A 72,089-nucleotide genomic window follows, 5' to 3' on the forward strand; every position below is an offset into this window, starting at 1 on the left:
GCTGAATTTTGACTGCGTACGCATTCTAATATTATTTGCACATTATACTCTTTTTGCCAAGGTTGTCCCAACAACATGGGGTGTTGTGTGCTTTCATCCTCGACCACATAAAACTTGTGTGGGTAAATATATTGATGTTGTTGTACATGCAATATAATCCAGCCCAATGTTTTTAGCGAATGTGATGTACTACTTTCCAGCACTTGTGGAGTAGGATGTAGTTGACCTGTGGGCTTGAGTTGTCTGTACATACAGTCTATAAGAGATTAGATTTTCTTGAGCTCCAGAATCAAGCAATGTCGTCGATTCAACTTGATTGCTACCCACTTTGACTGCAATTATTGGCTCCACTGTGTCTTCATCAAAATTAAATTCTATTCGTTAGTTGAATAGAATTTATTCGAAAAGGTGAGCCACACTGTTGTTGTTTTCATAGAAGCCGTCTTTTTGCAATGCGTTTTTTGCTTCTGCTTGAGCTTCTTCTCATACCCTCTGTTTCTCCTTCATCCTTTGTTTTTCTTGATGGATTTGTTGAAACATATCCTGTGCTAGTGGTAAATGATATTTCTGTAATCGACACCCACTAATCCAATTTTGCATTTCTTCACCTACTAATGTAGCAAGCTAATCACAAAGGGTCCCATCCCTCGCTTTTTAAGTTTCTTGGCATGTTGCTTCAAGGTATAAACAAGTACATAATCACCTGTTTTGAACTCTTTTGTGTGCACATGCTTGTCAAAAATTATTTTTGTCTTCTCGTTTTAGCATAGATCCAAGCTACAGCTTGTAAGCGAAGTTCATCTAGCATTTCAAGACCATCTATTCTTGAAGAGAGCTCATGCCCTGTCCATTCTAAGCGTTTCCCTACTCGTAGAATTGGAATTAAAAACTCTATGGGTGATATAGCATTTAGGCCAAACACCATGTTGTACGGTGTTGTTCCTATTGATGTTTTGTATGCTACCTTGTATGCCCATAGTGTTGAGTGTAACTGCTGATCCCAATCTATCCTTGACTCTGATATAATTTTAGTGAGAACCGTGCATAGTGTTTTATTTGTGGCCTCAGCTTGTCCATTTTCTTGTGGATGATATGGAGCAGATTTTCTATGCATGACCATGAATTCCTCTAGCAGATATTCAATGACTTCATTAAGAAAATGTGTTCCTTGATCACTAACAATTTCTAATGGTAATCTGTATCGTACAAAGACATTCTCATACAAAAAATTTCCAGTGGTTCGTGCGTCTACTTTTTATGATGCCTTAGCTTTCGCCCATTTTGTGAGATAGTCCGTAGCCACAATGATATACTGGGTATGGGTGCGATATGCAGGGGGTGAAATAGGCCCCACAAAATAAATTCCCCATTTTGCAAATGCCCTTGCTCCCATCATTGGCCGTAGTGGAATTTCATCTCTCTTTATCAGCACCTTGGTGCGCTGACATGCGTCACAACGCTTTACAAACTCCTCAGCATCCATATGCAATGTAGGCCATCATATTCCTACGGTTAAGAAAATTTTTGTCGTCTTATCGCTTGAAAAATGGCCTCCACTTATGCCTCCATGTGCGTGTTCTAGAATCAGTAGGTATTCACTTTCACTTGTACAAATTCTAAGTTGATTGTCCTTTCCTTGCTTATAGAGTTGGTTCCCAATTAAATTATAGTCGCGAACCTCCAGCTCTATAGCCCTTTTTCGTGCTCTTGTTATGTTTTAAAGAAACGTCTATTTGGTTAAGAAATCAATGATATATTGACTCCATGCAGGTGCAATGTTTACTTGAAACAATGTCGGTTGATCTACAGGTCATTTGGCACTACATATAATACAATTGTTAACATAAGCATGTGTGTCAGCATACATAGCTGGCCAGCAAATCCCTAATTGTTTCAGTCTCTAGTGTGTTTTCATTAATGAACAATGAAATGCACAATCTTGGACGTGTGCTTCTTCAAGATAACACTTGAATTCCTTCGGATTTATACATAATTATAGAATTTGGTCTGATCCTAGATGATACAGTCCTCCTGCAATCAACTACGATGTTAAATGAGTTAGCTAAGGAGGCTCTTTACCTTGTAGACAATTGTGCGGTCTACAAAGAGGGTGAATTCAAGGATCTTGACGATGATTCATCCTCATAACAAAGTGGAAGCAAGTCCACTAAGACAGCACCGAAAGGAGAAGTAGCTATAAGCTAGGAGCAGCTTGTAGAAGAAGTGCTAAAAAAGATTAACCTGTACGCGAAACCTCAGGCTAAACAACCAAAGTGGTGTATTGAACAAAAATGGACAAACCATGGGACGGAGGAATGTTATTATAACAAGGGATATGTGAGAGAACCATCGTATGCTCCCCGGGCTCATGTAGCATCTCCTCAACTTCCACCAATGCTAGGTATCAAGTAGGCAACCTACCAGGACCTGTAGGTGTAGAAAGACCACAACAAGTGTTGGGGCAACAACCACCCCTACGAGGATTACGACCGGTCGGCATAAGATACACAGCAACCGTAACCGAACCAAAAGAGAAGGCTTTGGTACCTATGCATGTATATTATGAAGACCCCAATGGATATGCTGCAAATCCTGCCTATTATCCACCGGAATAACCCTCAATGCCAGAACCATGGAGCATGATAGGAAGTGCAGGACCACCAACTACTGCACAGACAGCAGGAGAAGGAAGATATAGCTTGGATGAATGAACATTGTTGTTCATAGCCAACGGAGGCATGGAAGGGCAGAGACATGCATACCAACAAAGAGGAGCTCAAGGAGAACCTCAACAACCTAAGGGACCCTGCTACAAGTGTGGTGGAGACCATTGACTAAGAGACTCTCCTCATGATGAAATCATTAGAGTCAACGCATATTGCACCGAGTGTGGAATTACTCATTTAATTCGAGATTGCCCTAAGAACCCAAGCAAAGGAGAAAAAAATACCTTGAACATGTTGGAAGCAGTGCCTTCTAGTGGAGGGTCTGAAAACAAGACAATAATACCTATCCAGGCAGTGACACGAGCCCAAGCTCAAAGAATGACGAACGAACCCATAATTGAAGAGCCAAAAACCGATGCCCCAAGTTCAAAAGTGAAGAATCATAGAAGCACTTGGAAAGCTAGAAAGACGTGTATGAAAGCCAGGAGTGAACGAGAGCAAACGGCTCTATCCAAGGAGTTAGAACACACAAAGGATATATTAGAGGGGTTAGAGGATCTACCTAGTCTAAGCTCACACACTGTGGCAACCATAGCACCCAAGGAAATAGCAGAACCCAAAAGTGCAGGATCAAGAGGATCAGTGTTGGTAGAAAAGGTAAATGAGCAGTTAGATGCACTTTTAAAAGCTTACGAAGCCAGAATAAAAAACAACCAAACCCAAGAGCAAATATGGATGACTTATCCATATACTAAAATAGAAAAATAGAGGTTGAAAATGTGTCGAAAGATGATTGAAACAGCTCAATCCTTGATAGAAAACCCGCTTGGTAAACCTTCAAGTTGGCATGATGTACCAGCTCCAACCCCTATCAAACGAACTTTAGAGAAACAAGTACAAATGAAGGAAAGACTCACGAATGCCTTTGAGTCTTGGGGAGAGCCTATCATAGTGCCAAATACAACAGATAAGTGAGGGGTTCCAACCTAAAACATTGGTAGAAATGGGTAGGGATTGTAACGGTCTAGATGACCTGTGGAAGAAAATCCATTGCCAACGAAGCTAACAGGGTGAGTTACCACATGAATAGCATGAGAAAAGAGAAAATGAGATCTTACCTCCTATTGAAGAATTTGAGGCAAGATCACAAATGAACTTTGATATACATTCGCAAGGGGGAGATCAGGGATCAATTAGTTCAGGGCACAGCCAACCAGACTCACTAAAAACTCTATCCTCTTACTTAGGAGAGTATGAAGCCAAGTCTGAGGTGAGAGAAATACCATCGCAAAGACTTTCTTCTAACAGAGTGATGGATTCACAAGGGTTGATTGAGTTGCTGTCCACCCCTGTGGCATGTACAATCACATTAGCGGAACTCCTGAGGTTATGACCAAACATGTGGACCACTGTAGGCAAATTCTTAGAAACATTTGGAGTAAAAGACCCCAGCTTGAAGCTTCAAGAAGGGATCAAAGAATTGGACAAGTCTCAACTAAACACTAGGCTAGTACCTTTCAACAAGGTTGAAGAATATTGCGAGGGGGAAGATGGAAACACCACGCTACTAGTAGAATTCAAGGGAGTAATTTCCAAAGCTATTCTAAACAGTGGAGTAGGAGTCTATTGCCACTAAGGAAATCTAGGAAAAATGGGGAAAACCGGCTTTGAGAGCTACCAGAATGAAATTGCAAGTGGCAGATGGGTTCATAGAGAAGCCTTTAGAAATCTTAGAAAAAGTAATTGTCACCTCGTACGGAATCGAGTATGAGCACACATTTGCAATAGTCGATTTTGACAAAAAGAACAATTACGAGATCATCTTGGGAAGATCATTCATGAGACATTTTAATGAGGCCCGGGATTGGGGTTACGACAACATATACCTCAGGCATGGCGAGACTACAACCAAAATACACCTAAAAGACCATAGTTACAAAGATGTAAACCAGACAATAGTGGAAGAGTTTGATTCGCCTACATTGGCAGGGTCCGAACTCCCAGCATGGTTAGGGAAAAAAAAGAGCTAGGGATGTGCGGAGCTTAAAAATAGAGGAATGCGTCTTAGAAAGATCTATTGAGGACAAGGATTATATTCTGGAACCTTTTCCTGAAGATGCCTTAGAACCTCTAGAATGGGAACACATACTAGCAACATTGGATGTTTGTACCATTATAGATAGCCCAACGACAAAATTTTGCGATAAGGATGGCTTTGATGTGCTACCCTATTACACGGTAAACCTTATACCAGGAGGAGATGAGATTGTAGAAACACGAGAACAAGAAGAGTTTTATAACTCCTCTGACCATGTGGAGGAAAATAACGATGCAGATAACGAGTGTTCAAACAGATTAAGCGAGCGTGGGGAGAAAACAGAGAATATCATATTTTATGATTTTGCCAATTAGCACCCTAGACTCTAGGAACGCTAGGAGAAAACGAGCAGAAAACAAAATGAGAGAGAACCTGATGCCTAGGATAAAAGATAAAACTCACTATCTAATGCTTGTCAAAGCAGAGGATTGTGTAAAAAAGCAAATATTAGAAAGATTCTCGAGAGTGTGAAGGGAAAGCATGCAAGAGGAAATAAAACAAAAATACCAAGAACTAAAACGGTCATTACAAGAGGTATGGACGACTGAGGGAGAAAGTGATGGTAAGGAGGATTCAGACAAAGGAAACATGAATGTACCCTCACACTATCGGAAATTCACCATCCAGGACAAAAGAATCATAATGACACCACCAGTCAGGCAAAATAATAAACCAGGAATCTTACGATGGGCTGGAAAATGCAAAACGGATAGACCTCGTTGAACCAGGTGAAAAGCCCTAGCCGGTCTATATCGCAACTAATTTAGATCTTGAAGAATAAAGACAGCTAACACAACTTCTCAAGAAGTATAAAGATGTGTTTGCATGGTCCTACAAAGACCACAAAGGAGTTGATCCATCGATATGCCAATATACAATTCCTTTGAAATCATATGCCAAACCCAGTAAACAACGTCCTTATACATATAATGACACATTTGCTAAAAAAATCAAAGAGGAGATTGACAAGCTAATGGATGCTGAATTCATCTATGAAATCAAGCATACAGATTGGGTGTCACCCATTGTGGTTGTTCCCAAAAAGAACAGAAAGCTGCGAGTGTGTGTGAACCTCAAAAAAGTAAATGCAGCCACCATAAGGGATAATAATCCCTTGCCGATCAGAGAACCTGTACTTGAAAGGGTGCCCGGGAAACGGGCTTATTCCTTTCTAGATGGATTTTCAAGGTATAACCAACCTGCAATTGCAATAGAGGATCAACACAAAACAACGTTTTCCACAAAATGGGGAATATATGCATATAGAGTTATGCCTTTTGTCTTAACACTAGAATGGTAAAAGTACACTTTTATGTCCTTGGACACTTTTGTGTCTTTTTAAGTGACCATTTTCCTTGAATTATTTGAAGAGTATGAAAATGAATTTCTAGGTGCTATATACCCACAAAGGTTCCTTATGAGCTGAAAAAAACTTAGCATTTTTTTTTGAGTATCGATCTCACCATTAACCTTACTCTTGCACAACATTTTTGAACCTAAACTGTGTGAAAAAACGGGTCCTGTTTTTGGCTTTTTTTCAATTTTTAACAACTATACCACTCTAAACTTCATGTTTGTGAGGTTTAGATGGCTGTATGTTAGGCCTTCATAGTTCTCAACATGTTTTGATGCTTGTAGGGAGAGCGAAGTGTTAAAATTGAAAGTTATGACCAATTCACAAGAATTGCATAATCCTGTTTTTTGGCCAAAATTAGCACTTTTATGATTTTTTTGGTGGCTTTCTTGATATCCAAATTCAATTTTGATTGTGTAAGTGTAATGTATAACATAAAGCTAATCTTCTTTGAGCTTTGGGGGACCTAATATGCTATATAGCATAGTATATGATGATGGTTGAGTTTTTTGATTGCTGAAGAATACGATACATTTTAGAGTAGCAAGTATAACTTTCTCAATATTTCTAGTTTCTTAGGCCAATTGTGTGTATTTTTTAGGTAGTAACCATATCTAATCATAGACTACAAACTTGGCTAGATATTGAGTAGTTTCTATGGGTTTCTAGAGGTCATAATGCTAAACCCAGTTTTCTCATGTTTGTTGTATTTAACACTTTATCATTGCCCCCAAGGTTCCAATTGTAAGAGATCCGTTATCCTTTTGACATGCTCCATGTCTCCTTTTGAATCCTGAGGCCCAAAGGGAACTAAGAAAACATCTACATAGTATCTCCAAAACAAAATTAGTGAGGTAAAAGCAACCATATGGTTTGGTCGCCAACCCATTGAAGTTAACGGGGCATTTTATCTCATGTCCTACAAAAATCTCCACTCTTATTTATATGCAATCAACCATAAGAAATTGCTGTTTTGGGAAAAATGCACTGGTCCATCAACTTTGGAGGCTTGTAGTGACCAAGGGATGAGAAAAATTACAAGTTTCTCATTTTATCCATATGTAGTAGTTATTGAACTATAAGCTCATGAAAGGATCTTTCAAAATGAGTGGATCTACTATGGTTTTGGAATTTTTTCCCAAAACCCTGAAAGGACACTTTTATGTCCTGTTAGGTTACCATTCTAGTGTTAACCAATGCACCAGCTACCTTTTAGAGGTTAATGACACATGCGTTCAAAGAATACTTAAGAATATTCTTAGAAATATATATGGATGATCTTTGTGTACACTCTCTTCTACGAGAAGAGCATATAGACCATTTACAAAAGGTATTTGAGAAGTGTAGAACATATCAAATCTGTCTTAACCCGGATGGTGCATTTTTATGGCTAGGCAAGGCCACATCTTAGGACACATTGTCTCAAGAAATGGCCTACTAACGTGAAACAAGTGCAATCCTTCATGGGACACTGCGGATATTATCGAAGATTCATATGTATGTATACAGTCATTGCACAACCTTTATATCGCTTGTTAGTCAGTTTCTACTGGAAATGTGCATGATGAAAAATGTTGGAGTCTGTGCCCAAAAGCTCCCTTAAGACATCCTATGCGTAGGATGTCTCCTGGTGATTTTTTCATGGATGGTGCTCCCAGTGCTTGCCCTTAGCCCCCCTAAGTCCCTTTTGAGCCTAATTTCAACAAAAAAGTCAAATGGATAGAGAATAACTCCCTGTGTGGACTTCAGAGCCTCCGAGCCGTTTTTTGACTTTTGGAGTGCTTTTTGGCGATGAAGTTTCCTGATGTTGGTCTCCATAGCTTCCCGATCCCTTGGGGATCCTTGCCGTATGGTTTTTGTCGCCTTTCGCTTCGTCGGAGCTTCATTTGGCAATTTGTCGCTCTAGAAGCACCCGTGGTTGCATTTACATACCTTTGATGATTTGTGGTGGTCTACCACAATAGGACTTGGTTGTTGATGGTCTTGGAAAGCCGCTCGTGAAGTTTGGTGGCAAACGAGCTTGCGGTTTGGCCGCAAGAGCAATTTGACGCTTTGTGTGTCTGATGCCCTCTCTGAAGTTTAGTGCCGCTTCGGGTCACCTTTTGGTCATATAAACTTGTCGAGCATGTCGAGATGCTCCTACCCATGAATTTTGGTAGCATTTGGTCGACGTTTTGCCGATTTCCATTTGGTGGCCTCTTGCGGGTTTCTGGGAATTAGGGTTTTTTCCGATGGTTTCCTACTACCTTTAGACATCCAGGACTGGTCTCCTAGACTAGGGTAAGCTGCCAATGAAGTCTTGTTGCTTTCGGGTTAGGTGTTAGGCCGTCGTCTCTATTTGTAGGTCTCTACCGCCTGCTTTGTGTGTGATCCCTACGCTAGTTTTCGCGACATAATGACAAACATGCGCGAAAAGCTCAAGGTGGTGAGCCTACCTCTCATGTCTGGAGTTCGTCGGGTAGTCGTGCACGTCGTAGAAGCTGCTAGAAGGCCGGTCCGCTCTAGGTGGCAGAAGCTCTCTCCACAAAGTCAATAGTGAGAATGAGCTAAGAGCTAAAAATGGGGTGAAAATTTCTTATAATGAAGGTCCCCAAACCACTTTTTATGAAATTTGACATGTGCTCCTATCTTCTTACGAGATGCGGTTTAGGCTGAAAAATTTCTTGATTTGGACTCTATTTGCTCTGTTTACCAGAAATTTGGCATTTCGGTCAAAACCTGACGAAAACACGCTTTCCGCTCTATTCTCATAATTGCACCCCCACTGTACCATATGTTGTCCTATAGTCACTAATCATCCCCATATTTTTTTTTTCATTACGACCGTTTTTTCCCTGCTTTTTGTATTTTTGAAGTTTTTCTGCTGAAAACTAGCAAAATTAAAAGGAAAATAACAAATCGAACCCAAAAAATCCGCAAAAATCATAATAATTAACAAACATCACTGTAAAACATTATATATACTTGCATGCAATTTTTATGGCTGGATTTTTCCGTTTTACCAATATTTTGTCCAAAAAATGGCTATTTCTACTTATGTACACACACCTAGGGGCTTGATTTGGTGTTTGGCCCCATATACCTTTAGATACATGCTGTATAAGGGCATCTATACTTGGGTTACTCCAGAAAATTTTGCAATCAAACAACAACCCTTAAAATAGTCGAAAATCATGCCCTTTTTTGTTGTTTCTGTTATTGATTCCGCATTTGAGAATGCCTCCCCCCCTCCTAGCCGGAGTCCTCCCGGACGACAAGGTATCACCTCGGAGTATGTACCGTGCATAGGTTGAAAAATTTGTGCTAATGCATGGCCGATTAATGTGGCCCTACTTTATGCATACTCGGTCAATGCATGGCAAAATTATATGTTGTGCAAGAGAAGGTAATAAGCAAGATGCGTATTGGCATTCGCCGTCGAGGTTTCCTGTTTTCTTTGCAAGAAACAGCTATAACTCTACTGCTCTCTGTTTAATTGTCTTTTTTGCAAACGGCAATTGCTTTGCCGAAACTATTGAGAGAGCCGTAGCTGTTTCAAAGTAGAAAATTGGTTGGGCCGGAATGGCTATGGGCCGTATTGCCTTTGCTTTCCATTGGTATTTTTTTGCTGCCTATTTTTTGTAGATGGTTTGGCACTTTCTTGTTTTCCACTGGTTTGTTGTTGATTGGCATCCACATAAGTCGGGTTTTCTTTGTGAAAAGTTGTCTGCCATTTGTTGTTGCTTGTACTGAAGGGAGTTCCTTTTGCTTTTACTTTGGTATCCAAATGCGAGTGACATTTGGGTTATGGCTAAGCATTTTCTTTGGGATCCATATCTTTTTTATGCCCTTGGTTTGTGGTTGAACCATCTGCTTTGTTGGAATTCTGTTGTCACATTGTTGTTTGTCTGCCATGGCATTTCTATCCTTCCGCATCCATACTTGTTTCCCTTGTTTTGGTAACCTAGATCTATGCATTGTGGCCGCTAACTTCATATGTCTGTAATTAGCATGGTTGGCTTTTACGTGATTGTTGGTCTCGGGTATAATGTTTTTCTTTTATGGAATTTGTGCTTTTGGCTTTGTTTCTAGTGATTGCATGGCTTGCAGCTGAACATTCTGGTATTGCTGAGCAAAGGCTGTCACCTGTTGTTCATGTGCATGCTGAATTATGACTGCCTTTGCTTTCCAATCTATCTACACATTGTACTCTTTTTGGCAAGGCTGCCCCAACATCATTGGGTGTTGTGTGCTTTCATCCGTCACCACATAGAATTTGTCTGGGTAAATATATTGATGTATCTGTACATGCAATATAGTCCATCCCAATGTTTTCAATGGGTGTGATGTGCTACTTTCCAGCACTTGAGGTGTGTGATGAAGTTGACCTTTGACTTTGAACTGTTGGTATAATCCGTAAGAGATCAAATTTGCTTGAGCTCTCGAATCAGGCAATGCTGTCGATTCAACTTGATTGCTGCCCAATTTGACCGCAATTATTGTCTCCACTGTTTCTTCATCCAACTTCGTCAATCGAATGGCATTGATTCGCAATGGTGGTCCACTTTGTTGTTGTTGTTGCAGAAGTCTTCTTTTTGCAATGCGTTCTTGTGCTTCTGCTTGAGCTTCCTCTCATACTCTCTGTTTTTCCCTCATTCTTTGTTTTCCTTTATGAATTTGTTGGAGCATCTCCTGTGTGAGTGGTAGATGATATCTCCTCAATCGACATCCACTAATCCAGTTCGGCATTTCTTCACCTGCTAATGTAGCAAGCTTGACAGCTCCACTTTGTGATAGATCACTAATTACAAATGGTCCCATCCCTCGCTTTTTAAGTTTCTTGGCATGTTGCTTCAAGGTATAAACAAGTACGTAATCACCTGTTTTGAACTCTTTAGTGTGCACATGTTTGTCAAAAATTTCTTTTTGTCTTCTCTTTTTAGCATAGATTGAAGCCATAGCTCGTAAGCGGAGTTCATCTAGCTTTTCAAGATCATCTATTCTTGAAGAGAGCTCATGCCCTGTCCATTCTAAGATTTTTGCTACTCGTAGAGTTGGAAGTAAAAACTCTATGGGTAGTATAGCATTTAGGACAAACACCATGTTGTATGGTGTAATTTCGATTGATGTTTTGTAAGCTATCCTGTATGCCCACAATGTTGAGTGTAGTTGCTGATCCCAATCTGTTCTCGATTCTGACACTATTTTAGTGAGAACCGTGCATGGTGTTTTATTTGTGGCCTCAGCTTGCCCATTGTCCTGTGGATGGTATGGTGTAGATTTCTTATGTATGACCATAAATTCCTCTACCAGATATTCAATCACTTCATTGAGAAAATGTGTCCCACGATCATTGATAATTTCTATTGGTAACCCGTAACGTACAAAAACATTCTCATACAAAAATTGTGCAGTGGTGCATGCATCATCTTTTTGTGTTTCCTTGGCTTCGACCAATTTTGTGAGATATTCCGTAGCCACAATGATATATTGGGTATGGGTGCGATATGCAGGGGGTGAGATAGGTCCCACAAAATCAATGCCCCATTTTGCAAATGCTCTTGCTCCCATCATGAGCTGTAATGGCATCTCATCTCTTTTTATTGACACCTTGATGCGTTGACATGCGTCACAACGCTTTACAAACTCTTCAGTATCTATGTAATAGGACTAGTCTTTAAAGTTCTTAAAGTCGAAAAGAATGTAGCAGGGCATATCTTTCGTTAGCACGATTTGAAAGATTTTTGAATAGTCTATTAAATAGAGCTTATACAAATGAGTTGAGATATTAAGAGAGAACATATATTATTTTTTTTAAATAATACAATAAAGACGGATTTGATAAAGATTAATGAATAACAGATAGTCTGTCTATGAACAGTAAAATTGAGATTTTTATTAATATCAATGTTTTATATTTATTTGTTTTAGCTTAAAATGCATGGGTTGGCTTAAAATAAGTTGTAAAAGTAGTGGAGACCCAAAAATAGAGGTTGTATGCGTCGCGACCTAAAAGTTGCGTTTTTAGCCAAACACAGACGTTTTTTGCAATTCTGTTCGCCTTGCTTTGTAGACCAGACCTATTCTCGTCGTTTTGAGTACCTGGATTGCTCTGTTCTGAGTTCGTTTGTAGAAGTTATGATGAAAACAAACAGAGGGCAGCAACAATGTAGTATACACAGGGACAGATAGACATACAACATCATACAGCTCTCCCTGCTATCAACCAAGAAGTGGATTGTTTCTTCATGGTAGAGTATTGCAATTGAGATTATGAAGGTACTAAATTATGTTTTTTTACTTTGATTATCATGTTGAATTGGTTGCACGAGTATGTTCTTTTGACTATTTTGTAGGCGATGCAGAAATCAGTTTGTGAAACCGGATCTGTGCAAAGTGTCATGATAAAAATGTAACCTTTACGGATTGCTTAGCGATCACGTTCTTATATTATTCTCGCAGGTATACTTGGTGCAAAAATCGTGTAGGCTCTTCGAGGAAAAGAAGGATAAAAGCACGACGGGTGGTGCGTTTGGGGATCATTCACCGATATCTTCTTCTACGAGTGCGAGTGCGAGTGCGAGTGAGACGCTGCATGCAAGCGAACTAAAGCTCGGGGGTGGTCGGGAGGTTCGAGCTCCGTACAATGGAGTGTGCCCATATTCAATTGCTCCTCTGTTGTATCAAAAGTCTTCAAAGATTCATCAATACAAAGATCTCTTTCTCTATCTTTTGCTGTCGATCTCTATTATTCGGTTCTCGTGACAATTGGTATCAGAGCAAGCGGTTGATTTTGGACATGGAAGCATACGAGAGGAGGATGAAGGAGCAAGAAGACCTGATTCGACGGCTATGAGAAGATCTCAAAATTGCAAATCGGGAGCGTGTTGAGGCTCTGCGGGGCAAAGCAGCACGAGAGCTTGATATCTATGTAGACCTTGATGGCCAACATGAAGGTGAAAACCATGCTAATCCACCTAGAAACAATAATCATCGTGGTGGCGCTGGGGTACCGCCAAAAGAAACGATGACGATATGGGAGAAGCGACAACCAAATCATTCTTAACGAAGGCTAAGCTTAAAAAGTTTGATGGCATAAGAAAGATATGCGAAGATTTAGAAGCGTGGATTGAAGACCTTAAAGATTTGGATTATACTTTCAATATCGAGAACACGACCACGAGACTTTCAAATGCTCGAGCAAGGTGACCGATAAGACAATACGTACCAAGATGGCTCAATTGGAGAATTTTGGCGATGCGTACGATAAAGGTAAGTCATCTACCCCTTCTTTGTGATGTTTTATGTCTTTGATACGTCCTTTGAAAGCTTCTGTGAGATCAAATTTATGCGTAGAAGTTGAGATTAAAATTTGAATTTCTTAATTGATTTGGATAGTATTCATTGCTTCTTATCGTCTAAATTGATTGAGAAATTAAACTTGAAATTAAATCGAGAAGTTAAAAGACTTGTGGACTTAACTAGTGGTAATAATAGTTTCACGAAAGAGTTAGTATAAAATTTGTTTTTTTTTCTTTGAAGAGTCGAAATCATAAAGATGATTTCTATAACATAAACATTGATATGCATGATGTTATCATTGGTATCAATTAGATCATTGAAAATCATGTTTTGATTGATTGTTAAGAAAGAAAAATATATCTTTAATCATTTGATGATGATAAGTCACACTCTTTGTGGAAAGAAAGAGATTCTAAATCTAGTTTTGGCAATGGAATTGATAAGGTGACTTAGATAAGAGTGTGAGACGTTGATTGTGTTTGCTTGTGTGAGACGTTGCTTGTGTTTGCTAATGAGATTAAAGAGAATCTGGGGATAAACATAAAGAGACAAATCAGAATTTATAGAGGATCTCTTACATGAAGTTAAGGATGTGTTTCGGATGATCTTCCTGGTATACCTCCGCCTAGAGCGGTAGACCATGCCATAGATCTATATCCAGGAGTGACACCTTATTCCAGATCTCCATAAAGGTTCAATATTCATGAGCTTAAAGAGCTCAATATACAACTTGATGATCTTTTGAAAAAGGGTTTCATTAAACCTAGTGTATCTCCTTGGGGTAGTCTTGTGTTATTCCAAAAGAAAAAGGATGGTACATATAGGTTATGGATCGACTATAGGGGATTAAACAAAAAGACCATTAAGAACAAATATCCTCTTCCTCACATAGATGAACTGCTTAGTCATTTGAGTGGTGCCACAATATTTTCAAAGGTTGACCTTCATTCTGGCTACCATCAAATCCGTATCAAGGTCGAGGACATTCCAAAGATTTCTTTTCGTACACGTTATGGACATTATGAATTTAGAGTTCTTGCTTTTGGTTTGACTAATGCACCAACAACTTTCATGTGCTTAATGAATAATATTTTTCACTCGTATCTTGAGGACTTCATTCTGGTATTCTTGGATAATATTTTGTGTATTCTAAGAATGAAGAAGATCATGCATTGCACTTAAAGAAAACATTTGAGGTTTTGCGTGAACATAAATTGTATGCCAAAGCAAGTAAGTATTCTTTTGCAAAGGATCAGATTGTGTATTTGGGAAGAGTGATTTCTAAAGAGGGGATTCACATTGATCTTGATAAAGTTAAGACTATGTTAGTAAGAGATGTAAGAAGCTTTATGGGTCTAGCACAATATGAGAGAGCACACATTAAAGATTTCTCTAAGATAGCAAGTCCTTTGACCGAATTGACCAAGAAAGACAAGGGTTTTGTGTGGACTTCTAGCTGTGAGACTACTTTTGAGACCTTGAAGGCTAAAATAGCGGAATTTTTTTTAAAAATGTTCCTGAGATGGGCAAACCATTTGTTGTGTCCTGTGACGCTAGTGGTGAACAATTAGGTTGTGTTTTGACACAAGAAGGAAGAGTGGTTGCATATGAGTTTAGGAAATTAAGACGACATGAATTGAACTATGCAACATATGATCTAGAATTGCTTGCTGTTGTTCATGCATTGAAGCATTGGCTTCATCTCTTGCTTGGTGTAAAATTTGAATTGCGTACTGATCATCAATGGGGGAACCAATTTGAGGCGGGCAATAAAAGAAGAGTGGCCACTAACTACCCTTCTAGGATCCTGTGCTATTCAATTGGGTTTGGGCTGAAAAAAAAACAAACACACACACACAAACCTGCAACCTAAACCTACACAAATCTGGGGACACCACCTAGTTCTGGATACAAACTAGGATGCGTAGAGAGAGAGAGAGAGAGAGAGAGAGAGAGAGAGAGAGAGAGAGAGAGAGAGAGAGAGAGAGAGAGAGAGAGAGAGAGAGAGAGAGATAGATAGATAGATAGATTTTATTATCGTCCTCGGAGTTCAAATATGACCTATGGGACCAAAGTTACATGTGATGTAGTATGTGTACGGCTGATGAGTGACTCTCGATGCTCCAAAATTGTAGTGATGAGAGTCGCAATGGAGAGCCCACACTTTGGCTGGGAGAGGAAAGTGTGTAGGTCTAAGTTATGGCTGAAAATGTGAGTGAAGCAAGTTCAGATGTGATCAAAAGCTGAGCACTCTAGTAGTGTGTGGTACTCAGACTCTCGAACTTGCAGTGAGCATAATGTGCACAATCGATTTGACTCTTCTCCATTGCCCCAACGCCCTATCTCGCATCGAAGGAAATGGGAGCTAAGACGAATTGCTGCGATAGTGCGTATCGCGGACAAGGGAATAGGCTCAAGCATGTAAGTGTGAGTACGGTTTCCTCTCTCAGCGAAGAACATGGTTTTGTAGTTGGGGGCAATATAGGTGGTGTAATGTATGAAGCGTGACCCACCGGATTTCTCCCAAGCCGTAATACATTGGCGTTGTAGAAAAGCTTCATTCACTTGAGAGTCAATTGAAGCATCATGTACCAAGTGTAATGCATCCCATCTCCCAAACCACTTCTTTATGTGTTGCATCCATCCCGTGCTCAAGATCTTGCTTTTATGCGTCTTTTGAACATTTTTGCTTGCTTCCCATGCAATTGTAGGAAGTCGATGTGAGGGGTTTTGACGCATCTTTATCATGTACTCCACAACCCTTTCCATGCCCATAACCTCAATTGGAAGAGATCCCGACTCAAGAAGTAGGAGCATATATGGTGTTTGTGTCTTAACTTGGAGAAAGTTTGTAAGAAAACGCTTTTGGACATTCTCAAACTCTTTCCAAGTAGACTTTGAGATGCTCCCACCCCACACTTCAACTCCATAAAGAAGAACCGGTGTCACCAATGCATCAAAAAGATACTTCTTGAGAACTCAACACTTGATGTTTCCCGCATTACACATGTTCTCAAATGCATAATATGCTCTCTTTCCCGCTTCCAAACGACGCATAGCACATTCATGCCACTTGTGATTGGATGGAACCTCAAGGCCAAGGTACTTAAAGCTCTCAACAACTTCAAGTGTCTCGTTGTTGTACACAATGCATGGCTTCTCCTTATGGTTGGTTTTCACAAGCATAACCTTTGTTTTGGATTCATTTACAATCAGCCCACTATGCAAGCAAAAGTTCTCAAGGACAACCATAAGCTTTTGTGCATCTTCTAAAGTGTGTGCTAGAAGCACTACATCATCCGCATACAACAAAAGCATGATTACCGCAATGCAAATAGTGACCTCTTCAATGCCTTCTTCTTGCATAAAGTCAAGTACCATTTGTTCCAATTGATCGATGCATAGACCAAAGAGAGTTGGTGACAATGGACATCCTTGTTTAACCCCAATAAGGCTTACAAAAATTTCTGAAATTTCTCTTCCCATGCGCAATTGACAAATCACCTTCTCATAGATTCGAGAAACCGCAAGCATAAACTCACTTGGCACTTGGAGTTCTTCCATCCTTCTCCACAAATTCTTACGTGGAATCATATCAAAGGCTTTCTTAAAGTCCACAAAAAAACAATACAATCGCTTGCCTTTCAACCGACTTTCCTCCATGAGAACACGAAGAGTGACAAGATGATCAATGGTGCTATGGCATCGACAAAAACCCGCTTGTCCCTTTGCACGCTTGTCATTCTCTTCAGCCCAATCACTCAATTTCATCTCCATTATGCACCCAAATAACTTTGCCATAAGAGACCCAATCATTATAGTCCGGTAGTTGCTTACATTCTTTACATCCCCTCCTTTATGCAAAGGCTTAACCCAGTTAGTACTCCAATCATAAGGCATACCATGTTGAAGTGCAAGGTTGAACATATCACACATCCACTCATGGGTAAAATCTCCCGTCCATTTGATCATCTCCGGCTTGATACCTTGAAGATCTCCCGCTTTGCGAGTGGCCAACTTTTCAAGCCCACCGCATATATCCTCAATAGTAAAAAAAGACGGCATACATGGGAGTGAACCATAAAATGGCATTTTTTCAGTATTTTCTTGCTCATATAATTGCCTACAATGTGTGTACATATCCACTAGACTCAAGTTACCAAAATTCTCAACCCGCTTGCCTCTCAAGTTTCTCCAGAATCTTCCACATGCATGTGCCTTTTCTCGGACTTGAAATTCTTGTTGCTTTACTTCCCATCTTCTTCTCTTCTTCTGAATCAATGCCTTGTATGTATGCAAATGACTTTGATAGTTGTCTTTGTCCATAGTTGCATCAAGCTTTATCAAGGACTTTCGAGCATCTTGACATTCTTTATCAAACCACCTTTTGCGTGATCTATCTTTGTTGATACCATGGAGATGCTTTATGGCAAAGCATTCTTCTGCACAAGAACAAATAGCTTTCTTGAAAGCTCCCCATTTAGTTTCCAATGGTGCATCACATTGAAGCTTTGTCATCCATAATTTTTGCTCAACCATTTCAATGTACATTGGTGCCCGTTTGAAATCCATACATAGTGATAACTTCTCTTTCCTTTGGCTGAGATTATCATGCTTAGTTGCTTCTCCACATGAAAGGTCAATACATAAGGTGCGATGGTCGGATTCCGGGGTCCATTGACCAAACATAAAACTCTTTATGCGATACATGATGGCTTCAGAGAGTAGCATATAGTCAATCACACTATCCCCATTATGTCTTCTACATGTAAATCCATTGGTTCCACTCCACAAAGATACACCATTGGCAATGAGCATACCCGTGCTATTACACATGTGTAAAAGTAACTTTCCATAGTGATCGGGCTCTTTCTCATCCATTGAAGTACGATCATACAAGTGAACTTCCTCCAACTCCCTTGAAATGTATGGCATATCAAATTGTTAAGTATCATGTTGCAATGTTTTTGTGCAAGCATTCATCCCCAAATACAATAACATCACCTTCACCTTTGAAATAAGCAATGTCCTCTTCCAAATCAGAAAATGGTTGATCTCTATCCATGCAAGCATAAAAGGGAGAATCATGATGAGGAATGTAGCAACCGGCTACAAAAATGGGTGCTCTTCTTGGTGTCATAATTTTCAGCCATACATAACGTTTGTACTTGTCATCTTTCACAATTGATACAAAATCTTCCAATCCTTTCTTAACCATACATGCTAACCCTCCTTGTCCTCTTCGTTGCTTGAGATTCTTTGACCACATCAATGAATGTACATTGTAATCCTCCAAGCCGTTAATCCTTTCTGCATCATGCTCCCAAGTTTCAACAAGAAGTACAACATCGGCTTTGCTTGTTAGTTCATCAATGCCAACCCCCGCATTCCATGGGTATCCATTACAATTCTAAAAGCATATTTTCAATTGTAACTCGGTCTCATAGGTCATGCATCCCTATTTGCTTGAGAGACTTGCCTCCTCCTTGGGCACATTTTCTTCATGAGAGATTTCCTTGTTTTTATTAATCTTTTCCTCATATGCCTTGCGACGCATATTTTGTTGCTTAATAGTGCGATCTTCACATACAAAACATTTTGTATTCCTCAAATAGATCCAACTATTATCAAGGATAATCTTTCGCTTGGTCTCATCCGGCATGGTGCATACAATTGGCCGTTCTCCCGAGCGAGGAGCTCCTTGCTTCCCCACTCTATGCGCTCCATAGACCATAACTCCGGACATGCCAAAGTGGGTTTTGAAGAAATCTTCAATAACAATGGCAAGAGAAGGAGGCGTCTCTAACTTCTCTTTGGGAATTCCACGAATAACAATGTTCTTGGAACGTCGCTCCCGTTCCTTCAACTCCTCCACATCTACATTCTCAACATTCTTTGTTTGAACCATAGCTTGCATGAGTGAGGAATTAGAAACCACATTGCTACCACATACATCAGCCCAAGACTTGTTTGTGCATACATTTTTCATGTCGCATACATCCCGGCTCATAGTGTCAAATTTCTCCTCTTTCAATACATGGTCATGCTCTACTTTGCTCATCCGCTCCTTCAAAGCATTCAAGTCCAGAAGAGAGCGTTTACATTCCTTGACTTCCTCTTCAAGTTGCATCAAACGTGTTGTTTGCATCTCAAGTGTCCTCTTGAGATTTTCATTCTCAACCACAAGTACCCTTAGTGTGCCATTCTCCATTGCAAGTGCTCGTAAGTCTTCGCCTTGTTTGTTTACGGTCTCTTGCAATGATACCAAGTACGCCATGATCATGGTTTCCGATGTCGTTGGTTGGGTGGTTGTGTTGCTATCTCCACACTTAGGAGATTTTGGATCATTTTCCACAATGGTTGTGGACCTTGTTGAAGAAGAAGAACCCTTGCGAGTGCCGGAAGACATTGTATGTAAAATAGGAGATGAGATTGTTGAACTTGTTCACTTCAGAAATGCTGCTACAGAAACACCTTCCATAACTCTGAAAATTTCTGTCTTTACATCAATGCGTAGAGGACTTCGTGCTCTTCGATTGAGGCTATAGATCACCCAAATCGGAGTTCAGATGAAGAAGTTATGATCAAAAGAGTGGACTGCTGTCTACTAGGTCAAAAAACGGTTGCACTGAGAGAGAGAGAGAGAGAGAGAGAGAGAGAGAGCTCAGGCTTCTTTGAAATGTATTGACAATGATGAAGCAAACACAGATATACATGTAAGAAAGAGAGAGAGAAGGGAGAAGAGTGTTCTTCTTGCACTAATATCTTCTTACAAATCAGTCATGACCAATCAAAGTGAGATCAGCATTTGTTCAACATATCTTGAGTAAAGTACACCACAACACATCACAAGGCAATCCACCTCAATCACTGTCTTAAGGACAACGGAGTCCTCTCCACCCTGTTGTCCTCTTAGAGCATGTGAGATTTATGGCCAAATCAATAACAACACCAGAAGACAAGCTATCAAGAACTTAAATAAAACACCAAGACACTTACACATCATTGTTTTCCATGACTTCATGCTATAAAAGAGACAAGGTAGCCATTCTTAATCCAATTCCACCTCCTTGACTCAGTAAAATGTTCGGCTTACACTTGTAGGAGAAATATGGGCTTTCTAATCTCAATTAGATGATCACTCTCTCTTAAAATGGCATGGAACTCCCTTGCTAATCACCCATAATACAACAGATGCATGCGCAGAAGCCAATGAGATTTCACTCAGAGCTCCTTCTCAATAGATTGATCTTGGCTTCTAAAGCTATAGCATGGTGCTCTTGATTATGGATTTTTTCCTTTTGTGCTAGCTACACCTTCATTTTATAATATTTTTGAGGGCTAGGGTTACTCCTCTAACCATGGATGGGTTAGATTTTTATCATTTTTTCTATTCTTTTCTTGGAATTATCAAGAAGTTGGTGGGGATAGATGAATAAAAGAGAGAGGAGAGAAATAGAGGTGATAGGACTTTTCATAGTGGGTTAGTGTTAGTAGATTTTAGTAGAGACTAATTTTATTAATTTACAAATGGATCTGGATATTTACAATGGGAGTATCCATGTAGGATACAAATAAGAAAGAAAATTTCTTAAGAGGTAGGAAAAGATGGATTTCATACAATGTTGATGCTCCAAGTGTCTTGAGTAGGGCCAATCTTGACGCTTGTTCACGGTCCACTAGCTTTGACGGCACGTTTTAAATCCATTATTGGCCTTCCTTGGGAGCCAAGGTAATTGAAGATGAGTAACCAATCACCATGGTGCTGCTCTTTAATAGAAGAAGCTAAATTTTTGTTGTTTTTTAATAGATATGGGTAATTTGGAGGAGAAAAAATGAGACTAGGTGGTCAATTTTGGAATGGAAGTGTGTGTAGGAGGCATGAGTTCACCATGATTTCTCTTATTCTTCAAGGTTGAGGAGAAGGTGAGTAGGGTGCAGAGAGGAGAGGTGAAAGAGATGGGGATGATGAGTGGAGAACTTTTTGTGAAAGAGGAAAATTATAAGTGGAAGAGGGAGTGTGGCTGCATGGCATGGGCAGAAGGGCTCCACCAATTAAATCATACCTCACAACCCATAGCTCAAAAAAATATGAAAACATTTGAGGCAAAAGTTTAGCTCATGAGCTACAATTCTTGTATTTATCACCCTTTCAAATTTAGAGATCAAGTGGTCTTTAAAAAGTTTGCAAAACCAACTGTGTTTTTCCACTCCACAAAGACCTTGTGGGGTCCCTCTTTGGATGATTCTTTTCAATGCCTCCAAGAGTGAGCCCTTCATAATGCACGTGTGAGATTGAGGAAACTGTCGTACTTGATCCTCCGCCCAACCTCCCTTTATAGGTCTTGCCCCTAGGATCTCTTCCTCATTGGAAGTTGGCCCCTAGCCATGCCCGGTCGGTGACCTCCCTTGGATTTTCCCTTGGAATTACATTACTCCCCCCTTGGAGAAGCGTTTTCGTCCTCAAAAACAAAAGTGGTGATATCTTCATAAGTGACACTAATGTTTTCCATGGTGGAATCCTTCATGGATCCAACTGTTTGCATGATCAAAACATGTGTCAGTAGGAGGTTCAATGAAACCAAGAGTAACATGTTGATTTTCCACATTGTTGTCCCTTTGCAACTGCCTTGTGTAACCGGCGCTTATACAACATAGCATGTAGACTCCATGTAGAAATAAATTGAGTATGCTAAACAAGTTATCACAACTAAGATGTACGTGAACAAATACCTCTTTGCACTTTCCATGAAAGTAACTAGGTGACATAACTTATCAGCAAAATATAATTCCTTGAATTGTTATCATTTGTCGTCAGTAAACAACCCCACCATAACCAATGTTTAAGGTTGAAAATTTGACTTAATCATGAGGCACAAACTAGCGCAATCAATGCTTACTAATTGCATTGGCTGGTGCTAATGTACGTACTTCGCATATCCTTTAGCACAAGATATACTTTGTAGTCTGCCTAACCTACCTATCCCCTTGGATAATTGACACGATTGAGGTGTGTTTCTCCACGGTTTACATACAGCCATCGAGAATGAGCGGTAAATGGGACTCACAATGTTGTACAACATTGATGAGGAATCAACAATGTCTTGAATAACCATCGTGGTTAACTGGAAAAATCCACAAACACCCAAACCAAGCCATGACCTCTATTGGTGATTGGTAGATCCAAAAGTAATCTCATAGAGATACTGTACATGGAGTGGAAAATGTTTCATAGCACTAATGCAATGAATATGCATGCCGTTCCAAATCAGCCTTTGCTAAAACACTAGAGCCCATAACACCTAGTGTGCATGCATTTAACAAAAACGGATCTGAACCAGTATATCCAAGTTCATTATTGCCAATACTTAGGGCGAATGTGATGCTCCTAGAACACATTAAAGAGGATTGTTAATAGTTCTAAAAAGGAACTAAAGACTTTTTGCTGCAATCGTTTGCTAGCCTCGCTGAATGTTTGAACCATAATAGGAGGTCAAACATTAATCACTTCTAGGTACAAACAATGAAACATTTTCATTAACACCTTATAGCCTTGCTATATGCATAAACAACCACCGGTTAATGTTGTTTAGGAGCACTTGTATCCGACAATTTTTGGCCACGAAAATTGTTCCTTATACGAGGTGCTGAAAACGGTCTAGAAAACACAGTCGACCAGCACCTAGGGACATTTTTGTGACACATCCTAAAATAGTGGGCGCCAATTTCAATCCCAGAGACTCATATTCCCCACATATGGAATATGTCTCATGTAAGGGTGTTTGAAAAAATATCCTTCGAGTACAAGATGTACTTGTGTGTGAAGGTACCTGCAAATATCCTACAATGGGAGTGAGAGGGACCCTCAGTAAACTTGCTCCACATTGGCAATACCGAACTCCTTGAGTTCCTAAACCATGTTGTATCCCATGTGAAAACATGTGCCAAATAAACCCTACAAGTGCATCTATAACTGCATAATGGAGAAACTTATTTTTAGACACTACAACCCAAATTTGTGAGCTCTTACATGATCTTGTCATCTGTCTTAAGAGCAAAAATGGATGAAAACATAGAATGGTATGCATCAGACTTAAAAAGCTAAAAACATATTAAAAAAAGAAACAAAACCAAATCAAATGCGTACCTGGAGGTTAAACATAGAGTTCACTTACCTGTAGGCAAATGCACATACCCAAATTTTTCGCATGCAAAGGCCTACGAAAACTAATTGAGAATCTTCGAAATTCAAGGAGTATTACACATGTAACGGGGGTGTTGCCTTTGCAATCCAAACCCCTTGGGTAATATGAATATAAAAAAACGCCTTTGGTTTCACTTTGCAAGGAAACTGCTCAGCTAGCAGTGGACCCTTCACCTGTGTTCGTGACCCCCCCTTGGGCCCCCCTTGGTTTTTCCCTTAAGACTACGGAAGCTTAAAGTTCTCCACTACCCCGTGGCAGTTGGTGAACTTCTTTTCTTAAAAACGTAAGTGTTGGACGGATACGCCGCGATGGACGTCAGCACAACGAGAACTCACCTAACATGTAATGTCAGCTAAGGACGAAGCTCGACCCGCAAGCGTGTGGAAGCAAGCATAAGATGTCAACCTACACTCGACCGACTCCTAACTAATTCTTATAGAGGTCTCTACCAATTGCCTAAGTCACAGCCTTCAAGAGTGCATAAGAGGAAACTTCCTACAACGCTTTCTAGAGCGGAACACCCATCAAAAAATCTCAAAACACCATAGAACTTGAAGGAGACCGTACTTATACCAATAGGTCGCTCTCCCTAAACTCTATGAACCAAAATCCCAACCCAAAACACCTAGTGCAGAAACACGTAGGATGTCTGGCTGAAATCTGCAGGTCTTCGTTTCCAAAATCTAAAGTGCCTAATGTGTAGTTCTACTCAATGTGAACACGTGGATATGTTGCAATGAAAAATCAAACAACGTATACTCACCCAAACACCCGATAAACCTCGTAGAAGGAGCTCGTAAAACTGGACCGTACGCGTGCAATGTAGGTATCGGCGCGTATCTCTCGTCGGGGATAGCATGTTGCACTTCTCCGTACTCGATTCCAACCACCGGAGCACACATAGCATCAAGATGAAGCTCACTCTCTCTCTCTCGTACACAGTACGCTCACTCACAGACTTCAAAACTTGTTTTTTAAAATGACAAAAGGTTCTTTCATTAAGGTCAAAAAGTGGTATATATACCTTACAATTTCGCAAACCCTAAAGTTCCAAAATCAACCATCTGCTCAATCTAACTATCAAAACTGGGATACAATCTGGAAACTTCTGTACGTCCCAATATTTACAAGGTGAAAAATCAGGTTTTCCTCAATGAATGAATAATTACAAAAAATAATAATCCTCCCAGTAGTTAGTGTTGTGGGGTGTGTCCAGCTTCTAACACTCCCCCCCTCCTTGCTCATGTCGTCCCTGACATGGCCATTGATCTACTTCTTCATCGTATTGTTTCTCGCATCTTTAGCAGAGATTCATATCTTGCGTGCAGGTTCATCATTGTCGGCCCAAAAATGTCAGTGTTTACAGTGAAGAAGCCTCTCTAGAATGCTTCTTCAAAAGCCTGATGGTGATAGGATGGTAGAAACATTATTCTTTGACACAACGCATGTATCACCTCCTTGGAAGGCTGACTAGACAGATCATAAGCGCTTTTGTATGTATCTTGAAAGAAAAAGATGTTGTCGGTCATCTATCCTGGCTTGAAAGTCTCGAACACTGCTAAGAGGGTTCTCCAGATTTTCCTCATCATAATGCATGTAAGGTCAGGTGAGCCAGTGAACAACTTTATGGCGCCCGTGAGGGTTTTCACCATGTATTGGACACTTATTCTCTCACCTGCCTTCAAGCCCGACAGCTTAGGGTAGTTGAGCCAAGTGGGTTGGCTCCTTTGCAATACTTCCTACGCTTTCCACGTCCTAATCCTTGGTAGAGGACAAAAGATGAGGTTGTCTCTGATATTTTTTGGTGCCTCTACCAAGTGGATTAGGTATTGTGGGTACTTTGTAAGCCAGGCCTTCCTCCACTTTGGCTGAGAATCCACAATGAGCTTGACCCCTTCTGGTGTTGAGGTATTTGCATTGTAAAGGGGTACGGCTGGCTCTTCTCTAATCCACTTGTTTATGGTAGTTGCGTCATATTTCAGCAATGGATATGGGAGAGAGGGTTGAAGCCACTCGCGCCTAAGGTTGCTGGCGTCGATCTTCTAAATAGTCATAGACTTGAAGACCCTCTTCTCCCACTCCAAGGCTTCCTTTGTGGTTTCTCCGAGCTCCACCTCTATTGCTTTACGCAATTTCTCTTCTTCTTCTTGTGCTAGATCCTGTGGCTCTTGAGAGGATCCTTCTAGGATTTCCTCTTGCATAGGAGTGTCCACCGGATCAGCCACATTTTCTAGGTCAATGCCCTCATTGGCGGCTGGCCATGTGCTCTCTGGCTCTCCTGCTTGCTGCCCTTTCCAATCCACAATTTGCCTCAAGAGTTTTTGTTTTTCCGTTTTCGGTTCTTCGTCCATATTCACAACGAGGTCATTAAGTTCGGAGTTTATTCTTTCCGCCTCCTCAAGCTTTATCTTCATGCTTTCTATTTTCTCTTGTAGGGATTTTTGGCCCTCTTCCATTCTTGTTTGCATGACTATAGATCCTTCTACCATTATCAATCTCTGCTTTTTCTCTAGAGTTAGCTTTTTCTGAAGTTCTTGCATTTGCTCTTCATAGAGTTGACTCTTAGTCGTGATTTGTTTCGAGCTAGTAGCTCTGACTCTAGCAGGTGATGCTCGCAGCCTCTGGATGGTCTGGTCTTTTACTTTGAGTTGGTCCTTGAGCTCAAGGACCTCATCCTGGCTTGCTTCTTGATCTATCTCTGCTCTTTCCTTGGCGTTCCTCATGGCTTCTGCTTCTTTAGATTCTTCTGTCAGTAGCTGTAGTGTCAGATTATCTCTTTCCTTCTTGGCATCTAGCAGTGACCTGCTGAGCTGCTGACACTCTTCTTCCAATTCTCGCATTCTTTTTGTGGCTTCTTGATTGGCTTCCTCCATTGCCTGGCAGCTTTGTAGTGCCCTTGCTAAGATGGCCTGTAGCTCAGCTTCTCTCCTTTTGCCTTTGGCTTTGTGCTTGCAGAGAATCTACTTCCATTTTGATCTTTTCTTCAGTGGACTTGAGAGCTGTCATCTCTTTCTCTGAAGCCATTGATTGCGCTCTCAATCTTGTTAGCTTTGTCATCACCACATCCCAGTAATTGGAGGGCGGGTGCAGGTCCACTGTATCTGTAGCAATTTCCTTCAGTTCTACTAGCTTGATGCCTTGCATCTGTGCTTTAGGCCCTGTCCTCGCCAAGTCGAATGCAACTATGGCGGCTTCTTCCTTTGTATATCCTGCAGCTAGCAGGTTCAAAAATGCATAGTAAGAATCATCTAATTCTTTTTTATCACTTTGAGGCTTAGCCTCTTCTTTCGGCTTCGGCTCTTGTCTCTGCTCTTGCTCATCTGCTTGCTGTTCTTCTTGTTTGTCCTCGGTCTCCTTATCTTCTGGTGGAGGGATGCTAGGAGGTGGTGAGGGCGGTGGTGATGGCTGTGAGTTGGGTTTAGGGCTGGCCGGTAGAGATGTTGGCTTGCCCTTTAAATCCCTGTCTGCTTTAGTTTCTCTTTCTCTTTAGTGGCTCTCTTGCTCATCTAGCAGTTTCTGTCGTATTTGTTGTACTTCTTCCTCTGTGAAAGGGACATGTGGAATATTCTCTCATGCCGCATCAAGAATCTCAAAATTCTTGATATAGTCCTCAAATCGATCCCTTTGCACTCTTCTGGACGATCCTGACATAGACTCTAGAGAAGGATTCCATAGTTCACTTAAATCACCCTTGAGGGCTCTCTCTGCTCGGAAACTCTCCATCAGTCTCTCTAGTCTTGCCGCTTTCTGTGACCTTGTTTCTTTGGCCAGCACTTGAGCAAATTCCTTCTTCCCTTTCTTCTGCTCGGGCTGCTCCTCTTGGACTGGCTCTAGCCGTCTTTTCAGTCTTGTAGCCACTTTTGGGTCTCTTTGCGGCTCGTCTTCCTTGTCTTCTTTTAACCTCATCCAATCATTCTGAGACGGGGGGTCAGGCCACCTTCCTTTTGCGTGTAGTGCTCCATAAATCACCTTAGTGATTATTTCTCCTGACACTATATAGGTTGGCTTCTTGTTGCCCATCTTTACTACGTTGTCATGTATATATGTCACATAGTTGATTATCTTTGGGGTGCCTTTCGTCATTGCCTACGTGAATGTCATGGAAATTGCACCTGGCGGCATTCTGTACTTTTGTGGCCTCTTAATGCACATGTGGAACTACTAGTTGTATAACTGGCTCATGATTGCCACTCTTGGGTTGGCAATATCTTCAGAGGTTTAATTTCCCTTCTTCTCTTTGTACACCTTGACCTCATCCCTTCTTTTTGTGACACTATCCCCCTCGTTGGAGAGGTCTAGTGCATCTGCTACAACCCGCTCAGTGACTATTATCTCTGTTTCTTGTCTGCCTTGTAAATTTGTTACTTTGGCCACTCCATCCTCTTTGATGCTTGTCACAAACTCCCAGACTCTTTTGATGTCAACCTCGGCCGGTATTGCTTCAAAGTAGTTGTGGAGATCAATCTTCTCCAAGTAGCCGGCCATCTTGCTTTGTACGAACTCATTGAGTTCTCACGGCAGCATTGGGAGCTCTATAACATTGTCTTTAGTGTCTTTGAACACTCCCTGATAGATCTTTAGGTCGTTGGACTCTAACAGATCCTCTTGTATTGCTGGGGCTTTAGTCTTCCTTCTGGAATGACGAAGGGCTCCACTTCTTCCAGGTAATCCTTGATGGTCATTCTCTTCTTCTTTGCCGGTGACTTCAAGGCTGCCATAGATCCTGTTGCACTCAGTAGTCCAAAGTTAGCGTTTTTTCCATATTAGCTGCGAATCTGAGTTTTACTTATCCAAATGACTTGAAAATTGAAAATAAAGCTTAAAAGGAACTTGTGAAGCTGTGCATGTGCTCATAGTGCAAATCTGGCCAAACATGTTCATCTAGACATCCTACGCGTAGGATGTCTTTTTCATCAGAATTGGTTTGGTGGATAGCTTGTAAATGTCATTCAGAAAATGTGCATGATGAAAAATGTTGGAGTCTGTGCCCAAAAGTTCCCTTAAGACATCCTATGCATAGGATGTCTCCTGGTGATTTTTTCATGGATGGTGCTCCCAGTGCTTGCCCTTAGGGGGCCCCCCTAAGTCCCTTTTGAGCCTAATTTCAACAAAAAAGTCAAATGGATAGAGAATAACTCCCTGTGTGGACTTCAGAGCCTCCGAGCCGTTTTTTGACTTTTGGAGTGCTTTTTGGCGATGAAGTTTCCCGATGTTGGTCTCCATAGCTTCCCGATCCCTTGGGGATCCTTGCTGTATGGTTTTTGTCGCCTTTGGCTTCGTCGGAGCTTCATTTGGCAATTTGTCGCTCTAGAAGCACCCGTGGTTGCATTTACATACCTTTGATGATTTGTGGTGGTCTACCACAATAGGACTTGGTTGTTGATGGTCTTGGAAAGCCGCTCGTGAAGTTTGGTGGCAAACGGGCTTGCGGTTTGGCCGCAAGAGCAATTTGACGCTTTGTGTGTCTGATGCCCTCTCTGAAGTTTAGTGCCGCTTCAGGTCACCTTTTGGTCATATAAACTTGTCGAGCATGTCGAGATGCTCCTGCCCATGAATTTTGGTAGCATTTGGTCGACGTTTTGCCGATTTCCATTTGGTGGCCTCTTGCGGGTTTCTGGGAATTAGGGTTTTTTCCGATGGTTTCCTACTACCTTTAGACATCCAGGACTGGTCTCCTAGACTAGGGTAAGCTACCAATGAAGTCTTGTTGCTTTCGGGTTAGGTGTTAGGCCGCCGTCTCTATTTGTAGGTATCTACCGCCCGCTTTGTGTGTGATCCCTACGCTAGTTTTCGCGACATAATGACAAACATGCGCGAAAAGCTCAAGGTGGTGAGCCTACCTCTCATGTCTGGAGCTCGTCGGGTAGTCGTGCACGTCATAGAAGCTGCTGGAAGGTCGGTCCGCTCTAGGTGGCAGAAGCTCTCTCCATAAAGTCAATAGTGAGAATGAGCTAAGAGCTAAAAATGGGGTGAAAATTTCTTATAATGAAGGTCCCCGAACCACTTTTTATGAAATTTGACATGTGCTCCTATCTTCTTACGAGATGCGGTTTAGGCTCAAAAATTTCTTGATTTGGACTCTATTTGCTCTGGTTACCAGAAATTTGGCATTTCGGTCAAAACCTGACCAAAACACGCTTTCCGCTCTAGTCTCATAATTGCACCCCCACTGTACCATATGTTGTCCTATACTCACTGATCATCCCCATATTTTTTGTTTTTCATTACGATCGTTTTTCCCCTGCTTTTGTATTTTTGAAGTTTTTCTGCTGAAAAGTAGCAAAATTAAAAGGAAAATAACAAATCGAACCCAAAAAATCCGCAAAAATCATAATAACTCACAAACATCACTGTAAAACATTATATATACTCGCATGCAATTTTTATGGCTGGATTTCTCCGGTTTACCAATATTTTGTCCGAAAAATGGCTATTTCTACTTATGTACACACACCTAGGGGATTGATTTGGTGTTTGGCCCCATATACCTTTAGATACATGCTGTATAAGGGCATCTATACTTGGGTTACTCCAGAAAATTTTGCAATCAAACAACACCATCCAAAAATTTTGGATGGCTGATTTGCGCGCCCTTGTGGCCCCTCATGTTGAGGGTCCCTGGGGTCCTAAAATGACAAGTACAAGATTTATTTTTATGCATAGCCATGAGATAGAATTGGGCAAATTGATGTATTCATAGCAAACCCCCCCCCCCCCCCCCCCCCCCCCACAATGGCAAATAGCTAAACATTGTATCATGCCATGCATAAAAATAAATCTTGTACTTGTCATTTTAGGGCCCAGGGACCCTCAACATGAGGGGCCACAAGGGCGCACAAATCAGCCATCCAAAATTTGGCCATAAGGGTGCGCAAATCAGCCATCCAAAAATTTTGATGCATAGCCATGAGATAGAGTTGGGCAAATTGATGTATTCATAGCAAACTCCCCCCCCCCCCCCCCCCCCCCCCACAATGGCAAATAGCTAAACATTGTATCATGCCATGCATTAAAAAAAGCTTGTACTTGTCATTTTAGGGGCCCAAGGACCCTCAACAAGAGGGGCCACAAGGGTGCGCAAACTGGCCATCCAAAATTCTTGTACTTATCATTTTAGGGGCCTAGGGACCCTCAACAAGAGGGGCCAGAAGGGCGCGCAAACTGGCCATCCAAAATTTTTGGATGGCCAGTTTGCGCGCCCTTGTGGCCCCTCTTGTTGAGGGTCCCTGGGCCCCTAAAATGACAAGTACAAGCTTTTTTTAATGCATGTCCATGAGATAGAACTGGGCAGTTTAATGTGTTCATAGCAACCCCTCCCCCCCCCAAATGGCAGATACCTAAACCTTGTATCATGCTTATCAACCATTTTTTACTTCCTTGTGTCCATCCCCTATTCTTGGAAATATCTTGGTCCCTATTTGTGCCTGGATGGGCATTCTACGCGCCATTGTGGTCCCTCTTGTTGAGGGTCTCTGGGGCTTCAAAATGACAAATAGGAGCTTTGTTTTAATGTATGGCCATGAGATAGAGTTGTAGTGTTTGATGTCCGGCCGGAGTATTCACTATGTCAAATTTTCCTATATCATGTCCGTTCACCACAATGGATTGAGAGTAGCCCTTATAGGCCTTACCTACACATGTTTCTGTAACTTTACAAGAATATAAATTCCCTTCTGTTGAACACATGTGCTATGTTACATATACTTTAGTGAACTCGCAAGGTCAAAGGCCTCACAAATTTTGTGCACTCAGAACATTTAGCACTAGAAATCAACCAAACAAGGAGCCAATTTTTACTTCCTTGTGTTCACCTCGTGTTCTTGGAAATGTTTTGGTTAAGCCATTTCTTTGGTATTTAAAACCACATGTGACCCCTATTGTTATAGTATCCAACCAAAGGTTTCTTGATTAGCAGTTATATAAGTTCGAGTGATACATATCTTCTATGTTAACAATGCATGTATCTATAATTTATGTTTACACTTTCTCTATCCAAATGAGCTACATAGTAAAAATCAAATCCGCAATTCAACAATTAAGTTCACAAGGTGATAGATATTGGTATGATCTTTAACAATACCAAATAAATAACTACCAATAGCGAATGAATAGGGATATTTAAGAAGGTTTGATACCAAAAACTTGTCAACACTACTCAAAAAGGTGGAAACTCAAAGACTTTATAATATATATGATGAAACAAGAATCAATAATAATTCACCCCTATATATCTACACCTCCATCTCAAGTTGTCATTTCTCTAAGTCAAGCTTGGCATAGGAATAGTATGGAAACAATAACATTTTGGAAAGCAAGAATTTAGCTTTCTCAACTTTTGAAATGTTTCTATTGATATATATTCAACATCCCCAAATGAGGACATCTTGAAAAAGGCTATGATCCACTTAATAAGAATAACCATTGGTGATTAAACTGAAATCATAATATTGCATGGATTTCTTCATGGTGGAATGATTAAGACTTGAAACTTCAAAAATCTTACACACAAATCAGAATATCCAAAAAAATCAACAATATTTCTCAAATATGTATGAAACTCCAGTAATCTAAATAAAATACTCTCACTCAGTGCGACACCATTTAACAAAAAAAAATATTTATATTGCATTTATGGAGGAATCCAGCCTCATAAAAATAATTACAAATGGAGACAATGTTGTTGCTGTTAGGCTTCTCTTACAAGTATTTGTCTTTTTCATCTAGAGATTCATATACACGAGTATTTGTGTGTCTATGACACTAGGGAAGATAGTAGTACTATAGGGATGGCTTTTCTAAGAGCTCCTAGAGAGTACCTATTGGTTCAAGATTCTACAAAAATCCTACTATTCTTATCAAAATCTTTTAACACGGTAGTGAAAGGTTCCTCACGGAACAAAAATAGGGTGATTTCCATCTCTGCACATGGTTTCTTGCTCATGTCCTCTCAAAACAAGTTGACTCTGTAAGTAAACAACAGATTATGTGAGCACAAAGTTATAAAGTACAAAATGATATCATTCTAATAATCTAATGACAACTATACAAAGAATAAATTATAAGAAAAATCTTTGATGACTCTCCATAGATAACACAACTTACTTACATTGTAAGACTCAATCACATGCTACAAAACTATAGATGGCGCACCAAAGCCATCAACAAAATAGCACCACCCAATGTTATGAGGTGTGAAGCCTAAACATTGAAAGCCATAAAGAGGTTAATTCCCTCCAGCATGATAAACTTAAAGATAGAGATGATCTTAAGCTCTGAATGTAAGCTACAAGGGTAGTTTTCTCACCATTCTATCTTTATGTTGGAGATGAATCCTTGCAATGCCCATGCACTATTCACACCTCCTGTTCTTGTGGTATGCAAGTCATGTGAGTTGATGCTTTTTCCACCTTCGGGAGTAGAGGTTTCCATGTAGTGTGAGTGAATGAAAGTAGAGGGAGGAGAATCTTGTTTCATGCTGTAATGGAGGTGAGAGAAGGGAGAGGAGCTAGCTTGGTGTGGAACTATGTGGTGGGCAAGGGGAAGAGATGGGGAAGAAGCTTTCTTGGTGCTACAATGGAGGTGGGAGAAAGCTAGTAGAGAGATAATGTTGGACTATAGGGGGTGCATGTGGTTGTTGCAGCCATGGAGAGCTTGGAAAAGGGTTTGTAGAGAGAGAATATCACTTTTAGCTATAGAATAGGTTTGGAAAGACTTTGGAGGGTGGAAAATGATGTTTTGAAATTTTTTGAAAAAATTTAATTTTTTAGAACTTTTTAGTGCACGTTTTTGACTTTTGGAGGTCAAAAATACTTTTTTGACCATGAAATAGGTTAGGGGACCTTTTAAGGAGGGAAAACTTGAAATTTTAAATTTTTTGAAATTTTAAAATTTTTAGTGTATTTTTAAATCTGGGCCAAAAAGTGGGGGAAAAAAGGTCAAAGTGGTCCCCCTCTCCCTTTCCCCTAGCCACCTCCCTTACCTTCTCACTAGGTAAGAGGCCATTAAGAGGTGTAAGGCTACCTTGTCCCCCTACTTTTTTGAGGGTATAGAGTGTGTCCACCACCCTCTTCCTATTGGCTGGCCTCTAATTAACCTTAATCCCAAAGGGCCCCTAGAGGGTTCATATTTTTCCTAATGATCTTCGATAATATCGGTAGTGTCCCATAAAGGATTGCACTTGTTTCGCATTAGTAGGCCTGGGTAGGTCTACAATGACTTTGAATTTGTCTAGGTCTATTGTTATGCCATTTGTTGAGACAATGTGTCCTAAGATGCAGCCTTGCTTAACCATGAATACACACTTTTCAGGGTTAACACATATTCGATATGTCCTGCATTTTTCTTTTGCAAATGGTCAATATGTTCCTCTCGTAGAAGAGAGTGTACACAAAGACCATCCATGTAAATTTCTAAGAATATTCTTAGGTATTCCTTGAATGCATGCGTCATTAACCTTTGGAAAGTGGTTGGGGCATTAGTTAAGCCAAACGGCATAATTCGATACACATAAATTCCCTATTTTGTGGCAAATGCTGTTTTGTGTTGATGCTCCCTTGCTATTGCTAGTTGGTTGTATCCTGAAAACCCATCCAAAAAGGAATAAGCCCGTTTCCCGGCCACTCGCTCAAGTACATGCTCTGTGATTGGTAAGGGATAATTATCCCTTATGGTGGCTGCATTTACCCTTTTGAGGTTTACACACACTCGCAATTTTCCATTCTTTTTGGGAACTACCACAATGGGTGACACCCAATCTGTATGTTCGATTTCATGAATTCAGCTTCCATCAGTTTATCGATTTCCTCTTTGATTCGTTTAGCAAATGTATCATTATATGTACAAGGACATTGTTTGCTAGGTTTTGCATCCGATTTCAAAGGAATTGTATATTGGCATATCGATGGATCAACTCCTTTGAGGTCTTTATAGGACCAAGCAAATACATCTTTATACTTCTTGAGAAGTTGGGTTAGTTGTTCTTCCTCTTTAGGATCTAAATCGTTAGCTATATAGACCGGTTGAGACTTTTCACCTGGTTCTGCGAGGTTTATTTTTTTTGCATTTTCAGGCCCATCGTAAGATTCTTGGTTGGTTCTTTCCGTGACTGGTGGTGTCATGATGATTTTTCTGTCCTAGATAGTAAATTTCTGATAGTGTTATGGTACATTCATGTTCCCCTTTTCCGACTCCCCTTTACCATCACTATCTTCTTCAGTAGTCCATATCTCACGCAAAGACCGTTTCAGTTCTTGGTATTTCTGTTTACGCTCCAATTTGGTCCACTCTTGGTCTTTTGTTGTTTGGTTTTTTTATTTTTGAGATTTTTGTGATTTTTGTGATTTTGTTTCTGTTTTAGTTTTTTGTACCTGTTTTATTTCCTCTTGCGTTCTTTCTTTTCGATCTTTTGAGAATCCTCTTGATATTTGATCTTTTACACAATCCTCTGCTTTTACAACCATCAAATAGTGAGTTTTACCTTTTATCCTGGGCATCAGGTTCTCTCTCGCTTTGTTTCCTGATCGTTTACTCCTATAGCGTTCCTGGCGTCTAGGGTGCTGATTAGCAAAATCATAAAACTTGATATTCTCGGTTTCATTGCCAGGCTCACTTGAGGTGTCTGAACACTCATTATCTGCATCATCATTTACTTCCAAATGTTTAGAGGAGTTGTAAAACTCTTCTTGTTCTGGTGGTTCTACTGTTGCTTTTTCTCCTAGTGTATTTTAGTTGTTGTCTTGGCATGTCTGAGGTATATGTGGTCATAACCCCAATCTTGGACCATCTTCAATTGTCGCATGAATGGTCGTCCCAAGATGATCTCATACTGGTTCTTTTTGTCAAAATCGACTATTGCAAATATATGCTCATACTCGATTCCGCACGAAGCGACAATCACTTTTTCTAAGAGTCCTAGAGGCTTCTCCATGAACCCATCTGCCAATTGCAGTCTCATTCTGGTAGCCCTCAAAGTTGGTTTTTCCCATTTTTTCCAGATTTCCTTGGTGGCGATAGCAACTCCCGCTCCACTGTCAAGAATAGCTTTGGAAACTACTCCTTGGAATTCTACTGGTAGCGTGGTGTTTCCATCTTCTCCCTCGCAATATTCTCCAACCTTATTCAATGGTACTGGCCTAGTGTTTAGTTGAGGCATGTCCAACTCTCTGATCCCTTCCTGAAGCCTCAGGGTGGGGTCTTTTACTCCAATTGTTTGTAGGCATTTACCTACTGTGGCCTGTTGGAGCTATATATTGCTCACTCTACTGAACTTGTTCTCACCTATATATTTGTATCTTGTCCTCAATATGAATCAGTCTTTGGGAGCGTATATGGTGTGTCTCTTGTCTCGTCTCTCTCTCTCTCTCTTTCTCTCTACATCTCAACATGGTATCAGAGCGGTAACGATCACGCACTCATTCAATTCATGGTGACACAACAGTATGTGTATGCGATTCGCATGTAAGATTCAAAATTGCTACAAATTTTATTTTTGAGCATTGATTTTTGTTAACTGTAGTTGTTTTGTGTTAAGAAGAATATGATTAGTGTTTTATGTGGCGTTTATTTCTAATCAATCTAATCATTGATTACGTTTTCTTGTTGATGACACCCTGAACTTCATCTCAATTTTTCTTGCTGTTCTGCTCAAAATTTGGAGAAACGGGAAAAGCGCGATGGAGCATAACACAATGGCACTTTTCATCCAAAACTTGTTCGTCTCTTCGAGCTCTTCGATTTGAGTTCTAGGTTTGCGTCAATCGGAGTTCGCAGCAGAAAGTTATGTTGTTTTTACTACAATTGAGCTTGACGCAGCTTTCTTCGTCCTACTTCTTCGTGAAGCGTCCGCAATCGTTTTTCTTATTTTGGCGTTAACTTTTTCGAGAAGATTTATATTTTTTCTATTCGTATTGTGGCCGTCAATCCTGCGTCTCACGCCACTCTATTTTGAGGACTCGTTTATTATTAACGTCTCCTTTACCCTACCTTTTTTGGGTGACGTCTCTCACATCTTTGGACGTTCCTTGAGCATCCTTCTTACGTTTATCGTTGACAGAACGCAGTACTCATATCTCTCTCATTCTCAATTGCAGCCTTCACCATATATGGTGTGCAGATTCTGCGATCTGATCTTATACGTCTTCTCGCAACAAGATATGGCTATGAATATTCTCGTCAACGGCTTTCCTTCTGGCCAGTGTTCTATTCCTCCTTTCCAAGGTCAAGGATTTCCAGGCTGGAAAGCAAAGATGTTGTTAATTCTTGAAGGCGATGAACTCTCCGATGTTGTTCTTGGAAACCATGTTTGTCCGCCTCGGCCTGTTGATACGGATAATGATAACGTGCTTATCGCTGAAGGACCTGTATTTGAAGATTGGAATGTTGCCTATATGGATTGGCAACGATGTGATAAAGTAGCTCATCGGTATATTCTTTCTGCTCTTACTGATTCCCTTTTGCTTGACATGTATGAACTGCCTACTTTCCACGACGTATGGAAGTACCTTATTGCAAACTTTCAGAAGAAATCTGTTACAGAAATACTTTATTTGAGAGGGTTGCTTAACAAGTTACAATATGAAGTTGGTATTGCCATGACGGGATATACTGAATCTTTCAAATCTATTATTAATCAACTTGCTGCTGCCGGTGATCCTGTTCCACAAAAGCAACTGATTACACTTCTCTTTGATATGGTGAAGGACTCTTCGTATGAAAACATTGTTACTATTCTCTCTAATAAAGATGGTCTTGATTTTGACCAAGCTTGCATGCCTTTAATTGAATACTAACTAATTCTTACAGAGGTCTCTACCAATTGCCGAAGTCAGAGCCTTCAAGAGTGCATAAGAGGAAACTTCCTACAACGCTTTCTAGAGCCGAACACCCATCAAACAATCTCGAAACACCATAGAACTTGAAGGAGACCCTACTAATACCAATAGGTCTCTCTCCCTAAGGTCTATGAACCAAAATCCCAACCCAAAACACCTAGTGCAGAAACACGTAGGATGTCTGGCCGAAATCTGCAGGTCTTCGTTTCCAAAATCTAAAGTGCCTAATGTGTAGTTCTACTCAATGTGAACGCATGGATATGATGCAATGCAAAAAAGAACAACGTATGCTCACCCAAACACCCGATGAAGCTCGTAGAAGGAGCTCGCAAAACCAAACCATACGCGCACAATGTAGGTATCGGCGCGGAGCTCGCGTCAGGGGCAGCACGCTGCACTTCTCCGCACTCGATTCCAACCACCGGAGCACACGTAGCGTCAAGATGAAGCTTACACTCTCTCTCTCTCGTACACAATACACTCACTCACCGACTTCAAAACTTGTTTTTTAAAATGACAAAAGGCTCTTTCATTAAGGTCAAAAAGTGGTATATATATCTTACAATTTCTCAAACCCTAAAGTTTCAAAATCAACCATCTACTCAATCTAACTATCAAAACTGGGATACAATCTTGAAACTTCAGTAAGTCCCAATATTTACAAGGTGAAAAATGAGGTTTTCCTCAATGAATGAATAATTACAAAAAATAATAATCCTCCGACTAGTTAGTGCCGTGGGGTGTGTCCAACTTCTAACAGTAAGTGTGATGGCTCCAAGAATTGACTATCAACACTTTAATAAGTGATGTAGTCATCACGAACTGGGTCTTATCCCAAAATGGTACTCGTACAGACACTCTTAATGTTGTAGATAAAATAGAAGATCCACTCAAGTTGGAATCATATTCACAACGCGATCTTTTCTAGACTCAAAAATCCATAATCTAGGAGTTTTTCTAACAATCGTGTTGTCTAAATTGCTTGCTTCATCTATACACCATGGTAGAGAGACGCATTTTCTGAGTTTGAGACTTTCAAAAACTCTACTTGATCTTGACACTCAAAGTGTGTGGTGCTAGAATAAAACCCAAAAAATTAGTAAAGGCAAGACGCTTGTTTGTTCATTAAAATCAATGGGTACTCAACTAAATAGATTTTTTAGTTCTTGAAAGCAATCATTGATGGATTACAAATATATGGCTCTTAGCCATTCCAAAATATGTGGCTCTTAGCCCTTCAAAAATGGCTCTTAGCACTTCCTGTTACCATATTCACATAGAATAATTTTAGAAAAATCATGCCTAGTTTCACCTTTCCCGCCAAGAATTAGGAAGGAGAGAGAGAGAGAGAGAGAGAGAATGTTGGGCTGAGTAAAATACCTTATTCAAATGTGTTGTATGCCTCTTACATATGATCTAGTGTAGAAAATGTCTGTATCTTAGCTTATCATATAAGCGTACAACAGTGTACTTGTACCACACTCTCAGAGAGAGAGGTACCATAAATCACACCTTGACTCACTTACCATGTAAGTGATTGTGATTGTAACGAGAAGGTGCATATGTATGGGACTTTGCCTATGAATAAACACAAACAGAAAATGTTTTAAAACATCAATAACTGAGCTCGTCCTTGATAGAGTAGCTAGTTCTATAGCGAAATTGTATGCAATGATGGGTGTTGTACCTCCATCGTACTAGTATGCCATGCATACCAAGGAAAAAAATAGAATAATAATCCCTTGGCTTCAATGACAATTTCAACCATGTATGCCTTTGGTACACGTGCCTTGCACGAGTACATTAGCATGGATACATCACAATGCACCATTGCATAAACTGTGAGCTTAGATCCACATAGTTCCAAAGATGTGTGCCATTATCATTGATATGAAGTACTCTCTGATAATATATTAGCACATAAGAGAATCCGCGCTTCACATGAAGTCCAACAACGCACTTTTCTTTGCACAATAGAGAGATCTTTTCCAGAATGAAAAGTAAAACATAGACAAGAACAAACATAACTTGAAATGTACTAACCTTGTCACACACTTGTGGCAAGGTTTCTAGTAGTTCGCTCAAATCCGGCTCATAGTCATACGCAGTCCTTGAGTGAGGTAGCATATGTATTATGTACACCCTCATGCGATGTAAAAATGTGTAAACATATGGGAAAGTTTTTCCCAAATTTCTGTGCTAATATCATATTCCAAACTGTGGAAACCGCGATGCAAATGACACAAGGGAAGCCTTGATTTTCATAAGTACTTATGGACTTCTGGTTCTCATAGAGAACAGATACTCTTGCCAATGTACAATGTCATAGCAAAAGAAACTCGACTATGTCGAGCATTCATAGATAATTGACGTTGTCAAAGTGTGCAAAGTATTGAAAAAGCAAGAAAAAACTTGCAAGAGATGTACCTTGTATTTGTAGATGGAGCCTTGCTCCAGTGATGTTGTAGAAAACTCATCGGATCATCCTTTGCCAACACTCGTTGGATCCAGCTGTTGTCTGATTGCATTAATGATAGATGACCTGTCTAGGAGCCCTGTCCTAGCAAACTTATTTTACAAATTCTTGAAATTGTAACCAATGGTTGGCCTTGCCAAATACCCGCACCTTACATGCCACATACCTTGCATGTACTAGCATGCTACAGGCCTTGCTTGCACCCAAGGAGAAAACATTGCATAGGACCAAAAGATTCCAAGCCAAAACTAGGAATTTGGCATCCATAACGGAAGACCCTTGATAGTATAATTTATCTGGCCAGCGACTGTGCTCATAGCCGTTTAAGATCTCACATGCCATGCATGAAAAATTTTCAAGACTTACTGAACATGATCAAATTGCCCCATGCTGAGGACAAATATCTCCAAAGAGCAAGTTGTCATTCTTGCCATTGCTTGTCTTTTCTTATAATGCAGAGATATCTTCGAGATTCAATGAAGGCATAATTGAAAACATTAAAGCTGGCTTGCTTACCGACTCTTAGAAGTACACGTAGCGTGGTTGGGTGTCTGTTTAGCAATGCGTTTGGCAATTACTTCGACCATCAATTATTTTTACAAGCTTGCATGACATACCCATGATTATTTTCCTTTAGCATTCCTTGCATGAATTTGACATGGGATTTATGGTTATATGATAGTTGTTCATCTCCTTGAGAAGCTATCATTTGAGTTCAATTCCCCTTTGCATACCAATTTTTTTGAGCCTTAGGGGCTAGTCAACTACATTTCTGTTGGTGATCGAATCGTGCAACCTTTGTAAGATGCCTTCTTAGCCTTTGCATGCCATGCATGCACTATATCCCCACCCATGGACTTCCTTAGCCCTAGTGCTAGTCTCACTTAGTGGGTGACTCCTGTGGATTTTGTGGGCACGGCCCCTTAGGGTGGGTTAGGGCAAAAAACATTGCATGGCGATGGCGGGCCTGTAGTGGAGAGTGGGAGAAGACAATGTAAAACCACAAGAGCATAAGCCCCTGTGTTAAAAAACCTCCCCCATTGCAGCGCAAACCCATTGAGCCTAACTACGAGCAATTCTGTGGAGCTCCACCCCGAGCCTCTGTTCCTTGCAAGCGGGCATTCTCGCATCCATCTCTCTTTGGACCTATAGGGGAAGTTGATATCGGTCATGGCCCATCCCTGCTTCCGAACATGCCAAGTCATGCAAGCACGTCTATTGAGAGAGAAGAATACCTCTTCTTGATAGCACCATAGTCTTCTTGGGTGTGAGAAAGAGAAGAGAGAGAGAGAGAGAGAGAGAGAGAGAGAGAGAGAGAGAGAGAGAGAGAGAGAACAAGAGGCCATGCCCCTGTACTTCCCATCCTCCATATCTACCCCCCTCCCCGAGCTCTGATACCAGTGTGAGATTGAGGGAACTGCCGTACTTGATCCTTCACCCAACCTCCCTTTATAGACCTTGCCCATAGGATCCCGCCTCCATTGGCAGTGGGCCCCCTGCCTAGTCCATGACCTCCCTTGGGTTTTCTCTTGGCATTACAGCATGCATGCATGCCACATATCCCTATTTTGTGGGTCTATAATTGAACATATTTTTGAGCTTATGATATAAGTAAATAATACAACTAAGAAAATCAAATATTGAGGGTCTAAAAAAATGTGTACAAGTCAAAATATGAATAATATAGGCATAAAAATATAAAGGGGTCAGCTTAAAAATAAGGCTCTCTCATTATGAGGTTACCATAAAAAGATGAATATTTTTGGGGTTTTAATTTATGAGAGTGAAAGAGAATAATTGTAGGAAGGGAAAAATCACAGTAGTGAAAATATATACACACAAATAAATAGTTGTTTATGGATTTGTGTTGGGGTGGAGTTACACCAATGGTGGTAAGTTATAGCCATTTTGGTATTATTATTTGAAATATCTCTATACAAGTATTCACAAGTATACAAGTATCTCTATTATTATGTAGAGTAAATGGTAAAAATTAACGTACGTAGGCTCGATAAAAATCCACACTTCAACATAGGTATATATACATATTTTCAAAATATTTACATAAAAAACACACTACAATTATACCAAAATTAAAGTTGAAATAATATATACAAACTTGAGTTATTTTTTCTTCATGCATAAAATCATAAATTTCACACACAAGTGCCATACAAAAGTATGGTGGAAGGTCAGCGCTACGTCTCCCTAGGAACACTCTAAGAAACGAAATTTGTGCCCCATAGTCTAACTATGTTGTCCAAGTAAACGCATTGTTGTGGAGGTTTGGGTAATAATTACGAACCTTGCAGTATTATTATTGATGTGGAGTCGTGCTTGTCTCGTCTTCAGAACGTCCACTCCTATGATTATACAAGCTTATTGTGGCACACACTATAAGAGTTAAATTAGATTTTGAATAGAAACATAAATAAAATTTTGAAAATATAATATCACAGCCATCACAAAACTTGATATTGTTTACATGTGTATAATAAGAAAAATAAATATCTACCTCATTCTTAGTGCTTTTGTTATGTGGGACCAAATGCTACAATGTACATAATGTCATATGTGTGAGAGGTTTCCATGGTTCCAGTTGTGTGCATACCTTAATGGGAAGATGAGGCCCTAAACGCAACACTCTTGCACATTTTCTCAGATAATAAATGCTTAACTTGATTTAGCAATGTACAAATGTCAAGTGTTTTGAAGTGGCATGGTCATCTTGCTTGGAAAGTCTAACCGGTTGATCTCCTCTTAAAATAGTAAGTTTCATGTATATCCATAAAGAATGTATCCATAGTGCTTGACATGTGGGTTTCAACATGTAATTTGAGGCCAAGGGAAGTTTCTCACAAATTCAGGATCTTTTATAGCTTGCTTGGACTAAAAATGGCAATATATTGATAAAGAAAATAAAAAAATAGCCAAAGAAGTATATAGCACAATGCCACATATACAATGGTGGCCATGGTTTCTTGAGGAAATCCAAACCCCGAGAAAACTTTTTTTTGCTTTTTAAAAATCGAGTGACATTTGGATAAATTGGTCTCAACGTAAATTAAGCTTAACGATGGCGCACAATTTGAGAGAGCAATTCATCCTATGAGAACCATCAAACAATCTCTATGCATTGAGAAAAATTTTAATCCTTTTTTGTAGCAACATCATTCCCACAGACATAATACAAAGCACGTTTGTGAACACCCTAATAGTCACTTGGCCACATCCTCATATGCTCTACTATCCTTTCACCTAGAAAACTCTACATAGTTAGGTACACGTTGAAGCATGAGACAAGGGTAAACTAGGCATAGTCATTAGTAATTCCTCATATTCTAGCTAAGAACCTAGAGGGTGGTAGCCATGTTGAAATCATAATCCTAACTTGCAAAAATCTTAAAGTCTTCTATTTGCTGTCAAATTTAAATTCTTCTCAGTACTAAAAATAAATGGTCATCAAAGAGCCCAAAGAAAACCTCTAATGGACTGTACACGTGCACAAAGTTATTTTTCCCTTTCTTATACTATATCATCTTAAAGAAACTCATTTGTAGCCATATCCCAACCCCTTCATCAACCACTTGTTCATGCATCTCACCCCTACCCACTAGTGTTCTTGCCCGTAGAGAAAATTCTTACCTTTTTAAAGCGTAATTATTCTTGCACCCCAAAATCAGCAATATGTACTACAATCTAATCAGCGTTTGATTCATCCGGTATGAGCCCTCTAAAATCATGTCTCTCATACCCTTAGTCTAGTTGAGGCACTTTATTGAGTATTTTCCAAACTTCAAATCGAGCATAAATTTTTTTTTCTTTAAGAAATACTCTCTCAATTGAGAGAGTTAGATATTTTAGATTAAAAAAAACCATCATACAATACTCCATGGTCTTAATGATCCATGGAAGCATGGAGTGACAAAAAAGAATTACCAAGTGTTTGTCACAGAGTATATAAACTTTTAATAATGAACAGAATTAGATGTGGAAATGTATCCACATTTGGGCTTGATTTCCACCAAGTCACATTCTTTTCACTTAAATCCAATCTTGGTACCGTAAGGCTTGTAATTAAAAGAATTCGAACATATGTAGCTATTCACCAACCTTATGTGTTTGCCCCTCATCTATCATTATCAAAGGACCGTGTTACTACGTCTAAAAGGATATATATGCACCAACTTTTCTGATCCAATAAACCCTTCCAAACTTTTGTTGTGATAAACATCAACTGCCTAGTGTGCTTCCTTCAAATTTTTGATAGGTACGTTTTAGGGCAATTGATTAACTTGTAGCTTTGAAAATTTAAATGCTCTCGTTAATGAGACCTACCTCTAGCCATCCGCGCCGCCAGCGTGGATGGCTAGAGTCAAGTGTCATATACACGACTTGCGAGAAAAAAATTGCTAGGACAAGCAATGGGCATACATGCATAACTCTCTCCTAGGATGATGATTGATGGTGGCACAAAAAATTGTGCCCCATACTGATTGCCTTCATGCTATCTGACAAGTGCCTATAGCCATCCACATCGGCACGGATGGCTACAGACAGTTGTTGAAAGGGATGAATTGAGAGAGGTAACGACTCTCATCCTCAACTAGCTATGCTCAAGCATAGCCATGATAGGGAAATCATGGTGGCTACCCATCCCTTCCGATCATCCTTCCCTTGTGTACGTCCCCAATACTCCAGCGCTAGAGAGAGAGAGAGAGAGAGAGAGAGAGAGAGAGAGAGAGACGTTTCTATCGAGCTTATATGTAAAGCTACTCAATATATGGCTTCTCTATATATGGCACACAGGTCCCCTCTATATATACATCATCTCATGTGTGTATTCTACACACTTTGGGGTTCTATTTCTGTGTTCTCTCTTTCTCTCTCAACATGGTATCAGAGCAGGACGGGTTTTTTTCTTAATTTTTCTGTTGATTGAAAATGATTTTGCAGAAATTAACATTTAGAGGCACCAAAATCGATGTGGTCTACAACTTTGCAGAAGAAAGTTAGTTCAAATTCTGCACCGATTTTGAGTTATTGTTCGCGGACTACGTACATGCTTGAAAAGAAACTTCTATTTTTGTTTTTTATTTTCTCTTAATTGAAAACAATTTTACAAAAATAGCCCTTCTAGAGCACCATAATCGATGTGGTCTACAACTTTGCAGAAGAAAGTTTTTTGAAATTATGCACCGATTTTGAGTTATCGTTAGCTGACTCCGTGCATGCCTGAAAAGCAATTTTGCTTTTTGTTTTCAATTTTTATCTTGATTGAAATCGAGTTTACAGAAACTACCCGCGGGAGGCATCGGAATTGATGTGGTTTAATACTTTGCAAAGGAAAGGTTTTTCAAATTCTACACTGATTTTGAGTTATCGTTCGCGGACTACGTACATGCTTGAAAAGCAACATCTCTTTTTATAGTTGATTTTTCTCTTAATTGAAAACGATTTTGCAGAAACAGCCCGCATGAGGCACCAAAATCGATGTGGTCTACAAGTTTGCAGAAAAACTTTTTTCAAATTCTGCACCAACTTTGAGTTATCATTCGTGGACTACGTACATGCCTGAAAAGCAACTTCTCTTTTTGTTTTTGATTTTTCTATTGATTAAAAATGATTTTACAAAAACTACTCACGAGAGACACCGAAATCAATGTGGTCTACAACTTTGCCGAAGAAAGTTTTTTCAAATTCTGCACCGATTATGAGTTATCGTTCCCGGACTGCGTACATGACTGAAAAGCAACTTTGCTTTTTGTTTTTTATTTTTCTCCTAATTGAAAATTATTTTGTAGTATCTAGCCATGCGAGGCATTGGAATCGATGTGGTCTACAACTTTGCAAAAGACAATTTTTTCAAATTCTGCATCAATTTTGAGTTATCGTTCGCAGACTGCGTACATGCCCGAAAAGCAACTTATGTTTTTTGTTTTGTATTTTTCTCCTAATTGAAAATGATTTTGTAGAAACAACTCGATAGAGGCACCGAAATTTATGTGGTCTATGACTTTGCAGAAGAAATTTTTTCAAATTCAACACTGATTTTGAGTTATCGTTTGCGGGCTGCATACATGCCTCAAAAGCAACTTCTACTTTTTTTTTCTCCTGATTGAAAACAATTTTGTAGAAACTATTGGCTTGAGCCATCGTAATCAATGTGGTCTACAACTTTGCAGAAGAAACTTTCTCTAAATTCTGCATGGATTTTGGGTTATCGTTCTCAGACTACGAATATGTTTGAAAACCAAATTTTACTTTTTGCTTTTGATTTTCCTCATAATTAAAATCTTCTCAATAATATTTTCTCTTCATCAATCATATATTTGTTGCTAACATAACTTTGCTGCAGAAGCCAGTTACATATCGTTCCGATTCAGTTGAGCCGTTGATGATCGTCCAAATTCTATCGAGCTACTGTTGGTACATGATTTTTTGTTATATTATATACTCATTCCTTGATTCTCCTATAATTATTTTTCTAGAGATAGTTTTATTGATCATCGCTCGTTGATACCATAGCGATTTTGATGGTACAATGATGATGTTTTGCTAGTACTTTGGTCGTCGTGATTTTCGTTGATACCATGATGATATTTCGTTAATACCATGGTTATTCAAAGTGATGCCATAATGATATTTTGTTGATTCCATGGTTATTCTTGGTGATACCATGATGTTGTTTCGTTGATACCATGGTTATTGTCGATGATACCATGATGTTGTTTCGTTGATACCATGGTTATTCTCGGTGATACCATGATGTTGTTTTGTTGATACAATGATTATTCTCGGTGATATCATGATGTTGTTTCGTTGATACAATGGTATTCTTAGTAATACCAAGATGTTGTTTCGTTGATAGCATGTTTATTCTCGCCGATACCATGATGTTGTTTCATTGATACAATGATTATTCTCATGATATCATGGTTGTTCTCGGTGACCACGATGTTGTTTCGTTGATACAATTATTATTCTATGATGCTTTTCGTTGACACCATTATGATTTATTCATTTTTATTGATACAATGATGATATTTTGTTAATACTTTGATGATACTCATTGATATCGCTACGTTGATAAATGTCGTTTAATGTAGTATATACACATGTCATTTGCATCACGTAATCACACATCTTGTACTTTTACGTTCATAATTTATGTTCCATATGTTGTCGTGAGTATAGATGTCGTCAAAAGAGTGGCATCACGAACCATCTCTCATGGCATTGTGAACGTAATTATTTCACTAACAATGCTAATAATTTTCATGACTATGTTTTTTTAGTCTATGATCTATGTAGGATTGATCAAAGAATTGATTTCATGAAGACAAACTTGGTGACAATAAAAGATTTAGGAAGACATGTTGGGACTCTTATTTGAGCAGGGGTGTTGAGCTTATATGTGAATCTACTCAATATATGGCTTCTCTATATATGGCACCCAAGTCCCCTCTATATATACATCATCTCATGTATGTATTCTACATACTTTGGGGTTCTATTTCTGTGTTCTCTCTTTCTCTCTCAACAGTTTCCCTCTTCGGCTATCAGCCTGAGTCAAATACACAATCCCAACGACAAGAAGACTCTCTCTCTCTCTCTCTCTCACTCTCTCTCTCTCTCTCTCTCTCACACACACACACACACACACACACACACACACAGATAGAGAGAGATGACCAAAGGTAAGGAAACTTTGGGAAAAAAGCATCCATGCACAAGGTAGCAAGATCAGTTCGACTCAGGATCATTGGGACTTGTGGAGGCAAAGGCCGGTAAGAGGTGATCGAGACCTCCAAAGGAGTAATGGGCCTGTGTTGAGGTGAGGTAGCCAAGTGCAAAATGTCGGGGAGAAACCAAAAGACAATGAAAGACTGGCAAGCAAATCTCTAGCCTTTACTCTCACACAGCCTTGCCGTTCCCTATGCAGCTGCTGTAGGCTGTCGATTTTCTCCATTTACGTTATGGCTAGCTAAAGAGGAGCTCACTGCAGTATTAATTGGCTTTGTAAAAATAGAAGCCGTATTTCACATCATAGGGACATAGTCACATGTCTGATATAGAAAAGCGCTAAGACATTCAGAGCAATTGTTGGACGTGGAGACTCACAAACCGATGAAGTGCATGCAAACACTACCTAGATCAACATAATGTCAATCGAGGACACAGATGACACGATAGGCACATAGAGGAAATCTCTTGAGCTTGTCAGGCTGAGACCATCCTACACATACAACACTCTGGAAGGCCAACTATACCACAATCAAGAACCTCACTACCCTCAACTACACCACCTAGCCACATACACACATACGGAAGGTAACTCACCTAATCATGCCAGATTCGTAGGAAACTTAAGGAACACCATCCCCTCACTAGGATACACCTGACCCTAAGCTTCTACACTCAAAACCCTCACTCTAAACCCATTTACGGAAAACGCGTAGGATGACAGAACAAAATTTTGAAAGTGTCCGAAACTGAAATTTATGTGTACCTATGCATAGCTTATGTCGCCACGATTCTATAGACTACTAGCACGCAGAAAACAGACATCGTTTGATACACTTACGGCCATAAATAGCTCGTAGATGCATCGGCGTGTGCGCTTCGACTCGCGTGGAATGCTTGGCATTGTCACGTAGCTCTCTTCGAGCCTACAACAATGGTGCAGTGGGATCTCCAATGTGTTGAGCAAGCCGGGCGTAGAGAGAGGATGAAGCTCACACTCACTCTCTTTCTCTCTCACACACAGTAGACGGCAGCGCTAAAGTTTGATTATGATTAAAAGTCCTCTTACAAAATGACCTAGGTACCTTATATACTAAGGCTACCTTAGGTTTAACCAAAAATGGGGTTGAAAGGGTCAAATGGCTTTGTATTTACAATCTGGAAGTGCCATTGCACCCCGGCTTCTGAAACTAGAATAACTACTCATTACAAATGACGTTTATAGCCATAATCGGCAAAATTTAATAACTCCCAAAAGATAAGACTTTGGTATGAAACTTGAGTTATGTTGTGTTGTTGACCCAGCGGTCAACATTCCCCCCTTCCGCATTCATGTTGTCCCCGACATGACCTGATTGTCGATGGCGATGTGGTCTTTGCTGTTATTTTGTTGTTGTAAAGAAAGTATAGACTATAGCCTTTGCAATAGCTTTTCTTGTTCGCCCAATCCGATGTACATAGTCTTCACATGATTCAGGAAAATCCTAATTGATGATGCACTTTATGTCGTTCACATCCATGCTCCGAGCTGCAGCATCTGTTTCTGTCATTATAGGTCTATTGCCAGATCTAAAGTAAAAAAGATCCCAATGTCGTTTAGCTTGACTCTTATCATCATGGATAGAGAAAGCTCCATCCATCATTTGCTCCAGCAAGTCTGTGAATTCGGAGTATTTGTGATTCTCAGAAACCACTTCTACAATCTGTAGAATTGAGTGATTGGCTTTCTGATCTTGTGAGCCAATGACAAGTTTGTAAGGAGTTATGTTGTGTTGTTGACTCAGCGGTCAACACTTTGCTGTTGTTTTGGCTTCATCTGTTGCACTGCTTGTATCTTTGTCGAACCAAAACAAGAACTATGATCCATTAAAGCGGACATCTATCATCATAACCATTCATCTTTTGAGATCCTCTGATTACTTTTATGTATGCTCTTCTTCATTGGGGACTTCGTTGTTCTTGTGCAATCATGTTGTTAGTGTTGTTTGCAGCGTTGTCATTGTAGGCCATTCTTCGACTCGCCAGTGAGGAGAAGTATGCTATGATCTGAAATCGGTGCTCCAATTCATTTGTCAATTGATTTCAGTAGCATTTCCTTATTGTTGATGTAGAAGGAATATGTACAAGAGGATGGTGATAGGTGTCTTTAGATTAGGGTATAGAACCTAGATGACCAATGGGAAAAAACTCGGTGGGAAAAAAATGGCTTTGGTATACGCTCTTATTGGAGTTGAGCAATTGAACGTGAAGTACATGTTCATGAAGGTGAGTGCTTGGGTGAAACACGGAAAGAGTGCCTGATCCAAGTGCCAATTATGGGACACTATATGCATATGAGAAATTTATCACCAAAAGCATGCAATGTGAAAGAAGGAGATGATGGGTGTTTCGAGGAATAAATGTAGCACATGTGACATTAAAAGATGTCTCAATAGCTTCCACCTTTCCAAGAAGGGTTTTCGATGTAGAAGTTTCTCCACTCGTATCTCACTATGCTCAGTACGTGAGTGTCTTTTGGACCTTCTCCTTCTCTTCACCAAACTTAAGTACTTAGACATCGACTCTTTTGCTCACCTATACCAGCATGAGCGACACAACGTAAATATGCTCAACTCTTCCAGCTTGAGCAGTACCTAGAATAGCTAAGATGCTTAGACTAGAGAGAATATTAATTGAAGCTTTGGGACTAACATGTAATAGGACTAATATTTGAAGTTCTTAAAGTCGAAAAGAATGTAGCAGGGCATATCTTTCGTTAGCACGATTTGAAAGATTGTTGAATAGTCTATTAAATAGAGCTTATATAAATGAGTTGAAATATTAAGAGAGAACATATATTCTTTTTTTTTAATAATACACTAAAGACGGATTTGATAAAGATTAATGAATAACAGATCGTCTGTCTATGAACAGTAAAATTGAGATTTTTATTAATATCAATATTTTATATTTATGTGTTTTAGCTTAAAATGCATGGGTAGACTTAAAAAAAGTGGAAAAAGTAGTGGAGATCTAAAAATAGAGCTTTTATGAGTCGCGACCTAAAAGTTGCGTTTTTAGCCAAACAGAGATGTTTTTCGCAATTCTGTCCGCGTGCCTTGTAGACTAGACCTATTCCCGTCGTTTTGAGTACCTGGATTGCTCTGTTCTGAGTTTGTTTGTAAAAGTTATGATGAAAACAAACAGAAGGCAGCAGCAGTGTAGTGTACACAGGGACAGACAGACATACAACATCATACAGTTCTCTCTGCTATCAACCATGAAGTGGATTGTTTCTTCATGGTAGAGTATGACAATTGAGATTATGAAGGTATATAATTATGTTTTTTTACTTTGATTATCATGTTGAATTGGTTGTACGAGTATGTTCTTTTAGCTATTTTGTAGGCGATGCAGAAATCAATGTGTGAAATAGGATCTGTGCAAAGTGTCATGATAGAAATCTAACCTTTACGGATCGCTTAGCGATCACGTTCTTATATTATTCTCGCAGGTATACTTGGTACGAAAATCGTGCAGGCTTTTCGAGGAAAAGAAGGATAAAAGCACGACGGGTGGTGCGTTTGGGGATCATTCACCATTCTCTCTTCTGCGAGTGCGAGTGCGAGTGCGAGTGAGAGTGAGAGTGAGAGTGCGAGTGCGAGTGCGAGTGCGAGTGAGACGCTGCATGCAAGCGAACTGAAGCTCGGGGGTGGTCGGGAGGTTCGAGCTCCGTACAACGGAGTGCGCCCATATATTTTTCTCCTCTGTTGTATCAAAACTCTACAAAGATTCATCAATACAAAGATCTCTTTTTCTATCTTTTTCTATCAATCTCTATTATTCGATTCCCGTGACAATTGGTATCAGAGCAAGCGGTTGATTCTGGACATGGAAGGATACGAGAGGAGGATGAAGGAGCAAGAAGACCTGATTCGACGACTATGAGAAGATCTGAAAATTGCAAATCGGGATTGTGTTGAGGCTCTACGGGGCAAAGCAGCACGAGAGCTTGATATCTATGTAGACCTTGATGGCCAACATGAAGGTGAAAACCATGCTAATCCACCTGGAAACAATAATCATCGTGGTGGCACTGGGGTACCGCCAAAAGAAACGATGACGATATGGGAGAAGCGACAACCAAATCATTCTTAACGAAGGTTAAGCTTAAAGAGTTTGATGGCATAAGAAAGATATGCGAAGATTTAGAAGCGTGGATTGAAGAACTCAAAGATTGGGATTATACTTTCAATATCGAGAACACGACCACGAGACTTTCGAATGCTCGAGCAAGGTGATTGATAAGACAATACGTACCAAGATGGCTCAATTGGAGACTTTTGGCGATGCGTACGATAAAGGTAAGTCATCTACCCCTTCTTTCTGATGTTTTATGTCTTTGATACGTCCTTTGAAAGCTTCTGTGAGATCGAATTTATGCATAGAAGTTGAGATTAAAATTTGAATTTCTTAATTGATTTGGATAGTATTCATTGCTTCTTATCGTCTAAATTGATTGAGAAATTAAACTTGAAATTAAATCGAGAAGTTAAAAGACTTGTGGACTTAACTAGTGGTAATAATAGTTCCACGAAAGAGTTAGTAGAAAATTTGTTTTTTTCTTTGAAGCGTTGAAATCATAAAGATGATTTCTATAACATAAACATTGATATGCATGATGTTATCATTGGTATCAATTAGATCATTGAAAATCATGTTTTGATTGATTGTTAAGAAAGAAAAATATATCTTTAATCATTTGATGATGATAACTCACGCTCTTTGTGGAAAGAAAGAGATTCTAAATCTAGTTTTGTCAATGGAATTGATAAGGTGACTTAGATAAGAGTGTGAGACGTTGCTTGTGTTTGCTTGTGTGAGACGTTGCTTGTGTTTGCTAATGAGATTAAAGAGAATCTGGGGATAAATATAAAGAGACAAATCGAGAATTTATTGAGGATCTCTTACATGAAGTTAAGGATGTGTTCCAGACGATCTTCCTGGTATACCTCCGCCTAGAGCGGTAGACCATGCCATAGATCTATATCCAGGAGTGACACCTTATTCCAGATCTCCATATAGGATCAATATTGATGAGCTTAAAGAGCTCAAGATACAACTTGATGATCTTTTGAAAAAGGGTTTCATTAAATCTAGTATATCTCCTTGGGGTAGTCCTGTGTTATTCCAAAAGAAAAAGGATGGTACATATAGGTTATGCATCGACTATAGGGGATTAAACAAAAAGACCATTAAGAACAAATATCCTCTTCCTCACATAGATGAATTGATTAGTCATTTGAGTGGTGCTACAATATTTTTGAAGGTTGATCTTCGTTCTGGCTACCATTAAATCCGCATTAAGGTCGAGGACATTCCAAAGATTTCTTTTCGTACACGTTATGGACATTATGAATTTAGAGTTCTTGCTTTTGGTTTGACTAATGCACCAACAACTTTCATGTGCTTAATGAATAATATTTTTCACCCGTATCTTGATGACTTCATTCTGGTATTCTTGGATAATATTTTTGTGTATTCTAGGAATGAAGAAGATAATGCATTGCACTTAAAGAAAACATTTGAGGTTTTGCGTGAACATAAATTGTATGCCAAAGCAAGTAAGTATTCTTTTGCAAAGGATCAGATTATGTCTTTGGGAAGAGTGATTTCTAAAGAGGGGATTCACATTGATCTTGATAAAGTTAAGACTATGTTAGTAAGAGATGTAAGAAGCTTTATGGGTCTAGCACAATATGAGAGAGCACACATTAAAGATTTCTCTAAGATAGCAAGTCCTTTGACCGAATTGACCAAGAAAGACAAGGGTTTTGTGTGGACTTCTAGCTGTGAGACTGCTTTTGAGACCTTGAAAGCTAAAATAGCGGAAAATTTTGTTTTAAAAGTTCCTGAGATGGGCAAACCATTTTTTGTGTCCTGTGACGCTAGTGGTGAACAATTAGGTTGTGTTTTGACACAAGAAGGAAGAGTGGTTGCATATGAGTTTGGGAAATTAAGACGACATGAATTGAACTATGCAACACATGATCTAGAATTACTTGCTGTTGTTCATGCATTGAAGCATTGGCGTCATCTCTTGCTTGGTGTAAAATTTGAATTGCGTATTGATCATCAAAACTTGAAGTATATTTTCACTCAGCCATTGTTAAATAACAGACAAAGAAGATGGATTGAATTGCTGGCTGAGTATGACTTTGATTTGAAGTATTTGTGTGAAAAAGAAAATAAAGTTGCAGATGCATTGAGTCGTACGTCCATGGGTAATTTGTTGACTGTTGTGCGATCCAATTTGATTGATGATATGCATGCTGAGGTTGAAAATGATTCTTTTTATATGCCTATTTTGAAATTCTTGCGTGAGAATATTGGTGAGAGGTATGAGAACAGATATCACTTGTATAAGAAAAATCTGTATTATTATGACCCCTTGTGTATTCCTACAAATTCTGCTTTCAAGAGTCAAATTTTGCATGAGTGTCATAATTCAACTTTTTCTGGTCATCCTGGATTGAATAAGACACATGAAAAGATTAAAAGTTCATTCTTTTTCCGCGTATGAAATTGGATGTTAAGAATTATGTGCGTGAATGCTTTCAATGTCAACAAGTTAAGATTGAACATAAGAGGATACTTAGTGACCTTCAACCCTTAGACATTCCTTTACAGAAGTGGGAGTGTATATCCATGGACTTTATCATTAGACTTCCTACTACTCGTGGAGGGTATGATTCGATCTTTCTGGTGGTAGATAGACTCACAACACAAGCTCACTTCTTTCATGTAAAAATAACTTATACTGCATTGACCATTGCATACTTGTTTATGAAAGAGATATTTCCTTTGCATGGCATGCCCAAGAGCATAGTGTCTGACAGAGATTCTAAGTTCACTTCTCATTTCTGGAGAGCGACTTTTGACTCTATAGGTACCCAGTTACGCATGTCTAATGCTTTCCATCCTCAAAACGATGCGGAAACGGAGAGGGTGAATCGTATTTTAGAAGATATGTTACGAATGTATGTCAATGAAAACCAATCTAATTGGAATGAATATTTGCCTTTGCTTGAATTTGCATACAACAGTTCATATCATTCATCTATTAGGATGACTCCGTTTGAGGCAATGTATGGCTATAACTGTCCCACACCTATAAATTTTCTTAGCTCGAGGAATAAGGTAGAACTGTCACGTGAGATGCTTGAGAAAATGGATAACGAGTTGGCCAAAATCAGGGGGAATATTAAAGAATCTCAAAAGAGACATAAACTGTATTATGACAAGAAACATCGTGTTGTGGAGTATGAAACTGGTGATATGGTTTTTTAACGATTATTCCTGAGAAGTCTCATTTGATTCTTGGAAATGATAGAAGATTGTCTCCACGATTTGTTGGTCCATTTAAAATTTTGAAGCGCATTGGTTCATTAGCTTACAAATTGGAATTGCCTTCTCATGTTAAAGTGCATCATGTATTCTATGTGAGTTTATTGAAAAAGTATGTTCCTAATGTGCATCATGTTTTAGAGGATAACTCTAAGTTGAAAGATGACGGACCATTGACTGTAGAATCAGACTTAGTACTAGATAGGCGTTTTAAACATATGAGAAATAGAGACATTGTGGAAGTTTTGGTTAAGTGGCAGAACTATCCAGTAGAGGATGCATCATAGGTTGATCTTAGTGTTTTGCAAAGAGAATTTTTCTCTCTTTAGACCAACTCTGAGGACAGAGTTAATTTTGATAAGGGGAGAATGTAATAGGACTAATATTTGAAGTTCTTAAAGTCGAAAAGAATGTAGCAGGGCATATCTTTCGTTAGCACGATTTGAAAGATTGTTGAATAGTCTATTAAATAGAGCTTATACGAATGAGTTGAAATATTAAGAGAGAACATATATTCTTTTTTTTTAATAATACACTAAAGACGGATTTGATAAAGATTAATGAATAACAGATAGTCTGTCTATGAACAGTAAAATTGAGATTTTTATTAATATCAATAATTTATATTTATGTGTTTTAGCTTAAAATGCATGGGTAGACTTAAAATAAGTGGAAAAAGTAGTGGAGATCCAAAAATAGAGCTTTTATGAGTCGCGACCTAAAAGTTGCGTTTTTAGCCAAACAGAGATGTTTTTCGCAATTCTGTCCGCGTGCCTTGTAGACTAGACCTATTCCCGTCGTTTTGAGTACCTGGATTGCTCTGTTCTGAGTTTGTTTGTAAAAGTTATGATGAAAACAAACAGAAGGCAGCAGCAGTGTAGTGTACACAGGGACAGACAGACATACAACATCATACAGTTCTCTCTGCTATCAACCATGAAGTGGATTGTTTCTTCATGGTAGAGTATGACAATTGAGATTATGAAGGTATATAATTATGTTTTTTTACTTTGATTATCATGTTGATTTGGTTGCACGAGTATGTTCTTTTAGCTATTTTGTAGGCGATGCAGAAATCAATGTGTGAAACAGGATCTGTGCAAAGTGTCATGATAGAAATCTAACCTTTACGGATCGCTTAGCGATCACGTTCTTATATTATTCTCGCAGGTATACTTGGTACGAAAATCGTGCAGGCTTTTCGAGGAAAAGAAGGATAAAAGCATGACGGGTGGTGCGTTTGGGGATCATTCACCATTCTCTCTTCTGCGAGTGCGAGTGCGAGTGAGAGTGAGAGTGAGAGTGCGAGTGCGAGTGCGAGTGCGAGTGCGAGTGAGACGCTGCATGCAAGCGAACTGAAGCTCGGGGGTGGTCGGGAGGTTCGAGCTCCGTACAACGGAGTGCGTCCATATATTTTTCTCCTCTGTTGTATCAAAACTCTACAAAGATTCATCAATACAAAGATCTCTTTCTCTATCTTTTTCTATCGATCTCTATTATTCGGTTCCCGTGACATAACACCTCACTCATTTTGTGGCTTAGCTACTCGATTCTGAATTGTATGACTTGTCGGTTGCCTGTTACATTGCTTTGTGACAAGTTCTTCGGCTGTTGTAGTGGCTGCTAAGACATACTTCATGAAGTTTCATCGTTTCCCTGTACCTTCTTCTCTTTGTAGTGCTCAGGCCTTTCGTCACTCTTTTCTTCATGTGGATTATGGATTTTTTTAATTTTTTTCTTAACAGTAAACAAAGAAAATCTTAAAACAACTCAACAAAAGAATAATCATTCAAATAGAAATCTAAATGCTATGTACACTATACACATGTCCCTAGGGGCTCACATATGGATTTTGTCCCCATACTCCTCTGTAACACTACTATGAGGGCATATAGTTTAAATTTCGTCAAAACATTATCACAATAAAACGCAAAAATTCAATGCATCTCACAAAACATTGCCCTCTAATAGTCATAATGTTAGGTTCGCCTTCAGAATGCCTCCCCCCTTCCGATTTGTAGTCATCCTTTACGACAGGGTATCGCAAAGTGTATGTGTTGTGCTTGGGCAATTAAAAGTTGTGCCTATCCAGGCCTTGTAATGTAGCCCTATTATGCATACATAGTCAATGCATGGAAAAGATTTATGTTGTGCAAGATGTGGGTATAAGCAATTGGCTTATTGGCATTTGTTGGCGAGGCTTCCTATTCTAAGCAATGTAAGGGTCTTTGAAGCTCCTGTATCGTTGCTTGATTGAAGTGACTTACTCGCTTCTAACTGTACTGTAATCGTAGGAAGAATTGTAAGAATTCAAGCGGCGATGCATTGACAGTAGTTTTGTTGTTCTTCTTTGGGACCCATTTCTTTGCGATTCTTGGTTGTTTTGTTGCTGACGCTTATTTGGGAACCCCTACTTGCCCGTGCTTCGTTTTTGTTTGAAGAGACTTCTTTGGGATCCACCTTTTTGTTGTGTGAGTCGACAGTGGTCTTTGCTTTAGCCCTTGTACGCTTGGTTGATGACGGGATTCAGGCTTTGAAAGTTGATACTGTGGTTGTTTTGAAATCCAAATGAGTTCCTGACTTTTTTGTGCTTGAATCAACTTCTTTGGAGCCCAAACCTGAGTTGTGAAAGCTTGCAACTTTGTGATATTCTTACCCGTTCGTGCACGCTTTCCTTGCTTTTGTTTTGGTGTTGGATCTTGTGATTTGTCATTAGAGATCTTTGTCTTCTTGATCCATATCTGTTTTTGGCCGATCTGGCTTTTTGGTATCCAGATTTGTCGAGCTTTTTGGCTTCGACTTGTTGTCCTGTTCTTTTGCCCTGTCATGGTTGTTGCTGAAGGGGTTGGTGATAGAGATGGCCTGAGTTGATGCTAGGGGATGTCGTAAGATTCATCACTATCGCTACAATCCTCAGCAAGGTTGACTTCTTGTACTTTCCCTTGATTTTTTGGTTGGTAGTGAAAAGTTACTGTATGTTTGCTCGTGGGTGGTAGTTTCTTGGAGGACTTTTCTAGCCCATTGATTAGAGCATTGTTAGCTCATTGCTCTGGTCGTATTCCTCCTAGCTGAGTCTTTGCATCCTTATTAAGAGCCGTGTATGAGGATGCTTGTGGTGTCTATGTCTTCACCGAGGACTTTGGAATCCACTTTTGATGTACTTTATTCGTGTAGCGATGACATTGATTCCCGGGTTGTTGATCTTCTTGAAGCTCGAAGTGTTCTACAGAGTCATAGAACTCGTCATCTTCTTCATCTTTTGATTCTCCACATTTCTTTGTTTTCTCCTTATGTCGAGAGCTTGTTGATGTCTGGTTCTCTTCGTTTTCTTGGATTACACTCATTGCAAAATAAGGAACGACATCATAGCCATTTTTATCACAAAACTTTGTTGTGGGAGCATCCTCCACGGTGCACACGTCCAGAGTAGCCAAGATGTTTTCCCATCCAAAAGGCTCTAACTCTTCTTCAGAAAATGGTTCTGGGATATAGTCCATATCCTCTATAACACGCTCTAAGATACATTCCTCATGTTTCAAGCTATCACATTGTGAATCTCCACACATCCACAGTTCTTTAGGCTTACCCAACCAAGCTGGAGGTTCTGATCCTGCTATTGTGGCGGAATCAAACTCCTCGAACGATGTTCTCGTCACATCCCTATAGCTATGGTCCTTCAAGTTTACCTTTGTTATGGTTTCCATATGTCTCCGGTATATATGGTCATAAACCCAATCTTGGACCATTTTCAATTGTCGCATGAATGGTCTTCCCAGAATGATGTCATAGTTATTCTTCTTGCCAAAGTCAACAACAACAAAAGTGTGTTCATATTCAATGCCACAAGAAGTAAGAAGTACTTTTTCTAGCAGTCCTATGGGCTTTTCCTTGTGTCCGTCTGCAAGCTGCAGGGTCATTCGTGTGGATATCAAGGCAAGTTTTTCCCATTTTTTCCAAACCTCTTCGGTTGCAATGGCCACACCAGCTCCACTGTCAAGGATTGCCATGGTTTTTACACCATTGAATTCCAAAGGAAGGGTGGTGTTTCCATCTTCTCCCTCGTAATACTCACCTACCTTGTTTAATGGCACTGGACTAGTATTTAGTTGAGGCATTTCAAGCTCTTTGATGCCTTCTTCGATTTGAGTCATTGGGGTTTTTACACCAAATTTATCTAGAAATTTACCCACATTAGCCCACATGTTTGGTCTTATTATGAGAAACTCGGCTAACATTATTGTACATGTGACTGGGGTGGATAGAATATCTACTAGCCCCTTTGAATCAATGGCCTTGTTAGGAGACAGTCTTTGTGATGGGATTGCAACCACATCTGACTTGGTCTCATACTCTCCCATGTAGCACGGTAGTGTTCTTAGCGAATGGGGTTGACTGGCCATAGATTGTACAGATCCTTTGTCGCCCCAACACGATCTCACGTCTAGATTCATTTGAGATCCAATTTCAAATTCCTCTATTGGTGGTAGAAACACTCCTCGTTCATCACCAGTCTTGTCTACTCGTCTTCTTAGGTCATCGGCTTCATTGGCCTCTCTGACTTGTTTCCACAATTCGTCAAGACCATCTATCTCTTTACAATCCTCAGGTATAGCTTGGTGAAATCCCTCGAAAGAGTTATCCGTGTGGTATTCAGTACTATCCTTGGTTCTAATGGTGGGTCTTTGAGGTTTGGTATGTGCTCATGACTAGAATCTGGCTCTTTTAGTTCATCGTTTGGTGGGATTACTCCTCAGGTTTTGCAACTGGTGGTTCTAGTAAAGCTTGCACATTTCAAACCTTTGCTTTTCTAGTTCCCTATAGGGATATGTCATCCACCTGTGTTCTTGGGTTTGGTTTTTTTCGAGCCTCGCATCATAGGCTTTCAAGAGGGCATCTAATGTCTCATTAACCTTCTCTGCCAACACAGATCCTCCTGAACTAGCACTTCTCGGTTTCTCATCCGTAGATGGTTCTTCTAGAGGTTTAACCATCTGTGTAAAAGAAGGTGCCTCCTTTTCCTAATGTTGTTTTATATTCTCCTCGGCTTTGGTAAGCTTCTCAACTAGGGATTTTTTCTCTCGTTTGCTGCGTGCTTTCATCCTAGTCTTTCTAGCTTTCCAACTATTTCGTTTGCTCTTGGTTTTTTGACTAGGTGCGTCTGTCTTTGGTCCATCATCTGTCTTTGGCCTCGTGTCACTTTCCGTGTTCTTTGTCTCTGGATTTTCATGAGCTTTCTTTTGAGATTGTGCTCTCGTAACCACTTGAATTGGTACGACATTTTCATATTCTGAGCTACTAGGTAGGTGAACAATCCCTGATACATTTGTCATGATTTTCCTGATTTGGTTTGATTTTTTTGGGCAATCGGGGATCAAGTGAGTGATGCCACACTCAAGACAATAGGCATTTACTTCAGTGATCTTCGTATGAGGACATTGTTTGACCAAGTGGTTGTCACGACTTTTGTGACAATCTGTCTCTGGTTGAGGAGATTCTTTTAGCATTTCCTCTTGGCTATAAGCAAGCTTTGACCTAGATGAGCCATTATTTGCAATGATTCGCAATGTCCTTTCATCCATTTCATACCTTCTTTCTTTCGACTGAAACCCAGGAGGTGGAGGTTGTACCGGCCTCACCACTCCATGTGTTTCTCTCACATTTTGTTTCTCCGAAGGGTAGTACGCACTTTGGTTGCTATACCACATTGTAGCTGGTACATGCGTTGTTTTATTTGATGCTTCCATCATTGGCATGTGTATCTCATGTCTACCGGCATTCTAGCACCTGGCAGCGGAGTTTGTTGTCCTAAGACAAGCTGTGGCCTTAAAACTCCTACTGGTCCTGGCGCATTCCCCGTAATGTATCTAGGTGGAGTAGGTGCTTCTGGAACAGATTGTACATACATCTCCCTAGCATTTTCCATGCTATAATAGCACTCTTCCCCCATATGGTTCGTCCATTTTCTCTCAATTTCACACCACTTCGGCTCTCCGGCCCGAATCAGACCTTACAAGAGGAATCAACCTCTTGACCAAGTCGTCGATAAGCTTTTCTTGATCAATAGGTGCCGTTGGCTTGGCAATGGACTCATATATCTGTGAAACACAGTGCTGAGAGGATGTGTCATCTCCTTGACTCTTTAAGTCCGTTTCTTTCTATGCCTCACAGTTATCCACTAGATAAAGAGCTTCTTTGATCAACTCGTTTAGCGTCATCCTCCTTATCATATGCGAGTCCTTCTGAAGGCCCGCATGTCTCATTCCCTGGATAAAGATCAGCATCAGTTGTGCTTGCATAGCTAATTCCACTCTCGGACAGAGTTTAACATATCTCTTGAGCCGTAATGACGCTTTGTGTACTGATTCATTCTCTTTCTATTTGAATCTATGGATTTGTGAGACTGTGTTGTGAGCAATGCCTTTTGGCGAGAATTCTTCAGTAAACTCCTCAAACAGCTCATCTAGGTCTCAAAATCCCATTTTTCCACCAAGTTGAACCATGTAGCTGCATCATCTTCTAGAGTCAATCCAAATCCCGCAAAATCTGAAACTTCCTCTGCTCTAATCACTCTTCTAAAAGTTGTTACGTGATCTCTCGGATCTTTATCTCCAGAGTATTTTCTGTTTACCCATTTCTGGACTTGGGATGGTCTTACTCATCGATTGTCTACAAGTATAACCAGAGATTCTCCCAATCCTTCTCTCGTTATCGCTCTTGAAGGGAATCCTGGTGGCTCTCTTCTTGGAATTCCTATAGGAATTCTCGTGTTTGGTGGAGGCATTTGTGGTCCTTCGTTGACCAAATATCCACCTCTTTCTAGTACAGTCTGTGGATTTGTGCTTTCTACAACTCTGTATTCTCGTCCATACTTGTCGACAACTATAGATCTCCATTGACAGTCGACTCCGTATGTGTAGACATATAAGAGCTTGTAATCCGTTATCTCTTCTAGGTATGGATCTGAGCACCTATAAAGATTGACCTCATTTTCGTCAATGTATCTATATAGTCCTTCACTCTCATGACCAATCATCCAAACTCTCTCAACAAGATGGGTCTTTATCAATTGCAAGTTTGGAAAATCCATTGTGGGAGAATATTCCTCTATCGTCGGGATCTCCAAGCTAGTGTAAGCTGCTTTTGAATCTAGGGTAGACATGATTTCTCGGCTTAAGAGCTTTTTCTTGTTTCAAGTAGACTTAGTCCACTGTGTTCAAGTGCTTTGGTTAGGGAAAAGTTGAAACTATGTCCAAAACCGCAACCGTTTTGTCACAATTCTCGTAAATTGTCGCTTTTAGACACCCCTGACTTCCGGTTGAATTTTGAGGCCTCAAACGACGTTTTTTTCAAAGTTGAACTAAGCGGTTGCCGTTGGCATGCATTTAGTTCAAGTTTTGCTCTAAGATCTGTAGAGTCGCTCTCAGGCTACGTTTTGATATAAAAACGTTTCCGATCCAATACCGTTTGTGAAAGTTATGGCCAAAACAGCAGTTTAAACTGGTCAAAATGAGTCCAAATTCAATTTTGAAAACAGATTTGGGATCTTTGTGACACTGTGAACCTTCCTATATTGTCAAAAGTATAGTTGGACCCTCAAACTAGCCTAGAGACATCCTACGCGTAACGTGTCTATATGCTCATAATTTAACAAAATTTGGTCCAGAGACTCCCCTTAAGTCCAACAACACAATGGTATGCTCATATTTGATTTGGACCTAAAAAATGTCCTTTAGACATCCTACGCGTAGGATGTCTTTTTTCTCAAAATGACTTGTAATTTTCACCCCAGCTTCTCCTTGATGTGCTGATCACAGTGGTATGCTCAAAGGTTGATTTGGAGTCCTAAATCAAGCTGGAGACATCCTACGCGTAGACTACTATGTCGCCACGATTCTATAGACTACTAGCACGCAGAAAATAGACATCGTTTGATACACTTACGGCCACAAATAGCTTATAGATGCATCGGTGTGTGCGCTTCGTCTCGCGTGGAATGCTTGGCGTTGTCGCGTAGCTCTCCTCGAGCCTACAACAATGGTGTAGTCGGATCTCCAATGTGTTGAAGCGAGCCGGGCGTAGCGAGAGGATGAAGCTCACCCTCACTCTCTTTCTCTCTCACACACAGTAGACGACACTGCTAAAGTTTGATTATGATTAAAAGTCCTCTTACAAAATGACCTAGGTACCTTATATACTAAGTCTACCTTAGGTTTAACCAAAAATGGGGTTGAAAGGGTCAAATGGCTTTGTATTTACAATCTGGAAGTGCCATTGCACCCCGGCTTCTGAAACTAGAATAACTAATCATTACAAATGACGTTTATAGCCATAATCTGCAACATTTCATAACTCGCAAAAGATAAGACTTTGGTACGAAACTTGAGTTATGTTGTGTTGTTAACCGAGCGGTCAACAGCGATTAACCTTAGTAAACATTGGGGATTGGGGATGAATGTTTTTTGGCCCCTTTTCCAATCAAATTTGAGGATGAGAAAAATAAATTTTATGAACATATTAAATACAAAAATTCCTTCAAGGTACAGTTAAAGAGGGAAACTTTTAAAAAATACGGGATTTTTTTGTAATTTAACTCTATTTTCTTAGATTTTTCAAACGTATTTTCTTCTTCTCACCCCCCTTCAACTGATTGTTTTAATTTCTCAACCGGCCCATGGCTAAGCTGAGGCACACTTTTCTCGAACACTTTTAAAAGGGAAACTCACTTTTAACCCATACAAAATATCCAAAGCAGATATATTTCTTGTCAAAAATCAAGCCTGCAAGTCAAGTCATCTTAGCATGTCATTTGCATTCATACAAGATTGGTTGTTAGGGGAGTATTGACCAAAATGTCAACTCGAGTTTCCATCCAAATGTATTAATTATGTTATTGCTTTGCTGACCACCTAGGTGAGATAAGCAGCAATTCTCTTCTTTAAACTCGCCACAATAGAGCAACTTATTTCTCAATAGATTGTTGCATTTTCTTCTAAAGTGATGCTTGAAAGCACACTCACAAGAGGAAAAAACAATTGAGGTTTTTGATGGAGTGTTGATCATCCTCAAAGGTGAATCCAAAGAAGATGGAACAAGAGAGGTTTTTGTGCCCATCCTAAAAGGTGGATCCAAAGAGGAACACAAATTTTCCATTGAATGGATGCATGCGATGCCAATGATACCCTCTTCATTATTCCTTTGTGAAAAAATAGTCTAAAGAAGACAATCTACATCCTGGAATATGGAGGAGGAAGTGGGCATGAATACAATTCTTACCCCATATTGTGATGCATTCTAATCTAGTTGGACATGTTTTACAATTATTCTAGAATACTATGGGATTGCATATTGGCAGTGTTGGTAGCATCCAATCTTTGCAATATTTTACATAGGGTTTTGGTTGGTTCTAGAATTTGCTTCTTGCTTCTCTAATCCAAGCAACGTGGTGTGTGCCTATGACTTCATTGTGCATTTAAATGAATTGACAACATGACTCTATCAAATTAGTCACCATCTTCCTCCCGCAATGCCTCTCGACAATGTATGCCCTAAACCCCCTCTTTCTTGTTCATGCAAATGAATCAATACTCAAGTATGCATCAAGCCATCTTATCCAATTGGAGTCACATCTCTCTCTCTCTCTCTCTCTCTCTCTCTCTCTATCTATCTATCTCTCTCTCTCACACACACACACACACACATAGAGTTCTATATTTGGGAGCAAGTTGCTTGGTTTTTGACTTGCTCAAAAATATTTGCTCATTGTTTGGCAAACTTTCTAGCACATTTTTGGTGAACCCAACGTGAATGGGCTACGGTGATGGAATGGAATCTTAATTGAAGGTCTCAACAAAAAACTTTAAATTTATAGAGAAACAAAAGCAATAGGGGATGAAACTTGATCCAATTGCAATGTAGAATTTTATAGCCTCTTTTATGTTTATGTAGCATAAACAAGCTCTTAAAATAAAGAACTTTCTTCAACAAATTTCCTTCAATCAAGGGTGAATAAGCTGGACCAATCTGATGGTAATTATGTAACAAAGTATTTTTGTGGCTATGTAAAGGATATGGAGGTACATTGAGTACCCGTAGTAGAGATAGTATAAAGTTTTTAGCTAGTTGTGATTCTTCAGATCAATGAGCCTATAAAATGGGAATTGGAAGTGAGCATGGGGGCTAGCTAAGCAAAAATGACAAAGAGACAAGATTATAGTCAAACCTACTCAAGCCCCAATCATTCATTAGAGTTTTAAAAAGGTTATTTTTGTGGTACCAAAGAGGGAAAAATCCATCTTAGATGATGTTGTCAAGGCAATGCAAGATTTGAAGTTTAACAATTGCAACGTTAAAAGAGAACGATCAAGCCAATCTACAATGCAAACACTTAAAAATAGAGAAGGATTTGTACACAGGTGCATACGGTGTGATGGTACTAACCATGAAAGGAAGGATTGTGAAAGGTTCAAAGATGCTTTGATGAAGGATATTTTTTTCTTTAAAGAGGCAAGATTCACTTAAGTGAAATAGGTAAGCCTTTGGGAAGGAATTTGGCAAAGGAGGGATGAATAAGCTATTTGAGGACATGGCTCCTAGGTCTACATGTTGAGAGGCGGAAGTGAAAAAAATAGACCCGGTGGCCTCTACACCAAGACTATGCACAATGGCCTCATCATGGGGGATACACAATATATGCCCCACCTAGCAAGATATGCGGCTAGGACGCATACATATACACAATGAAGCATGCCATGGAAAACAATTTCAAGATCCACGCCCAAATGTGAAATGGGGTGGTCGGAGAATAAGGTGAGAGGAGTGATGAATGAATGAGAATGGGCTTGCTACTCGTGCATGTTAGTAAGGAAGATAATGAGGTAGGAGAAACTTGCGAGTATGCTCACTTATCATACAAGAGGTGGCGAATCCGCACACCTCAAGATGGAAGTAGCAAGATGATAGGAATATGAGAGGGAGAGAGATAGTGTGTGTGTATGGTGGCGAATCCGCACACCTTTACATAAGCAGAAAAAAAGGCAAGGAACAAGCATATACCATACTCACAATGAGATGTATCCAAAGCGACACAAAATATGGCACCAAGATGGAGTTTGTTGATTGCTTGCAAAAGATGAATACAATAGGTAGCGTATGGCAGGAAAATGAGAAGGGGACAAGATCGTAGGAGGCATAATGGAGAGATGGGAGTTGATGGCGAGGAATATCATGAGTGTGTCCACCCTTCTTCTTCTTGAAATTGTGCCTTCAACCCTTAATTACAAGTGGTGTGGAGGTGTGGTGCTCATCTTTTGTGCATGGTGATGGTGATGATGATGGTGTTGCGATTATGTGATTAGGGTTCATGCTACAAGCATGTAGCACAAGAGTGTGTATGGATAGGTGTGTGTGTGTGTGTGTGTGTGTTCTCTCCCCCCCAAAGTGAGCGTGTATCTCCCCCCCCCAAGTGAGCTCTCATGGCCTCCTTATATAGGGAAGGAGGGAAGGATTTAGCAATATTTCTATTTGAGGTGAGTGTCCCACTTTGGTGACTAGGAAAATGGGGTGCATGTGACTGTGGCTCCCATCTTGTCTCCTCATTATTTAAAATACCAGAGTCAATAGAGAGAGAAAAAGAGAGAATGTGGGTAGGATGTAGAGGATAGGAAATATTTACAATAGTCTAGCTTTGGATAGACATAAGCTTATTAGGGAGAGAAGAGAGAGGTAAGAAAATTATAAGAGAGGTTGTCGAAGGTGGATATTTGTTGATGAGGATGGATCCTCCAAAAATGGTGACAGAATTACTCTAGACTAGCCAAGACCTCATTAAAAGAGCCTTGTCTCTTGTAATCATGCTTGAAGACTTGTAGAACCATAGCCATTCTAGAAGGAAGAAAAGTGGGGATGGCCTGTGTCACCATTTCATGAGAAAACTGGGGTCCACTACAAAAATCATATCTCCGTGTTCATAACTCCAAAAATTCTGAAAAAATTGAGCTAAAAGTTGAGATCACGAGCTACATCTTTCATGTTGAACACTCCTTCAGATTCGGGATTCTTCTTTACTTAAAAAATTCAGCCAAATAATGTATTATTTGTGGCTGCAAAAGTCTTTTGGTGGTCCCCTTTGAGTGGACTTCTCTCTTGCCTTCAAGTGTAAGCTCCTTCATGTGTATGAAAACATGACCTAGAGTGTTGAAAAGATTGGCAATCATCTAGATGGAGGTATTATTGAAATTTGAAAGTGGGGTTGAGGTTTGAAAATGAAAACTAGCGAATAAAATATTTGGTAGAGTGGAATAATATACATACATGAAAAAAATATATTAGAAAATACTAGAATATATATATTTAATATTTAAGGTCAAAAGAGAGATCAACAAAGAAAGCTTACTTATTATGCTACATCGTGATTGATTAGCATAAGTATTATTTATTTAATAAAGGCTAAAACGTTAGTGAAAAAGGGAAGAAAAAATCAAAAGTAACTTATATAATAGGAAATATTTTTGGTAAAAGAGAAAAAAATATGGGGGGGGGTTCCCATGCATGGAAAAGCTTTCCTCAATGTCATCTCTGTTGAGCTTATATGTGAAGCTACTCATGAGTTATCGTTCGCGGACTGCGTACATACCTGAAAAACAGCTTCCGCATTTTGTTTTTAATTTTTGTGCTAATTGGAAACGATTTTGCAGAAACTACCCGCCAAAGAGACTGGAATCGATGTGGTCTTCAACTTTGCAGAAGGAAGTTTCTTCAAATTCTGCACCGATTTTGAGTTATCGTTCGCGGACTGCGTACATACCTAAAAAGCAACTTCCGCTTTTTGTTTTTGATTTTTCTACTAATTAGAAACGATTTTGCAGAAACTACCCGCGAGGGAGACCGGAATCGATGTGGTCTACAACTTTGCAGAAGAAACTACCCGCTATGGGAGACCGGCGATGTGGTCTATAACTTTGCAGAATTTGAAAAAACTTCCTTCTGCAAAGTTGTAGACCACATCGATTCAGGTCTCCCATAACATATAAGCTCAACAATCTCAATGGTTGAGGCAACCGTTCATGGGTTGAAGGTGGAGCCTATTAAACAAAAAAGAGTGGATAATAATTTGGATAAGATGTATCATCTTACAAGCTCCAATATAGAGACAACAACAAATCTCAAAAAGAAAAATGGAAGAGAGGATTTTGAATAATTTACTTTGGGTAAGGTGCTTGGCATAGAAAATCAAGAGTTTCATAAAGAAATAATCGACATTATCAAGAGAAAGCAACAATCTCTTACTGAGTCTATTTGTGTATAGGAATTTGAAATGAATAATGTGTACATGTTTATGGTAAAAAAAGCAATGAAAATGTTATTGGATGTTACAAGTCTACAAGAGAAGTAAACCAAGTTCATTTCTTGGGTGACTAAGATGAATACAATACCACTCATAGGACTTATTACTCTAAGAGTCATTAGACAAGAGCAGCTACCGAGACCCTAGTGAAAGTGGGAAGGTGCGCGACCTCTGGCTATGAGAGTTCGTGATGAGAGTCATAAACAGTTTAAGAAAAATCGTTTATGTAAAATCACCAACCCTCTTTCTAAGGCTGACTGCAAATCTAAGAGCGTTTGTGACAGCAAAGTCACAAACCTTCTTTCCTATCGTGCTTGGAATTTTCTTGTTTTTATAGTTGAGATTATGATTGGAGAGTCCCTAATTCACATTCAATCTCACTTGAAAAGACCATTTAAAAACACTAAAGTTTCATCCATGAAACCTCAATGCTCATACAAGCACAAATATCAATCAATAGCCTTGCCCCCAATTACATAGTCGTAACATCAAACAACTGAAAGGAATGCACGAGCTTCCACGTTTGCGACGATGATTTTTTTATTTCTCAAAGATTTGAGATATTCTCAGTTGAAGCTCGCACACCATTTTGATAAGTCAAAACCGTAATTCACTCCCTCACAAGCTCAGATTCAAGGTTGCGAAGAGGCGAGACTGCATCACACATAGATTGGGCAACCATGGAAGCTATTGCACAATAGTCAAAAATTGCAGGTTTTTTTTGTAGAAATCAACACTCTCTCTCTCTTCCCCATGTAATTTTTAGCTGATGTGTAATTTTTTAGGCCATTTTTCCACTTTGGACCGAAACTAGGATATTTGCAGCTCGTTTTTGACACAAAAAATACCAGTTTTGATGCGAAAAATCCCAAACAGAGTAAAAAAAGTCCCTAAATTTATGGGATCAATCACATAAGCATAAAAGGAATAGATATGCATCATTTTTCATCAATATACCATTTTGGGTCACTATCCATGCAATTCTGCACGGCACTTGTTAGCTGCTATTTTTGGTAGTTTTTACCCTTATCAGTCTTTATAGGCGAGATGAGTGTGCCACCATGAAACACTTGGAATATGTACATTATAAAACCACACTACCAATCTTATCAAGTGGGAAAGCACGCAAAGGTGCCACCTTTAGGGCCACGATCCCCAGATAGGTATGCACATTATAGCCTAAGTTGCATTTATACGCTCGTATATTATAAAGTGTACGTATATTATAGATTTATACGCTATATATCCATTTTTTACATGCATATCCAAATAAAAAAGATTTTGATCAAAGTATATTTCAATCGATCTATATCTCAATCGAATTATAGTTTAATCGAAATATAATTATACTTATAAAAAAAGGGCGGCGCGACAATTCTAACGAATTGCTGCGACTGTGATTGCTAGAGAGATAGAGATAGAGTTGTTGGAGCTTTAGAGAGAGCAGTAGACAGTGAGCACAACACATCCACAATGAGCCACAGATCAAGTGATTTTTCTTATAGTGTTTTTTTCTTCTTTTTTTCAGTCATTTTGCTAACATTGTTGTTGTGGAGCTTTGCTTGCACCTCAGTGTTAGTTTGTATTTTGTTTTTTACTAGCACTGTTGTTGTGGAGCTTTGCTTACACCTCAGTGTTAGTCTGCAGGTTTAGACACCCGTCCTTGGCTTTGTTGATCCTCCTGACACATTGCAAGGGGGGTTAGACTTTATACGCTTCGTCCTTGACTGTTGTTGACCTGCGTGTCTCACTTCAGGGAGTAGCTTAGGTTGTACAATTAGACTTTTTGTCCCTAGTTGTTGATGACCACCAAGTCGCACTACAAAGAGGAGTTAGCTATCATGCATCTTTTCTTTCTAGTTATTGCTGACCATTGCGGTGCACTATTAGAAGATTGGATTTACAAAAATAGATTCCTCATCTTTGGTTGTTGCTGACCACCGTGTCACACTGCAAAGAGGGGTTTAGCGTTGTCAAATCCATCTTTCTTGGTTGTTGCTGACCATCACATCGCACTACAAGGAGATTGTATTTAATAGATTCTTCATCTCTGATTGTTGCTAACCATCGTGGCACACTAGAGGGAGGGGTTTGTTGAGCTTATATGTGAAGCTACTCAATATATGGCTTCTCTATATATGGCACCTAGGTCCCCTCTATATATACATCATCTCATGTGTGTATTCTACACACTTTGGGGTTCTACTTCTGTGTTCTCTCCTTCTCTCTCTACATGGTATCAGAGCAGTACGTTTTTGTTTTCGATTTTTCTCCTGATCAAAATCGATTTTTTAAAAATTCCCTGTGGAGGATTGGAATCGATGTGGTCTACAACTTTGCAGAAGGAAGTGTTTTCAAATTTTGCACCGATTTTGAGTTATCGTTCGCGGACTGCGTACATACCTGAAAAGCAACTTCCGCTTTTTGTTTTTGATTTTTTTGCTAATTGAAAACGATTTTGCAGAAACTACCCGCCTAGGAGACCGGAATCGATGTGGTCTACAACTTTGCAGAAGGAAGTGTTTTCAAATTCTGCACCGATTTTGAGTTATCGTTCGCGGACTGCGTACATACATAAAAAGCAATTTCCGTTTTTTGTTTTTTATTTTTCTGCTTATTGAAAACGATTTTGCAGAAACTACCTGCGTGAGAGACCGGAATCGATGTGTTCTACAACTTTGCAGAAGAAACTACCCGCTATGGGAGACTGGAATCGATGTGGTCTATAACTTTGCAGAAGGAAGTTTCTCTAAATTCTGCACCGGTTTTGGGTTATCGTCTCGGACTGCGAATATGTTTGAAAATCAAAATTTTACTTTTTGCTTTTGATTTTTCTCATAATTGAAAACTTCTCAATTATATTTTTCTTCATCAATCATATATTTGTTACTGACGTAACTTTGCTGCAGAAGCCAGTTACACATCGTTCCGATTTAGTCGAGCCGTTGATGATCGTCCAAATTCTATCGAGCTACTGTTGGTACATGATCTTTTGTTATATGATATACTTGTTCATTGATTCTCGTATAATTATTCTTTTAGAGATATAGTTTACGTCGTTTTATTGATAATTTCTCATTGATACCATAGTGATTTTGATGGTACCATGATGATGTTTTGTTAATACTTTGGTCATGGTGATTTTCGTTGATACCATGATTATATGTCATTGATACCATGGTTATTCTCGGTGGTGCCATGATGATATTTCGTTGATACCATGGTTATTCTCGGTGATTCCATGATGATATTTCGTTGATTCCATGGTGATTTTTGTTGATACCATGATGATGTTTTGTTGATACCATGGTTATTCTCGGTGATACCATGATGATGTTTCGTTGATACCATGGTTATTCTCGGTGATACCATGATGTTGTTTCGTTGATACAATGATTATTCTCGGTGATATCATGATGCTTTTCGTTGATACCATGGTCATTTATTCATTTTTATTGATATAATGATGATATTTTGTTAATACTTTGATGGTATTCATTGATCACTACATTGATAAATGTTGTTTTATGTAGTATATACACACATCATTTGTATCACGTAATCACACATTTTGTACTTTTATGTTTATACTTTATGTACCATATGTTGTCGTGCGTATATATGTCGTCAAAAGAGTGGCGTCGCGAACCATCTCTTATGGCATTGTGAACGTAATTATTTCATTAACGATGCTAATAATTTTCAT

The sequence above is a fragment of the Adiantum capillus-veneris genome, chromosome 12, assembly GCF_014529385.1.
Source record: "Adiantum capillus-veneris isolate H3 chromosome 12, ASM1452938v2, whole genome shotgun sequence".
Taxonomy (NCBI): Eukaryota; Viridiplantae; Streptophyta; class Polypodiopsida; order Polypodiales; family Pteridaceae; genus Adiantum; species Adiantum capillus-veneris.